This window comes from Zea mays, chromosome 2, assembly GCF_902167145.1.
Source record: "Zea mays cultivar B73 chromosome 2, Zm-B73-REFERENCE-NAM-5.0, whole genome shotgun sequence".
In the NCBI taxonomy this organism is placed as follows: domain Eukaryota; kingdom Viridiplantae; phylum Streptophyta; class Magnoliopsida; order Poales; family Poaceae; genus Zea; species Zea mays.
Window position 1 is genome coordinate 28,090,295 of NC_050097.1, and position 72,089 is coordinate 28,162,383.

Sequence of the window (72,089 nt, forward strand, 5' to 3'; positions counted from 1 at the left end):
TTTTTGAGAGACCACCAGCAAAAGGGGGATATCGAAGTATTTCATGTTAGCACCGAGAACCAGCTAGCCGATATCTTTACCAAGCCTCTAGATGAGAAGACCTTTTGCAGGCTGCGTAGTGAGCTAAATGTCTTAGATTCGCGGAACTTGGATTGAATTGTAGCATACATGTGTTTATGCCTTTGATCATGTTCATTCTGCATTTTGTTGCTTATTGTGGTGCTCAAGTTGTACAAACACTCCCTGGACCTCACAAGTCCGTTGCAAAGTGATGCACATGTTTAGGGGGAGGTGTGTTACAACTTGACCCTTTGAGACTAACCATATGCTTAAGTTTGTTTGATTAGTCTCGAAGGAGAATTGAAAGGGAAAAGGTGGACTTGGACCACGAAAGACTTCCACTGCACTCCGATGAGAGGGTAACTTATTCCAAGTCCATCTCATGAACTCTTATTGCCATTTGCTCTTAATTGAAGATTTTGGTGAGGCAATGGGGTTCAAGGGCCAAGGTTGATCCCGTTTTGGTGCTTGATGCCAAAGGGGGAGAAAATAAAGGCCAAAGCAATAAATGGATCAGCTACCACTTGAGAAATTTTGAAAAAGTAGAATAGAGCTTTTGGTTTGTCAAAACTCTCTTGTATTGTCTCTTTTGTCAAAAGTTGGCTTCTTGTGGGGAGAAGTAGTGATTATGGGAAAAAGGGGGAGTTTTTTGAAGTTTTTTGAAATCCTTGATCAATCTCTTTTGGAATGACTCTCTTTATGCTTCAAACATGTGTGTTTGATTTAGAGATAGAGATTTGAATTTGATTTGCAAAAACAAACCAAGTGGTGGCAAAAGGTTGATCCATATATGCCAAAATTGAATAAAACTCAAATTTATTTTATTTGAAGTGATTTTGCACTTGTTCTAGTTGCTTTATGTTGTGTTGGCATAAATCACCAAAAAGGGGGAGATTGAAAGGGAAATGTGCCTTTGGGCCATTTCTAAGTATTTTGGTGATTGAGTGCAAACACAAGTGCTTAAAAGTGAAAATATGCCCATGGATGAACAAAGTGCAAATCATAAGTAAAGGTATGTTTCTAAGCCTTAGTACATTGGTTTTGTGTACTAATATTCTTGTCTAAGTGTTAGAAACAGGAAAAAGAAGAAGAGAGGAGAGTTGGCTGTGTACAGCCAAAGGGCTGTTTCGGGCTGGGGCACCGGACTGTCCGGTGTGCACCGGACAGTGTCCGGTGCGCCAGCCAGCGCGGAGCAAACCAGCCACTCTCGGGTTTTTCTCCGGCGACTTCGGCTAAAATTCACCGGACTGTCCGGTGTGCACCGGACTGTCCGGTGAGCCAACGGTCGGCCGGGCCAACGGTCGGCCGCGCGATCGGCGCGCGACACGTGGCCGAGCCAACGGTCGGAAAGGGGCACCGGACTGTCCGGTGCGCACCGGACATGTCCGGTGCACCAACTGTGCGCAGATCTGCATCAGACAGCAACGGTCAGAAGCACTGTTTATGGAAACAAATCGGGCACCGGACAGTGTCCGGTGTGCACCGGACTGTCCGGTGCGCCACGAGACAGAAGGCAAAGATGGCCTTCCAGATTTGTTCCCAACGGCTCCTAGCTGCCTTGGGGCTATAAAAGGGACCCCTTGGCGCATGGAGGAGTACACCAAGCATTCCTACAACATCTCTAAGCACCAAGACATCGATTTCGCGCACTCTTTTCATTGTGATAGCACATAGAGCTCTAGTGGAGTGGTGAACTCATTGTGTTGTGTTGCAAGCTCTTTGTGCGACTTGTGTGCGTGTTGTTGCTCTGATCTTTTGAAGTCTTGTGTGCGTTGCTATTCCCCCTTTACTCCGTGATTCTTTGTGAACATCTTAAGTGTAAGGGCGAGAGGCTCCAAGTTGTGGAGATTCCTCGCAAACGGGATATTGAGAAGAAAAGCATAACACTGTGGTATTCAAGTTGATCATTGGATCACTTGAGAGGAGTTGAGTGCAACTCTCGTCCGTTGGGACGCCACAACGTGGAGTAGGCAAGTTTTGTACTTGGCCGAACCACGGGATAAATCACCGTGTCATCTCTGTGTTGAACTTCTTGTGATTATCATATTGTGCAAGATCTTCGCTCTAGCCACTTGGCATTAACTGTGCTAACACTTAATCAAAGTTTTGTGGCTTAAGTTTTTAAGATTTACAGGATCACCTATTCACCCCCCCCTCTAGGTGCTCTCACATGTCCCTATATTAAAAATGACTTGATTAGTAACAAGGATGATAAACTTTGTTTTAAATGCTCAAAGAAGGGACACTTAATTAAGTCTTGTCCCTATTTGAAACAAAAAGGCATAGGGTTAGAAAAGAAAATATTGACTAACCATGTATCAAGCAAGAAACAAGGAAAGAAGAAATCTTCGAGATTTGATGGATCGCCTTTGCTACATATGTCGAAAGAAGGGACACCAATGCAAGGATTGTCCCATTGGTAACAATCCCACCTCTAGCTTGTCAACTATTTCTCATGTAACTAGGCAACCCAAAATTGCAACTTGTGTTAGAAAGGTAATGAGCTTACCAAGTGCTAACACAAAGGACTCTTGGGTTCCTAGATCTTTGTTGACTAACCATGATGGACCCATTAAGAGATGGGTACCAAAATATGCCTGACAAGCTTTGCAGGAGAAAGAGATGATATGAAGTCTTGGGGTGCTTGAGAGAGTCAAGTCAATTCTTGTTAACTCATGCTATCAATCTTCAATGATCTATATCCATGATTGACCCAAGGTTATTTTTCAAATTACTATATCTTAAACTCATATCATCTCGAGGGAAGATATTGATGTTACAGGAAATAAAGAATTATCCTGTGCCGAAAAGTCAAGACCTACAACATGGAGGAAAGCCAAAGGATGGTAACATTTATGCTTTTAAGTGCAAGTATCTTAAAATATCATTTCTTATGTGTCTTGTGTAGTCACATAGAAAAAGAAAGCACTTCAAATGTTTTTAAATTATGTCACCATTCCTTGAAGAAATTCCTCTCATATGGTAGATTGTACATTCATCATTTCTATACCATAGCAATCTACATGCTTTAAATTGTTGTAAGTACCCCATGGCATGTTTTACACTAATTATCTTATTATTGCCATGATTCTAGATATAGAGAGATATTCCAAGTTCCTAAAAGAATAAGGTGTCATGTAAGGAATTCAAATCCTTATGACACTTACAAAAGGAAAATTCTCTCTATAACTAAAATAGTGAGACTAATGCTTTTATCTAAGTAACCCATGTAGTCTCACTAGTAGAAAATAAGTTTCTCTTTGGAAGTGCGCAATATAACATAAAAAGAAAAATCAATCCAATGACTTATGTTGTTGTGCTTCTTGCTTATATTGGATATGATTCTTCCACATTCATCGCTCTCCATGATTGAATTAGATTTGTTCCCATTATCTTAAAGAATAAACTATGCTTGTTTCATAAGTTAAAACTAAGCATATATCATGGAATAATCTAGTTCATATTATAAAGTTTCCATGCTTTAGTAATCCACTTTTAAATATTGTCAAAATGATTACAAAAAGGGAAACTAGTGCTTGTGTTACTAATGACATATCTCTTGAGCTTACTTATGAAAATCTACAAGAGAGTAAGTGCAAGCCGCAAGCCTCATGGGTCACCCTTCACCCAAAGGAAGAAAGGTAAAAGCAAAGGTATGGGGACTCATCCTTTTAATCAAATATAGTTCCCATCAATGGTTATTTACTCTAAAGTCTACCTATGTGAAGAATAGATTCTTTTTTGGACTTAAGTCGGCTAAATGTGCATTCAATATCATTCTCATAAATACCTTGTCCATTAGAATCTAATTCATGCCTTTGCTATATCTATTCTCATATTGATATGCTCTTAAGTCATGATAATAAATTCAATATGAAGAAGTAAAATTCCTATGATTGATCAAGATATTTAAAAGGTGATTATTCCTCTTTTCTAATAATGTGCACTAATATTAAGGATTTTACTTCATGTCTGTGTGACTTATGAATGATAAATTGTTTATGTTCCTTATCTAAAAGAAATCATTCTTCATCATATACTCACTTGTGCTATTAACATCTCTCTTGAGTATTTTCAATAAGTTTGGAAGGATAAAGAGTCAACTATAAAGGGAGGACACTCAAATGAAAAAGGAAGATATCAAGGGCAACAACACCTACTTGGATGATGACATCTTCAAAACAATCAATGGTGTGGTTGTAAGCACTCTAAATATTTTTCATTATGAGAATACTAGGCATAAAATGTTTATTGCAAATTTTATAAGCCTTGATCAAGATGAATGATGCTTCTCCCTATTTGTCTTTAAAAATGAGTGCATCTACCCAATTCATTCAATTTCTTGATGCATATCTTTAGAGGGAGCCTATTTCTATATCTTGATTATATTGAGACTAACACTTTATCTTAGTAATTTCATATAGTCTCATGTATGAGAACAAGTTTCTCATAAAGCATGCTACTACATTTCAATCCAACTTGGTAAAATAATGTCACCTTTATTAAGGATTGTAACTTTCACTATTAAAGTAGCATATTTACTGGATTCTACTGTTTTTAAGCTTATATGATAATCTAATGCCTATGTCGTTCTTTTGATCGCATCTGTTGTTTGTTTGATCATTGAATAACTTCAATTAACACTTATGTTTCTTAGTGCCTTATATGATTTCAATCAATATCTCTCTTGATATGCACTAAGTTAAAAGGAGAATTCATGATATATTTTACAATTTGTGATCTACTTGATATATAATAACCATGACTTAGAAAAGGATCACTAGTTGTAGAACTCTCTCTTGTGCAAAATATTTCCATACTCTGTCTTGAATATAGGTCTTAAGTGACTAAGACTAAGAACAAAGCACAATGAAGAGAGCGTCTCTATGTGAAGGTACAAGAGGGTAAAACTACTCCATCTCATTCATACATGTACCTAAATCTTCCTACATTCCTTGCATATCTTGTTCAAAAGGAAGAGAAAGCATGTCCATGCATTATCCCTGCTTCATACCTAGTTTAACTTATCAAACATTTATTCATGCATCTTTGTTAAAACTGGGTGAAGTAATTTTATTTGTCAAAGAGCTTAAAGCTTAACCTTGTAACGAGGATAAGCTGCCTTTGTTCCAAAGGTGGATGGTCCTTAAGCCTCTTTGAAATCCTTAAAGGTAAATGCTTGAGATGTTTATAACATACTTTCATAAGTGCATAAACTGTCATGAGCATCACACTTATACTATGACACAATGCACTTCACATTCTCTATGATATAGACATGATCTCATTAACCTAATTATGTGCACTTGGCATTTAAGACCAAAAATATGTATTCCTCTCAAAGCACATATTTAGGGGGAGCAATCTATATTATATAGAATTGTTTAAGCTTAATTGACATATCCTTTTAATCATGTCTCTTTCCTTTGGTACATTTGCATATTTCCTATCTCTATTGTGCCAAGGCTAAGACTAATATGTTTCCATGAGCATCTCATGTATTAAGTCTTAGATTGAAAGGAAAATGGAGTATTCGGCAAAGACATCGCTTCCACTCTACATCTTCGGTGTTATCCTTCCTTGCTGGTATTCCGCCAGCCCTCTAATTTGGTATAATCTCCACTCGTATATTATTTACCAAAGGGAGAGAAAGTAGTTACCAAGGGCTTATATATTTCACTCTCAAGTATCCGTTTTTGGCGATTAATGCCAAAGGGGGAGAAAGTATTAGCCCAAAGCAAAAGGACCGCACCACCACCAATTTCAAAATTTAGTTGTTCAATTTGTATTTAAAGAAGGGTTTTCAAATTGGTATCTTATTTTGATAGAATTTTAAATTTGGTATAACCCCTTTCAAAATTAATATCTAAAACCCTCTTGAACACTAAGAGGAGAATTTTACCAAGGGAGAGTTTTGTTTAGTCAAATGAAAAGCATTTGAAACAGGGGGAGAAAATTTCAAATATTGAAAATGCTTCTCAAAAACTCATTCATATACCTTTGACTATTTTGCAAAAGACTTTGAAAGAATTTCCAAAAAGTTTGCAAAAACAAAACAAGTGGTGCAAGCGTGGTCCAAAATGTTAAAATTAGAAGAAAGCCATCCATGCATATCTTATGAAATGTATATTGGTTTAATTCCAAGTAATCTTTGCACTTACCTTATGCAAACTAGCTCAATTATAAACTTATATATTTGCTTTGGTTTGTGTTGGCATCAATCATCAAAAAGGGGGAGATTGAAAGAGAAATAGGCTTACACCTTTTCCTAATTGATTTTGGTGGTTGAATTGCCCAACACAAATAATTGGACTAACTAGTTTGCTCTAGAATATAAATTCTACAGGTGCCAAAGGTTCAACACAAACCAATCAAGAGAACAAGTTAGGCTTCAAAAGAAAGGAGCAAAAAGGAAACCGAAGGCTGCCCTGGTCTGGCGCACCGGACTGTCCGGTGCACCACCGGACAGTCCGCTGCACCACCGGACAGTGTCCGGTGCACCAGGGTGAATCAGCTCAAACTCTTCAGCTTCGGGTTTCCCAGGCGCATCTTCGCTATAATTCACCGGACTGTCCGGTGTGCCACCGGACTGTCCGGTGTGCCACCGGACTGTCCGGTGTGCCACCGGACTGTCCGGTGCACCAGCGGAGCAACGACTATCTGCGCGCAACGGTCGACTCTGCAAAGTGAACAGTGCAATTCAGATGTCAGAGCAGAAGGTCAGAGGGGCATCGGACTGTCCGGTGTGACACCGGACTGTCCGGTGCTACATGAGGACAAAGCCTCCAACGGTCGACCAGCTCCAAGGCCTAACGACAAGATGACGTGGTGGCGCACCAGACACAGTCCGGTGGCGCACCGGACTGTCCGGTGCGCCCATCGCCAGCAGCCTTCTCCAATGGCTACAATTTGGTTGGTGGCTATAAATACCACCCCAACCGGCTACTTCAAGGTATGGGAGCCCAAGCAACATTCCAAGTCATCTAGTTGACATACTCAAGCCCTCCCAACCACCTTTATTCATTGATCCATCCTATACACAAGATTTAGACCACTACAATCCACACAAGCGCCACAAAAGAGAGAGCAAGCAAAAGAAAGCCTCTCGTGTGATTGTAGCTCTAGTGCCTTGTGAGATTCATTGAGAGAAAGTGTGCACTACATCTTGTGATCATTTGTGCGTGGAGTCTTGACTCCCATTGAACTTCCTCCAAAGTTTTGGAAGCTTGTAAAGCTAGCAAGAGACACCTAAGTGTGTGGTGATCCTTGCGGGGTCTTAAGTGATCCTTGAGAAGAAGAAGAGCTCGCCGATCTTGGGGATCAGTTGAGAGAGGGAAAGGGTTGAAAGAGACCCGTCCTTAGTGGACTCCTCAACAGGGACTAGGCCTTCGAGGGCCGAACCTCGGTAAAACAAATCACCCGTGTCTCGTGTGCTTATTGCTTGTGATTTGTTTGTTCTTTCCCTTCCCAAAGTTTTTCTTGCACTATTCTTTGTTAATACTATTTGGTGTTTCTTTAAGTTAAATTCTTATTTAGTGAAGCAACACTTTACAAGAAAGAACTTGTGTTATTGCTCTTCTCATCTAAGCCTTCTTGATTTATTTACATAGACTTATTAGTAGTATTGATTTATCAATTCCGCATTATTTGAAAGCAATACTCCTTACAAGCAAAGGACTTAGTTTTCATACTCCGATAATCGTGAATCTTGTTCTAACCACTAATCAAGGGATCTAGTTGGGGTGTAAAGTTTTAATTTTCAGGTTTCGTCTATCCACCCCCTCTAGGCGACTTTCATACATCTTCTCCCTCGGCTGTCGTGTGGATCCTCCGACCAGGCTTGCCTTTCTGCCGCCTGCCAAGCACGAGCGGCTGTGGAGTGGAGACAATTATGCTGACGTACATAGGGGTTGGTCTTGCTGACGTGCGCAAGAGTTATGGCGATAGACCTGAGCTGTCACCTTCGGTTGGTGCTGCAGACGGTGCTTTGTCCAAGTCAGAGGAAGTTGGAGCCGCCCACACACGCAAAGATGAGACGATACTTATTTTTTAAATAAAAAATATTATTTTTGGTGGCTAAAAAGTCGTCAAAAATAAGATCCATTTTTTTGCGGTAAAAAAATTATAGTACGGGGTTTAGAGTCGAAAATAGGAACGTCAAACTTATTTTTGATAGTCCAACCTACCAAAATAGCTTACTTTCGGTGAATTTTGGCTTATTTTTGCAGTTCAGGTCCGTCGAAAGGATTTCGCTGTGGATAAGATTTATTTTCAATCTTTTTGACTGTCGATAGTTTTCGAAACGAAAGACATGTCTACCAACAACGGGACAGTAGAGCCCTAACATTTCCACACTCGGACTCCAAATTCGTTGGCATTTTTATCCATTCAACAAAATTGCCGATGCAGTGGAGGACGAGTAGCAAGCCAGTACATGCGTGGCCCGAGAGCTCTATGACGATATGCCGTTTTTGAAACCGACCACGACAACTGTCACACCCGACTTTAAGGAACAAAGCCAGGTGCATCTCATACATGCGCCAAGAAGACAACGTATATAATAACAGAGTGTATAGAGATAAATGTCACAATAATCAGAGTATTTATTACATAGCGGAAGACTTATTACAAAATAAAAGAATAAACATAAAACGAACTAAGGATCGTTGGCGCCAATGTCAACTGAGAAACGCCACCTAGATCAGATCATACTCCTCGCCTTGTGGCTCCTCCTGAACCACCTGCTCTTCTCCTGTGGGGGGGTGTGAGACAGCAAGGGTGAGCTCACACATGATCATCGCTCAACAAGTTGTGGGGAATAATGTGACACGAACTCACCAAAGGTGGGAGCTCATGGAGTGTAAGGCTTATCAAAGAGAATGGTTAAAGCTGAGCATTGCTTTTAAGTAGTTGGTCAAAATTTTATTAGCAGTTACTAAGTGTAAGTAAATACCAAACCTTAAATAAAGTAATAGAACAAAATTAATAATAATCCCATGCATATGCAAATGACAAAATTGAATTTAAGTTCCATAAATTAATCATCAGAGAGTCCTGAGCTGCTCATGACCGTGAGCTCGGCTAGTATACCAGTTTTATACTCTGCAGAGGTTGTACCCTTTACCCACAAGTCGTGTTACCCATCTGCCAAGGGATCGCGACTTCCCATACACCTCTACCAAGGAGGCGAGGCAGGTAACACTACGAGGCCTTTACAAAGTTCCACTAGCTTCAGAAAACCCGCTACAGTTTATAGGAAGCTCCAATGCAGGGTTCTTGTCTGACCGCCATCGCAGCAAAATCAACCAAGGACCTCCCTACACTGACTACTCCCCTACTGCCCTTGCCCCTTTCGGGTAAGGTAGTCCTGCACTAGCTTTTCTAATTAATCAGCCAAGGGCGTCCATAAACCCTTGTGGTGGCACGTGTTTCTCAAGTTAAGCTCTATGTTCCAATTAACATTAATGATCTTGACATGAACATAAATAGAATAACAAAATAACTGGAACATAGATATGATAAATAATTATCCCAAATCCATGTAAAGCAATAGCAAACTACCCAAGTGATTCAGGGGTAAACAAGGTAATGAGATAAACAATCTAGGGTAACCTATTGGGTCCCATCAAAATTTACCTATGCATGAATAAATGATATTAAAGAACATTATTGGGTAAAAAGTGGTCAAGGGCACAACTTGCCTTCAATGAGCTCCTGCTCAGCTACTTCTATCTGCTGCTCACCAGGATCCTCAGTCACGGGCTCTTCTACTCGCCACAATACAAACAAGCACAGTGTATATAAAAATTTAACATCACACCAAACATGTAAACAAAGTACACAGTAATAATCTACATATTAAAATAAAATCCTAGGAACAGGAATCATAATTTTTGGAGTTACAGATTTTAAGTTATGAATTTTCAAAGGTTTTATATGCTTGGAACAGGATTAAATGAGAATTAAATTTTCTTACTGTTTTCATGACAAAACAGAGACTCTAAGTGCTAGAGAATAAAATTACAAAATTTTAGGAACTGGAATGAAGTAATTTGGACTAAAAATGAATTTTCTATGAATTTTATAAGTTCTAGCACTTATTTATATATTAGAAACTCATTTAAAAATTAATTTCTCTGATTTTACTATGCCTGGACTGGGCCTCATTTACTGAAAACAGAAGGGTTCTCGGTGTAAGTTTCCTAAGACACAGGGTATAGTTCCTGTGGACAGAGGGTTAATTTTGTAAAAGTAGAGGGGCTCAGATGCGAATTGGGATCGACGAAGGGGTATGGATGAACCAGATCCGTCCGATCGTGGACCGAAGGCTCAGATTAGATTGGGACTTATAATGATTCGGGATGAAACCGGGACCGTCCGATCTAGAACAGACGGCCCAGATCCCACATCGAAACGGTACGCGACATATTCGCTCACAACCGTGGATATGCCAATCAACGGTGCACGATGATTACTCTCCAGATCTAATCCTAGGTGTTCCATTCCGATCCAACGGCCAGGAGGCCTTCTCCTATCACTGCACCGAGTCACGGCGGCACGCCCCAGAGCTACGGCGGAAGTTCACCGACGTGCTCACGATTCTCCGCCCAAGCGTCCCCAACACTGAAATCGATTGATACTACACGACGAGGAGGATGAGGCGAGTCGATTGGATGGGTTTCTTACCAAGGATGCGCAGTATAGGGGGCCGACCACGGTGACGCACGGGCAGGCGGATTGGATGTAGCGCCGGTGAGAAATTGGCGCACACCCGTGGCTTGTATTTCCTCCGGTGAGTCAATGGCGGATTCAGTGGCAGCTGGCGAACCCCTCTGCACACTCGTCCAACCCCGGAAATGGTGTGGTCACCAATCGAATGCGGCGGGCTTCTCACTTCCGCGGACTCAACAATGGCGGCGGTGCTTTTGTGTTCTAGAGAACGGGACGTGGTCAAGGTGTCGGGCGACGGAAATGCGGTCTTTAAGACGCGTAGGAGCGTGGCCGTTGCGCAACTCTGAGGTCCCCGGAGAGCTCCCCGCGCGAGGTAGGCGCGGTCCGCGTAGCGAGCACCTCGCGGCTCCGTTACAAAGGGGAGGGGTAGAGCTGACGTGCGGGCCCCGTGCATAGGTGACACCAGGGAAACAAGGAGGGATGGGCCGCGCGTTGTGCAGGAAAATGGGCCGCGCCCAGGAAATTTGGCCCATGCACCATTTCCCTTTTTTTCTTTTTATTTTATATTTTTCTTTTATAATTATTTTGAATCCAATTTGAATTTGAGTATGAGTTTCAACTTTGAGTAAATGTACAAATTCTAATCTTAATGTAGAAATAATATATTTTATTATATATATTTTTATTCTTTTTTTGCATAGTATTCCCTTTCTTCTTTTCCCAAACTCTAGAATTTCTTTTAGGGTTTAATTTCCCATTGGAGTCTTAACATACTTATTATTATATATATATATATATTCTTACTATACGTTTATATCATCACAAAGTGCACACAAAGTAAGATCCAGCATGATGCACAGGTTAATTATGTGTTCTTTGTTCTATTTATCCACTTTTAACTAGTGTTGATCACATGTAATGGATAGTAGAGGCCACAAACTATTGAGATTATCTCTATTCCCTTTATTACACTTTTGAGTATTACAACAACTGAGGTATGTTTGCACCACAAATGTGGCCAAGAATATTGTAAGGGTTTTGATTACCGACTAGTAAATTGTGTGGTTTGCACGTTGGAGTTTGAATAGTTTTGCGAGGCAGACATAAGGAAGTATACTGGTTCAGGCAACGTGCCCTACATCCAGCGTAAGCTGCTAGTGTTGCTTCGCTAGAGTTTGCAGTAGGGGTTATAAACGGACAAGAGAGGGAGAGGCGCTCCCAAGCCTCTGGTGTGTATGCATGTTTTCTTGGTCCCCCTCTCCAGAGAGACTTCCTTTCCTTTTATATCTCAAGGGTTGACACACGTTATATAATAGTGGGAAGTAAAAAGTCTTCGCTATGGTCCTTGATTTGGCATCTGGATCATGTTCGCTGCTCTGATGGCAGTATGGGTTACATCTCGTGAAATGTCACGGCGAGGGCAGGTAGAACACTCAACACCATGTACTTCGTAAACAATGTTCAAGCTTTGACTGACAACCCTCGCCCGACCCCATGCAGTCTAGGTCGGGCGAGGTGGACGCGTGTCCGACCCTCGTGTATTCGGGGTCGAGCGCCAAGATGACGCTTCCACGCGTCACGCTTTGCCGGTGGTTGGTCGGTGGGCCCCGCATGGGCGAGGAAGTCGTTTGTTTGCTTAGCGTGTTAGGGAGATGGTATTGCCCCTTACCGTTTACTATCCACTTTAGCAAACATTGACATTGTTCACTGTTGTGGCAACACGGGTATGGCGCCGCTCCCCTCAACCAACTCCTCCCAGAGAGGAGCAGTCAAAGAGACGAGTGATGTCGTATCGTGTGGATGGGTTCGACGTGCCCGCACGCTCGGCACTGTGCGGGACATGCGTTATCCTGGTGTGGCTCTTGTTACTTTTAGGTCTGGCTGTCCTTGTCCGTTCCATGGTCATTTGACCCCTTTATTGATGACCACTTTCCTCCAGGTGTCTAAGGTTAGGTGAAAGGTCCCTATTGTTGGCTCACTTTTCCAACACCCCGAGCAAGGGGTCCAGTGAGGCGGAGATCCAATCGCGGCAACCGTGTGGCGTCTGACCCACCGTCTAGGGGTCAGGCAAGACGGAGAGCCTATAGCTATGGTTATGAGACGTCCGACCCGCAATGGGGGGTCGGGCGAAGTAGAGTTTTATCCATAGTAATCGTGTGGAGCCCGACCTATCGTCTTGGGATCGTGCGAGATGGAGAGCCTGTAGTAAAGACATGGATCGCCCAACCTGTCCCCCTAGGGGTTGGGTGGGATTAATCCGGGTCAGCGCTTCGAGAGTTTTTCTGATCCCCACATAAGAACTTTACTTATCCATGTTCTCGGGTACCCCTAAGAGCAGCTTCAATAGATCCCAATAATACTAATCATAATTCTTAATTTAGGAAAAAGTGAAAAACAATCATCCAATAGATCCCAATCACCTCTCCCTATTCTTCTACACGCGAAAAGAACTTCACCCGCTGCACAAATCTTCGCATGCGCTTTGTCCTCCCAATCTCCAGCACGAGCTCAGGTGTGTGACATTAGCTCCTCCAGACCACTACAGGAACAAAAACCATTTTTGGCGGCCAGAAACCGCCAAAAACAAGGCCTATGCCGTCGGCCACCAAAAAATTTAGCCAAAAATAAGCCTTTATCTTCAGCGGCCACAACCAGGACGCCAAAAATAACTCCTTTATTTTTGGCATCTAGGTCTCGACCGTTGAAAATAAGCATTTTTAGAGAAAATATGAAAAAGTATAATTAATAACAATTTCAACAATAATATTTGTCACAACATTATCAGTGCAACACCAATTTTCAGAATTACACACATTCACCACAAAGATCACAATCCACCAGAATTCCTCACAAATACATCACAATTCAATACAATACCTCACAAATCCACCACAATCCACCACCAACACACAAATCCATCACAATATACCACATACATAAGATTCCATCATAGTTCATAACAAATCCATCGCAACATGTCAAATTCACCACAAGAGTCAAATCGTCACATATAGGGGTCGTTTGAGTTGTGACCACTACCTCTAGAAGTGAAGAAGTTGTTTACGAAGTCCTCATGGCCCTACACCTCTTCCTCATCCTCTTTCTATGGATAGAAATAGAGACATATAAGGCACAATTATATATAAGTGAATGACAAATAAGAGAAATTACATAAACATTTTGTTGACGCCTTTTCGGAGCGCCAAATACTCAAGAGGAACCGGCGGCGGTGCTCTCTGGTCAGGTGCGGACGGTCCGCGCGCGGGGCCGGACGGTCCGCGGCCTGGCGCGAGGCGGCGGTGCTCTCTGGTCAGGCGCGGACGGTCCGCGACACGGAGCCGGACGGTCCGCGACCTGGTGCAGGAGCTCGGGTTCCCTGCCTGACGACCGGACGGTCCGCGCCCTAGGGCCGGACGGTCCGCGCGTGCGCAGGGGCGGCGGAAGATCGCCGGCGGCGCCTGGATCTCGCTCCCGGGAGGGACCCCGTCGGGGAGGAGAGATCCTAGGTGGTGTCTAGGCTCGGGCAGGCCGACCTAGACTCCTCTAATCGACGTAGAGTCGAGGAGAGGCGAAGAATTGGAGATCGAGAGACTAAACCTAAACTAGACTAGAACTACTCCTAGGATAAATTGCGAAATAGAAGTGTTTGATTCGATTGTTGATGATTACAAATCGGCCGTAGACCTCTCTATTTATAGAGGAGGGGGGCTGGACCCTTTACCGTCAGAACTCCGAGCAAATCCCGCGATTTTCGCCAACAAACGCAGCAAAAAACTCGGAACCCTAATCTGTTCTGCGCGTGCGCGGACCGTCCGGCCCACAGGCGCGGACCGTCCGGACCGCGGACCGTCCGGCCTCAGGGCCGGACCGTCCGCACCTCATTTTGGTGCTCAACATATGCCCCCCTGCCTTTTGGTGGAGCTGAGCAAACCAAAAGCAAATAACTCGATGATATTACATCGGTTCTCTTAGGCATCTTGCCACATACTAGGATGGTACTGTTTGAGGAAACACCCATTCAAAGCCTTAGGCAAATCCTTGCCTTGTGATGTTTGTAGCAAATAGGCGTTGCCAGACATCACTTGTTTTACTTTATAAGGACCCTCCCAGCTTGGCGACCATTTCCCGAACTTCCGGTCTTTATTCCTTAGAGGCAGAATAGTCTTCCACACCAGGTCCCCTACTTGAAATGATTTTGCTTTGACCTTCTTGTTGTAGGCCCTGGCTACCATGATCTTGTCCTTTTCTATTGCTCCCAAAGCTATCATCCTCTTGTCGGTCACCTCATCAATATTATCCATCATTGAATTATAATAATCAGTAGCATTTAAATCATTTTGTCTGGCGAACCTGATAGCATTCAAACTTATTTCCACAGGCAACACTGCTTCCTGCCCATAGACAAGCTCAAAAGGAGACACTTGAGTAGCCCTATGTTTAGATATCCTATGAGCCCATAAAGCTTCAGACAAAATCTTATGCCAATGTTTAGGATTATCAGATATCTTCTTTTTTATCAAATTAATCAATGTCCTATTACTAGACTCGGCCTGTCCATTGGCCTGAGCATAATATGGAGATGAATTAAGCAGCTTAATTCTGTATAATTCAGCAAATTCACGTACCTCCTTTGACATAAAAGAAGTACCTTGATCTGTAGTTAAGGTCTGGGGAATGCCGAATCTATGAATAATATGCTCAGTTATAAACTCAATTACCTCCTTGTGTGTCATGTTCTTTAGAGCAACGGCTTCAGTCCATTTGGTGAAGTAGTCAGTGGCAACTAACACAAACTGATGCCCCTTTGATGATGAAGGATGAATTTCTCCAATAAAGTCTAATCCCCATCCTCTGAACGGCCAAGGCTTGATGATAGGATGTAATTCGGCTGCAGGGACTAACTGTAGGTCGCCGAATTTTTGACACACTTGGCAACCCTTGTAGTACTTGAAACAATCAGCTATCATACTAGGCCAATAAAAACCAGACCTTCGCAACAACCACTTCATCTTTGGAGCTGATTGATGAGTACCACAAATTCCTTCATGTACTTCGGCCATGGCTAATATAGCATCATCTGGGCCCAAGCACTTAAGCAGGATATCATTGACTGTTCGGCGGTAAAGTTCATCACTCATCAAAACATACTTGAAAGCTGTTCGCCGAATGTTCTTATCTGTCCTGATATTGGGATTTCGTAGATAATTAAGTATAGGTGTCCTCCAATCACTTGCATCGGCCTCATTGTCAGCCGAATTGATCAAAAGAACATTTCTGGTAACCCCGGACGGTCCGGCGTCATCACGCGGACGGTCCGCGACCTGGGAATTTGGCTTTTCACCGGTTATCAGATTTTCAGTTTTGTGGAACTTTCCTCTCTTTATCCGATAACCTGATGCATCTTGTGCCAAATCGTTAGCTCTATGATTCTCAACTCTAGAGATATGCCGAATACTGAATTCGTCAAAAGAATGAATTATGCTCCAACATTTCTCAAGGTAACTATTTAGAGTACCATCAAAACATTGATATTCTTCTAACACTTGTTGGACAACCAGCTGAGAATCACCAAATACCTTCACATGTTTTACTCCCATACCATTTAAAAGTTCTAAGCCAAATAGGAGGGCCTCATATTCAGCTTGATTATTAGTGCAATAAGTTTTCAATCGGCTAGAGAAGTCAAAGGAGACATTACTTGGTGAAACAAGCACAATGCCAATTCCTTGTCCTTCATTGCAAACCGATCCATCAAAATATAAAGTCCAAGGAGTAATAGTGAGGTATGATATGTCTGGTTCATGAATATCATTAACCCGATGCTCTACAATAAAGTCCGCTACGACTTGGCCTTTCATAGATTTCAATGGTTCATAAGCCAAGTCATATTCTATGAGTGCATAAGCCCACTTACCAATTCTACCACTCATAATTGGGTTATGCAACATGTACTTGATTACATCGGCTTGACCAGAAACAGTGCAATGACTAGATAGTAAATAACATCTACATTTGGTGCATGCATAAAACAAGCATAAGCATAACTTTTCAATAAAAGTGTACCTTGTTTCAGCATCCACCAACCTTCGGCTTAGATATGTCACCACATGCTCCTTCCCCTCAGTTTCTTGTGTCAGAACAGCCCCAATAACCTTGTCTTCAGCTGCAATGTATAATCTGAATGGTGCTCCTACTTGTGGTGCTTTTAACACGGGAGCCAAAGACAAATATTTTTTAATGAGATCAAATGCTTCCTGCTGCTCTGCCCCCCAAGTGAATTCAGCATTATTCTTAAGCCGAAGGATAGGGGTGAAGGCATCAATCTTCCCGGCTAAGTTAGAAATAAACCTTCGTAAATAATTCACCTTGCCGAGAAACCTCTGCACTTCGACCTTACACGTCGGAGGCCCCACATTCCGAATAGACTTGATTCGGTCAGGGTCTATTTCTATACCATGTTCATGGATGACAAATCCTAAAAACTTACCAGCCGACACTCCAAAAGCACATTTACGTGGGTTCATTTTTAAACCATACCGACGCATTTTATCAAAGGCTTTGCGCAAATCAGCTATATGAGAACTAAACTCACCCGATTTGACTACAATATCATCAATGTAGACTTCCACAGTGTTTCCTAACAACTCATGGAAGATCAGATTCATAGCCCTTTGATAAGTAGCACCAGCATTTTTAAGACCGAATGTCATGACAACCCACTCAAATAAACCAATGAAGCCTGGACATATAAAGGCCGTTTTAGACGCATCTTCTTCGGCCATGAAAATCTGATTATATCCGGCATTACCATCAAGAAAGCTAATAATTCTATTTCCTGATGCATTATTGATTAATGTGTCGGCTATGGGCATGGGATATTCGTCTTTAGGAGTTGCTCTATTCAAATTGCGAAAATCAATGCATACTCTAAGTTTACCTGACTCCTTCTTCTCCACCGGCACAATATTGGAGACCCACTCTGCATATCTGCAAGGTCTGATAAAATCAGCTTCTAGCAGCCGGTGGATTTCGTCCTTGATGCGTGGGAGAAGATCTGGACGAAATGTTCTAGCTCTTTGCTTGAAAGGTCTGAAACCAGATTTAATAGGCAGCCGATGCTCTACGATCTCTCGGCTTAACCCAGGCATCTCAGTATAATTCCAAGCAAAGCAATCTGAATATTCCTTCAATAGACCGATCATCTCATCTCTAGAATCGGTCTCCAGGGTCTTGTTTACAAAAGTCGGCCTTGGAGTTTTACCATCTCCTATGTCAATCTCCTCCAAAGGATCGGCCGATGTAAACCCCTGTCCTAGTTTATCGAGATCTTTGAATTCTTCTATCATGTTCCCCACAGAGGAATTAGAAGATCCTTTTGTGACGGCGGACTCTCCGGTCTCGGGGACCGGATCATCCGTAATACTGTCCTTTTGCTGTGGTCTATGTTCGGTCTTAAAGTCCGAACCCTTTTGTGAAAGACCAGACCATCCGGCCTTGGAGACCGAACTATCCGTGGCCAGAGACTCATGAACTTTGTGTGTATTCATCATTTAAACTTTATTTAGGATTTAGCCGATTCTCCATCGGCTCTAACATTACAGGAATGAAACCTTTCTTATCTATACTTATGAATTGATAATCAGAAAAATCTACTCCTGTGAGACATGTAGCAGTCTCATAAGTCCAGAGTACAGGGGCATCGGCCACAGCGATGCAGGCCGATACATCAGCATGTACTTGTTCTATATCATCGCCTACCCATTGTATCAGCATTTGATGTAATGTAGAAGGTATACACTGATTGGCGTGAATCCAATCTCTGCCTAGGATTAAACTGTAATTTCCTTCTACATCAGCGACGAAGAATGCAGCAGCAAGGGTCTTAGTTCCGATGGTTAATTCAACGGACGTGACTCCCCTGGCTTTGATCGAACTATCAGTTCCAACACCGCTGAGGGTCATGTTGGTCTTGACAAGTTCGTCATCTTGTTTACCTAATTTTCTGTATAATGAATAAGGCATTAGATTTACAGCCGCCCCTCCATCTACCAACATCTTAGCAATCGGTATCCCATCAATGTGGCCGCGTACGAAGAGCGGCTTTAAATGGTTTACCGATTCTTTTGGTTTAGTAAAGGCGGCTTCTTTAGGACCAAAATCAAACTGGGCAACAACAGGTTCATCGTCGCCGATAATAGTACAATCGGCAGAAAATGTAATAATATTTACATCCATACCTGGGTGTTCTGGAGAAGCCTCGTAGTCGACCAGGTCTTCTCCCAGCAGGTCGTCCTCTTCCATTGATGTTGTCGTGTCGTTGGAGGCTTCCTGGTGAACGGCGGACGGTCCGCGTGCGGTGGCCGGACGGTCCGCGCCTGGTGCAGGTTGTCCAGAGACTTCCTGGTGAACGGCGGACGGTCCGCGCGTAGGGGCCGGACGGTCCACGCTTGGTGCAGATTGACTTTCTATTTCGGTGGCCGTTTGTTTTTTCTCAACGGCCTTCGGTCTCCATTTCTTTTGCGGTGGCAGGTATAATGGATGTGTGTCATTAAATGTCTTTTCCGCCTCTTTCTCCTGGCTCTCCTTTGCTCTTAGGCGCTGTAATTTTCTCTTTTGGGATCGTGTCAATCCCGCTGGGCACCATCGAGGCATGGAGTATTTTGGATCGGCTGTTTTGATGGTAGCCGTATCCTTCTCGGTTGTGTTGGCCGATTCGCCGAAAATCATCGGTCCTTTATTGTCTCCCTGTATGACAACATCTGCGGTGCCTATTTTGATGATGTCCTTTTTTGTTGTTTTTTGAGTTGCTGCAGGCATATGCCCCCCTGCCGGATTGGTCGGCCTAGGAGGCCGAGTAGTCCGGCAATCTTGTTGGGCCTGTGCCTGGTGACCAGATTCAGCAGCGCTCAATCGGTCTTGCACTGGCGGCGCCAACCTATCAAAAACGGACGTTTGGGGTGCCCCCCAGGCGGGGTACTGTGGCATCCCAAATGGATATGGTGGCATGCCCCACATTTGATTTGGGACATATGGTGGAGGTAAGTATGTGTATGGATATGGCATAGATGGATAAGGAGGTGGAGGGGTCCATGTCAGCATGTTAGGTCTCAATTGTACAATAGGACCTTTCATTTCTTCCGATTGGTGAGGTGGTCCAATCGGCCTGACCTGACGTTGCTCATGAATGGGTGAGCGGGGTCGCTTCGGTGGCCGGTCACTGGGGCCGGCCTTCTTTTTCACATATTTAGACAACAATTGATCGAAAGTTGGGCCAGGCTTGATCAGCCGACCAGCTGCTTTAAATGTATTTGTTTTCCACGTACCTATCTCTGGTCGTCGTGGTTTGAAGGTACGTGGTCGCTGCGAGTCCTGAGTACGGCCGGACCGTCCGCCGGAGCTCTCCGGACCGTCCGGTGGGGTCCCGGACCGTCCGCGCCTACGTGTCGGACCGTCCGGGATACGCAGCACGGGTTCCTGCATCTGTCTCCCTGTCTGCGCTTGCCCCCCAGTACTGGAGGCTGTGATGGTCACCTTTAGGGTCTCCCCTCCATCGGGAGTCTTCTCGGCTACCACTTTTCTGCAAGAAACTTTATGATCCTCATCGGCCTTTTTAGAATTGCCGATGATTGCCTCTTTGCCTTTGCTTTTATCGGCCGTGTTTGGCCGAACCAAGACTTTTTTGCCCTCAAAGTCGATCACGTTCATTGGAAAGGGCTCTGTATCCACCTGCATTTCCTGAAATTTCAATCGTCCTTCGTTAATGGCCGATTGAATCTGTCGCCGAAATACATTACAATCATTAGTGGCATGAGAAAATGAGTTATGCCACTTGCAATATGCACGACGTTTTAGCTCGTCGGCGGATGGAACAGTGTGATTTATTTTAATGTTGCCATTCTTAAGTAATTCATCAAATATTCTATCACACTTACCAACATTAAATGTAAACTTAACCTCCTCTTGCCGTTTCTTTTGAACCGGCTGTAAGGAGGCACAAGCCGAAGATTTGGCCTGCTTTGGCCAAATCATTTCAGCAGCATACACCTCTGCTGATTCGTCTTCTGAGCTACTTTGGTCGCATTCTACTACATGTACGTTGTGACGAATTGTTTTAGCAGTTTCTTTGCTTCGGCTTTCACAAGCCACAGCTCTCTGGTGTAATTGTGCTAGTGTAAAGAATTGGATGCCTTCTAATCTTTCTTTTAAATAATATCGCAGACCATTAAAGGCTAATCCTACTAGCTGTTTCTCTGCTAAATGAATTTGGAAGCATCGGTTTCTCGTATCTCGGAACCTCCGGATGTAATCATTAACAGATTCATCTTTTGTCTGTCGCAACGACACTAAATCTACCAAATCCAACTCATAGTCACCGGAGAAAAAATGATCATGAAATTTTTGTTCTAGATCCCCCCATGATGAAATGGAATTAGGAGGTAAAGTGGCATACCATGCAAACGCGGTTCCTGTTAGCGATAATGAAAATAAACGTACGCGAAATGCCTCTGTGTCGGCCAATTCTCCCAATTGTGCTAAGAACTGGCCTATATGTTCGCGTGTGTTTTTCCCTTGATCACCCAAAAATTTTGCGAATTCGGGTATCCTGGTTCCCTGTGGGTATGGGTGGTGATCAAATCGGCTGTCATAAGGTTTCCGATATGATTGCCCCCCAGGGACCATGCTTACTCCGAGCTTATCTCGGAACGCCCCGGCTATCTCTTCCCTTACTATATCAATGGCAGCCGGTGCGAGACCACCGGCTCTCTGGTCAAACATAGGTGGGGTTGGTTGGATATTAGCATGTTGTCTTTCCCCCCATTGGTTTGAGTTACGTGGTGCATTTTCATTTGCCCTATATGGGTCATAGGTTTGATCGTTTCTTTCCGGCCTCCTGGGTGGGGCCGGAAAGCTTTCCTGGGCTCTGGACCTTGAATTAATGGGTTGATGCATTGTATAGTGTGATGGAAAGTGCTGCTGGGACGGGTGAGGATTCCGGTAACAATCCTCCTCAAAAAGGTCATGTGCGGACTGCCTGGACATTGGCCCGGACCGTCCGTGATTATGTGCGGACCGTCCGTTGTTGTATGCGGACGGTCCGACTGGGTAGTTTAGGTTCTGTGCCGTGTGTGGTGGCTCGGGCGCATATCTAGGTAACTCATTAAAAATAGGCCCGACTGTTGCTGGCCCGGACGGTCCGCGCTCACGTGCAGACGGTCCGGGCATGTGCAGATCGGCTGGTTTGCTGCCGATTTGCGGTTGATTAGGGTATGTGTCCATCGGCATCCCATAAAGGGGTTGTGACTGGTCGTGACAACCTGTAGCCGATGTGTTACACGCGTTATCTCCTAACTCAACCTCGTGCGAAGGAAAATTTGCGGCACTAGATTTATCAAATGCACGTACTAGTCTCTTAAGATCGCTTTGCATACCCCCTATGATGTTCTGCATTTGTTCACGCTGATCTTCTACATAATTTCTAAGAGATTGCAGATCGTTGGTATTACTTACATTGGGGATATCTGGCGAGGGATGGAGCGAAGCCGGATCCGTCGCCCGATGTCGGACGACCTTGTTGTTCCTGTCCACTTTGAAGTTGGCCAAGAACTTTGCTTTCGCCTCCTGGATCATCCGCTCCTTGTGCTCCTCAAACTGGAGCTGCTCGTCAGCCGGCAAGGTTTCCCAAGTCGGCTCTATGATGTTGCTTGGAGAAATATCAGAGCTATCCCTTGAACCGGCCATTGAGGGCCGATTTGATAAGCTTAGATATGCTTTCCCCAGCGGAGTCGCCAAAAAGTATGTTGACGCCTTTTCGGAGCGCCAAATACTCAAGAGGAACCGGCGGCGGTGCTCTCTGGTCAGGTGCGGACGGTCCGCGCGCGGGGCCGGACGGTCCGCGGCCTGGCGCGAGGCGGCGGTGCTCTCTGGTCAGGCGCGGACGGTCCGCGACACGGAGCCGGACGGTCCGCGACCTGGTGCAGGAGCTCGGGTTCCCTGCCTGACGACCGGACGGTCCGCGCCCTAGGGCCGGACGGTCCGCGCGTGCGCAGGGGCGGCGGAAGATCGCCGGCGGCGCCTGGATCTCGCTCCCGGGAGGGACCCCGTCGGGGAGGAGAGATCCTAGGTGGTGTCTAGGCTCGGGCAGGCCGACCTAGACTCCTCTAATCGACGTAGAGTCGAGGAGAGGCGAAGAATTGGAGATCGAGAGACTAAACCTAAACTAGACTAGAACTACTCCTAGGATAAATTGCGAAATAGAAGTGTTTGATTCGATTGTTGATGATTACAAATCGGCCGTAGACCTCTCTATTTATAGAGGAGGGGGGCTGGACCCTTTACCGTCAGAACTCCGAGCAAATCCCGCGATTTTCGCCAACAAACGCAGCAAAAAACTCGGAACCCTAATCTGTTCTGCGCGTGCGCGGACCGTCCGGCCCACAGGCGCGGACCGTCCGGACCGCGGACCGTCCGGCCTCAGGGCCGGACCGTCCGCACCTCATTTTGGTGCTCAACACATTTACACAAGTACTTCTTTATAGAGCGATAGGTCTGTCACGCAGCTCTGGCTAGGCGTGTCTCAACAACACGTCATGTCTGCTCTTCTAGAACTCCCTTAGAAAAAGGGAACGACCACGTGCACCAGGGAGTATCCTGCTAGCCACATTAAGGAACCCCCTCGCCATGTGCATGGTTTTCTTACTACTCATCCTATTTAATAGAAAAACATTTAAAATATTAGCTCCATAAAATTAAATATAGTGAATAAAAAGCAAATAATACATAAATAATTTAAAGCAACTAAAAGTAAAGTATGCATTACACATCAAAATTCAGCGGCATCACAATCAAGGAGTCTTCTTTGATCCAAAGCTCATCGTGTGTTTTTTTGTTCCTTGGTTGCCGTTTTCGTTCCGGTGCAACACCTCATCGATAGTGGTATCATCACAGTCTCCAACTAGTGAGTTGAGTGTCACACCCTGCCACACCCTCATCTATGGTAAAAGTGGTTAGCAATTCTTCTTCTTGATAAACCTCATCAGTATGGTCGTCTTTAAATTGATAACCAACAGTGCAAGGAGTATTCAAGTGTTCCTAGGGTTCACCTTGTGAAAACTTCGAGTTTGAGTACGACATATAATACACATGCTCACGCTAGTGTGCAAGGATAAAATTATCATGGACTCGAAGTCGTTCCTTGTGCTTGACTTCAGTTATGCCATATTGACTTTATCTAATTCCATTATTGTTGTCGAACCAATCACATAGAAATAATACTACTTTTAGAGTTTTGTTCCCTGCAAAATTAAACTCAAGATGTTTTGAATGATGCCATAATAATTAGTTTCTCTTCCGTGTGCATTGAGTGCCCTAGTCACAACTCTAGTATTACATGTGCCTGTACGAGGACGATACTTTTCAAACTGGTCAGAACGAAAACAGAACTCATTCACATCGTATCGACCAAAGCTTACACAAGGCATCGTCCAATAAGATAGTTGTCTCAAGTTCTCGTGTATGTTAGGGGTCTTTGTGCACTGCAAATGATATAGAGTTAAAATGATAAATATTAACTCGCTAAAAATGTCAAATAGCATCAAATTAAGGTATATAAAGAGTTTACATGATCACGGAACGACGAAACCAGTCAACAAAATTAGATCTTTCTTGTCTCCCATGCCATCACATCGTATTTAATTGTTTGCTTGTAGGCTGATGGGAATGTGTTCAATTATCCTAGTCGAAATTACTGTACGACAAATAAGTAATTAAAGTCCTTATCTAGCAATGCCAAAGAAATTATGGGGCAAAAGAAAGACTCACATGAAATATAGCTCTATCGCTTCCATATTCGAGAATATGTATAGTAATGCGGCCATTCATTCATCCATGCTAAGGTGGTAGAACATGTATTTACTAGTAGTTGTGCCTCTCCCTTGGAAAATGTTGAGATCACTGAATAGGAGGTTCCTCATCGACATTGTATCGCATCGTAGAAGCATAGACATTGTGTTCTTTTGCGAAATACACATTCATAAAGTATGAAACCTCCTTTAGCAAAAAAGTTTCGGCGATGCATCCTTTTACTCTAGCCTTATTTCGAACCATGGGTCATAGGTTTTGAGTGCACGTTCAATGTGATACATCCACCTATATTGTACAGGTCCACCAACCTTTGCCACATTGAATGTGAATAAGTAGATGCCACATTGGATTGAAGAATCCCGGTGGAAATATTTTTTCTAGCTTACATAGCAATACCAATATTTCTTTCTCCAACTTCTCGATCTGCCTGTAGAAATACCTTAGCTCAGTTATTTCTTGCCACATGGTGTTGGGCATGTAATCACAAAACATGACATAAATAATCCTCTCCATTAGTATATGGAAGTCATTGCTATTTAACCTAGTTAATTTCCCCGTTTTCAAATTCACAGCTCTTGTCAAGCCCGCAACATAACCATCAGGAAATTTAATTTTTTCATCCTTCTCATCACCTCGATTTTGTTCTTAGGGGTAAGACAGAACAACACATGTGGCAGTTTGCCGTTGTCATTGAGCACTTGAGTTGGTCGGTCACATAGCATTGTTAGATCTCTTCAAGCTTTCGAATTGTCATTTGTTTTTTTTTCAAAATTCATGTAGGTGTGTATGAGGGATTCGACAACATTACTTTCTTGGTGCATGAAATCAATGTCGTGCATAAGAATCAATAATGATATATAAGGGAGCTTCCATAGACCACATTTATGTGTCTAGTTGTGGTTCACTCTAAATCCTTGGTACTTGTCCCTTTTTCATTTAGGACAAAATTGTTCAGCTCAGCATTAATTTGTACTATGTTCAGACGTGGCGGATTCGTGACCACGGTGTTCTTTATAAAGTTTTTTTATCGCTCCTAAAGGGGTGTTTCATGGGCAACCACCGTCGATGACAATCGAAGTAAGTGATTTTTCTACTATGAGCAAGACGGAACCATCCGTATCTAAACCGCAATACGGACATGTCAATCTACCACGTGTACTCCAACCGAAAAAATATCATACGCCATGAAATCATGCACCGACCACAAATACACGACTCGAAGGTTGAATTTCTGTATCTTGAAAACATCGTAGGCTTCGACTCCTTTCCAAAGCTCTGGGGAAACACCTTGTACAAACTTTGACTAAACTGATTCTTATAAGTGCTTGTTTAGATACTCTAGTATTCACCCCAATAAACATATTCTAGTATTCACTCCAATACACATGTGTAATATACACCCCAGTCCTGGTGTAAATACTAGAATATCAAAACATAACCTAAGAGGTGTCCAGTGTAAGAAATTCCAGTGACACTGCATTCTTAAGAATATAACATGTTAAGCTTTTCGCAGAGCTGAAACCACGGATCTTCACACTCCTGAGGTGGCCATGGCGGTGCTCAGGTGTGTGTGCCTCAGTTGTGGATGCGCAGAAATCGATTCATGTCTGTGTTTATTTTGATCTAGTAGTAAGGGTTCTTGGGAATATCCAAAAAGTCTATGACGTGCCTCTAAAGCAGATGCCAAGCTCGGTCCTAGTCTCCTAGATACACGGTACACCCATACGATACACAGTGAAAATACAAACGGTAGGGATACAATACATGTACACCTACATCAGTAGTCCTCAGAGGCCACTGGCATCCGAGGAACTGCAGCTGGCGCCGGCGCCTCGGGCTCCTGCTCAACCATGACAAACTCGTACAAGCCGCCAGCCAGCCCGGCGCCGATCAGTGGCCCGACCCAGTAGACCCAGTGGTGGCGCCAGCTCCAGCCGACGAGCGCGGGCCCGAACGCCCGCGCCGGGTTCATCGCGGCGCCGTCGAACGGGCCGCCGGCGAGGATGTTCGCGCCCAGGACGAAGCCGATGGCGAGGGGCGCGATCGCGACCGCGCCGCCCCGGCTCCGGTGATCCACCGCGGTGGCGTACACGGCGTACATGAGCCCGAACGTCATGACGGCCTCTAGCAGGAGCGCGTGCCGCTCGTGGACGCCGCGGACGAGCCCGAAGCCCACGGGACGCTGCAGGACAAAGGCATGCATGCAAGGCAAAGAGTGAGACTGAGACGTGGCGGGCATGATGAGTACGCCGTACGCGTGTTTGCACAGATAGCGCGGCCGCACGCAGTCAATTCTGACTTCTCGTTTCAATGCTGACGTGCTCGATCTTCTGGTGTCTCGGCGTTTGGCACTCGATCGAGGCACTGTTTTCACAAACAGCTTCACGATCACGAGCTCTTTTGTGAACTATTTTTTTTCCCAAACCCTCTTTTTTTAAAAAAAATGTAATGCTATCACCACCACAAAGAAATAAACAGCTTCATAGGTGATGAGTATAGTATCGTAAAGAAATAAATAACTTCACGGGTGAAATAGAGAGATGAGGTTGCAAAAAAAGTAGTTTTTTTTCTAGATCTCTCACCCATTTACATGTCCCAGTCATGCATGAGGTTTAAGCTGGTAAAGGTGATTTCTCAAAATTTGAGTTAGTAGTTAGGCATACAAAGTTTGAGTTGTGCCCCGGCCTAATACCATTGGTATGGTCAGACATATTTTGCCAAACAGACCCCCGAGTACCTTTGTATGCCTAACTGGAACCTTTATTTATAATAATCAAACGTAAAATAGTACTGTAGTATTTGACATGGACACGTGGCGAAATTAAGTCGAATTACCGTGCCGCCGGAGACGAGCGTTAGCAGCAACGACGCGACCACGGCGCCGAGCATCTGCGCGAGCCAGTATACCGCGGCACGGCCGAAAGAGATGCGACGGCCCACGAGCAGGCCGAACGTGACCGCAGGGTTGACGTGCCCACCCGACGCGTTGCTCGCTACCGCCACCGCGGCCACCAGCGCCAGCGTGTGCGCGATGGCCACCGCGAGCAGGCCGCCCGGCGTTGCCGTGTCCTTGTACAGCTTCCCTGCAAAATTAATCAGACGAACGAAAAGATCTTCAAGCACCGCAGTTCAGAACAGCACCGAATGCATGCGCTGCGTGCATGTGAATCCTGAAGGTGTTTTGTTTGGATGTGTGCTAAGGTTTTCGCGCGCGCGTACAGAGGCCGTAGACGGAGCCTTCGGCGGCGAACACGAACATGGCTGTGGCGACGAACTCCGACACCACCGCGCGAGTGGCGTCCGGCAGGAGCGGCCCCGTCCCGGTGGTGTCGGCCCGGCGCGCCGGGTGGCGACCTGGCAGCATGTTCGACGATACTGTGCCTGCCTTTTTCCCCCGAAGCTCCGAATCTGATTTCTGCAGTGTTGAGTGTCACTCTCCTTTTCAGCGCCGGAAATGATAGTTGATAGCTGGGTGGGGAGTTCTTTGCAGGCTCCGGAGGGGACAGCTGGACAGGGGCAAGGGACACGTGGGCGAGAGATCACGTCTGGCCGTTTGCGCGATCCACGGTGCTGGTGCTGACTACAGGTGTACATTCGGGCCGCCCGGCTCAGCCCGGTTCAAGCCCGAAAAGGCCCGGCACGTTTAATTTCGGATCGGCCCGGCCCATTATTAAATTCGGGTCGTGTCGTGCCAGCCCACGGCCCGGCCCGTATTGAGCTAAATGTGTCGGGCTTTAAACGGGCGGCCCAAAAATTGTAAAGGCCCGAAATACACACGGTCGCGCTCAGGGGCGGCTCCGCTTCGATCAGCCGTCGCGCGCAGGCTCTAGTCGCGCTCGCGCAGCCGCACAGGGGCGGCTCCGGTCTTCGGACGGCGGACGCGCGCATCGCGCAGTGACGGCGGTCTCCGGACGGTGGTTGTGTGCAGCCGTGCAGGTGCAGGGGCGCACCGCGCAGGGCGGCTCCACGGCTGGGCTCCGTCGCGTGCAGCCGTGCGTGCAGGAGGCAGGCCGCAGGGGCGCACGCTGCGCACCGCGCAGGGGCGGCTGGGCTCCGCCGCTCCGGTCGCCGGGTCGTGTGCAGGTGCAGGGGCAGCTCCGCCTCCGGTCGTGCGCAGGCCGCCTGGGACTGGGACTCTGGGAGCCAGGAGGGAGAGACGGCGGCCGGACATGGAGAGACAGAGACGGACTCGAGATTTTAGGGTTTCTACTTAAACGGATAAATGGGCCTTCGTCGTCCCGTGCGTGGACAAGGACAAGTGCGGGCGTGCGTGCGGCTGCGCGCTGCCGTCCCGTGGTCCCGTGAAATTATTTTGGGCCTTTTCGTGCCGGTTAACGGGCCATTTCGGGTCTGCTTAAACGGGCCAGGCTCGTGCCCGCCTGTGGGCCTCGGCGTCGGCCCAAGCACGGCCCGATGCATCGTGCCGGGCCGGGCCGGCCCGAAATAATTTTGTGCCGTGCTGGGTTTGGGCCGGGCTTTTTTTTCGTGCTTCGTGCCAGCCCATTAAGCTCGGCCCAAATGTACACCTATAGTGCTGACAAGCTCCCACATCAGCGAGCGGCTCGTTCTCCTGGGACCAGAAAGAGCTACATGCCCACATGAAAACAGGTCCAAATCCTACTAACCTTGCCGAAAGCGAGGTGGAAAATCATTTTTGCAGCTATCTTTATAGTCTCAAGTTTCTCATCAAACTACTACCTTCGTTCTCCAATATTTATCATCCGCTAGTTTATTTTTTAAACTAAAACATGATAAATAAATAAAAAACAAAATAAGTATAAAATGTTTCCTTCAACTTTCAAAACCGTTCACAATAACCTCATACTCCGGTTCAGCATATTATAGACTTAAGGTTTAGACAACAAAAGGTATCTCTAAACTTCTAAATGTTCAAGAAAAAGCATATAAATAGATTGGAATGTAGAAACTTAAATGAAATATATAGTTATTGTGAAATTAGATCTATAAACTTCTAAAATTTATAGTTAGCTCTAAGACAATATCAAAGAATCTACGGAAAATTACAAAAACATTCTAATCAATATCCAAATGCATTTTAAAAGTCTATATTATCAGTGTCCAAAGAAGGTCATATCTTCATTTATACTTGTAATACATCTTTCAAAGATCTCATTAGAAGAAAACATGAGGAGGGTTCTACTGATACTACCTTAAGTGTCTCTCAACCCTAATCGACAGTTAGAACTAGTTCAATGTTTGAGCTTATCATCCATCCTTTAAAACCGAAAGTGACTTTCATATTGAGAGACTTCCATGCTTAATAATTTTCATGCCTTTCTCATTCTCCCTCCCCGCAAAGCCCATTCTCATTCCCTCGTACAGCCGATGTCTAGCTAAAATTAAAAAATACATATGGCCCCAAAGGGATTTGAACCACAACCTCTCAAGTAAATGCTAGCAATAGCTACCGCTACACCATATGTGCGTTTATGTTTACATCTATAACAGAAAACACATCTACTACATCTCTTCTCAAGCCCACCTGCTACCCTTGCACAATGCGTAGTAGTAGATAAGTATCACCAAGATTCTTGAATTATATTTTTGGATGGAGGGAGTAGTATTTAAAGAAGAGCTTTGCATGCAATTTCTTTTGTTTGAATAATGTTTTTAACTTAAATTCCCTTTTTGCATGCCTGACATTTATTCTTCGTAATATTTTTTCCATGGATCTGACTTGTGAGTCATTTTTATAAATCAACGCCACACATGAATCCATGTTTCTTACTTGAAAACCCCGAACAAACACCATTAGCAGGAGGCACTCGCGTTGGGGTCGCTCATCGACGACAAGAAGAAACTTAGCGACTGCCCGTTCGACCTCTAGAAACAATCCTACATGGTCGCATGTGCCGCAATGTACGACAAGCTCCGACGTAGCCGCCGCTTGGACGCGGTGCAGAGCGCCTCCTCCGTGTTGTCCATCGTCAAGCAGGGGACCTCATGGTCGTCGCTAGGGGTGGAAACGAGCCGAGCCGAGCTCGGCTCGGCTCGCCCATCTGGCGAGCTCGAAAAATCGGCTCGACTCGGCTCGCGAGCCGGCTAGCCGAGCCAACGAGCCTATCCATAAATGTAAGTATGTTCTCTAAATTATAATATAAAATCTTAAAAAAATTTAATAACATATTTTAAATTAGTAAAATAGATATATCACTAATATAATATAGAAAATAGATTATTTTTTATAGTAATCTCAAATAACATAAATTATTATCTATTCGGTACTAATATTATATGCTAATTAAGATTTTATGTAACAAAATGTTGTTGGATCGAGCCACGAGCCAGCTCGCGAGCTGCACCGAGCCAAGCCGAGCTGGCTCGCTCTTTTCACGAGCCACAAAAACAGGCTCGGCTCGGGCTCGTTCTGAGCGTCGAGCCGGTCCGAGCCGTGTCGAGCTACTGCGAGCCCGAGCCAGCTCGTCGAGCTCGAGCTTTTTTCCAGCCCTAGTCGTCGCCAACGTCGGCGACTCTCGGGTTGTTCTGGGCATCGCATTCGACGACGACGCCATCACGTCGTCCAGCTCATCGTCCGCCTGAAGCCTAACCTGCCACGTAAGTCGCTACTGACCGGCCATGAATTCTTGTGCGCTGGGACGATGGTCATTGCTGACGTTGTGTGAGTGTCTTCGAACACGATGTATGTAAGGAGTAGCGCACCCGGTGGTCAGAAGCGGGCCCAGACATTTGATATTGGGTATTCAAAAATTTAAAAGATTAAAGAAATTAGTGCTCTAACGCTATTTTGTGTAATACATTATTGGTAAATTACTATAGATCACAAAAAATTTGGGTATTCAATGAATACCCCCTGGGCCCGCCTCTGCCGGTGGTACAACGACTAGGGGTACTACCTTGCTGATAAGCCCGGGGTGCACTTCGTTTTACAGCTCATCCAAGAATCATCAATACTCGGTATGTCGCGCGCGTTCGACGACAACTATATCGAGGATTGTTGCGTCATCTTGGCGCCAGAGGTGATGCAAAGGAGGACCGACAACAATGACCAGTTCGTCATCCTCGCCACCGTTGGGGTAGCTTTTGTGCCGACTTTTCTTTAATTCTTTTCGCAAACACACACTTGCATTTTTGTTTAAGCAAAAGCGTATGGTGATACGTGTCTAATGACTAACGATGTACGAGGGAATTTCTTCCGGCATGTGTGGAACGTGCTCTCCAGTGATGAGATCATGCAAATCGTTGCATATATCGAAGTCTGCATGATACTGATGGTTACAATGTAGTGGTGAAACAAATAAATTAAAATAACAAAATTTATGTATGACCAGAATCACAAATTGATTATAAAACATTTTCTCATAACAGTATAACACACATTTTGTATATAAGTTATCATAGTATACTGATATTATATATTCCCGTTACAACGCACGGGCATTCAGCTAGTAGAAAATCATTAATTGGCTAAACAATCACCGACATCGCGATCCAACATTTATAATCCTTTTAACTTTTCTGGACTAAGTTTGACCAGCTTGTCTTATTAAAATTTTCACAAATAACTAAAAAATTCAAAACCAAAATTAAAATATATTATATGCTAAATAATATCATAGTAAAAATTCATAATAATTATGATTTTTTTAAATAGGACAAGTTGATCAAACTTAGAGTAAAAAAGTCAATCAAATTATAAATTAAAACAGAAGGAGTATATTAGTCACACTAATCTTGTATGCGGACGAGGAAGGGTGAGGTGATTTTTTTGGTTCAGAGGATCTTTCGGCGCAGGGTCAGAATGGAAGCGTGACCTAGTGAAAAGAACCCCGCGTTCTATAAACTCACTGCTGCCGTGCGCTTTTCTATAATAATAGTATTCTCGTTTACTCAAATCATGGGCAGGTCTGACATACGTTATCCTAATCGAGAGGCAATTTACAAAACCTCCAGGCTCCAGCCGAAAGTATCCTGTGTTCACAGGCCCAAGTCCTACTTCAGCAGCTGAAAAAACTAAACGAAAAGATTCGAGAAACTCACATCAATCTAAAATTGCAACACTATCAACGAAGATGTTTAGCATTATTCCACCACCATAACTCAAGACGATGATGGGGGACCTTGTTCTAGGTCTAGATCGTCCACCATCTTCTGTATAGATTCGATATCACCTGTTGCTGATAGGGTGTGAATCCGCAGGCTGTCTGCATCCTCACTGCGCACAAGAAAACAGAAAATAATGACAATTACCAACAAGGGGCAAAAATCTTCACAATAAAAAGAACTGTTTGAGGTGCAAAGAAAACAAGGGGGATATAGTAAAATATAGACATACTCTGTAACTCCAAAGATTTCTTTGACTACAAGTGAGCTGTCCCGTGAACAGAACTCCGGAAGCTGGACAGAGATTCACAAACAATTTCTGTTAAGATCTGATTCATCATGGTAACTTTTATGCAGGCTAATCAGTAACAAACTACAAAATAAGATGACCTAAGAGCGTCTCCAAGAGTTCTCAAAACACTCCCAATCCAGAATTTTTGGCAACATTGAAAAACACATCCCAAAAACTCCCAACCTCAGCTCCCAATCTTTTAGCACTTGGGAAAACTGAGACCCCTGCACATGGGACTGGGCATTTTTTCACCGACACCGAAACACCGAACCAAAGTTTCGGTGTTTTGGTGTCAGGTTCGGTTTTTATGCTGTAACAACCAGAACACCGAAAACCGAATCATGCATTGATCGTGGCTCGACCTGTCATCTACTCATGACGCACCTCACCTGCCAACGTCGCTCGAAGCCCAGCCCATACACGTCACATTGGTTCAGCCCAGTAGCCCAACCACGGTCCACCACACCTTTGTTGCACTTCACACACACACGAGAACAGGGAACCAGGACCCCCTCTGCCTCTGCTGCTTGTTCGTCCACGTATCCTCGCTACTCACCTCTGCCTCTGCAGCTTGTTCCCTGGCTTCTTCCCCTCCACTGCCACCGCCGTGCACACTGGCACCATGCTGCCGCCCGCCGTCAACTAAACTGCTGCTGGCCCGTCTATCGCATGCACCTTCTTCTCATCTACCGCTCGATGTTGTTGATCTCATATAAGAGACAAGCTATACATATAAGCTGATAATGAGAAGGTGTGGGCATGGCCAGCGGCGGCCGTGGCGTGCTGGGGATCGGTCGTGTATGCAGGCAAAGGCTCTCCCGCGAAAAAAAAAAACAAGCACCACCAAAAAAGTTTCCCGCGTGTCTTTTTTTTGATAGGAGTTAGTTTTTAGAAACTGTCGGAGAGACTCTTGTTGCTCCTAATTATTTTTGGCGATTTGAAAAACTCAAGGATTTTGGGAACTCTTGGAGATGCTTGAACCCAATCAGAATAAGATGGTTCACCAAACCAAGCACTCATTAATGAGTTCCGCAGAAAGAAGTAGATCATCAAACAATTTCCTTTTTTGGCTACAGCCCAAGCAGTTCATTTCAAAGTAGAGGATCAAGATCTGGGCTCAAGGTCAAAAGATCTGGAATTGCAAAATCAGTAATAAAATGAAGGATCAACCGCTTACTTCTGATAAGTATAGGATTTTTCCAAACAGTGCTTGTACAGCAAGCTTCCGCTTAAAACCTTGCTCTGTAAAACCAGATAAGTCCATAACTACTGGCCCTGCAATATTTTAAATACAAAAATATCTGAAGTCTGTCATTTACATATCCAATAAATTCAAAATAATAGGAAAGAAATAAAGCTACAATTTAGAGAGTGGGTTTGAAGAGGGCCAGTTGGCAAAGGATAGGAAATAGTTACAAATTTGTACAAATAATATGCATCAGAGGTGGCTTATCGTCACCCCCAGCAATCATGCACTTTCGATTGATTCTTTGGATAAGCATTGCAGGACTTGAAATCAGAACATTGCATCCAATGATGACAGAACATACAATGTTATCAATTTTCCATCAATGCATAACAAAGAATGTTAGTTGATAATAATGTGGAGAAGAGCTATGCACATATTCTAAAAACAAAATGAGGGTCCAACCTAAAAATTTGTTGATTAAATGGAACAAAAGATGAAAAATGGCTGGCATTACTAAGTTTCACAAAGAAGGTTCAACATAAAGGCCAACAAACTTCAGCTGATGGGGAGCAAGAAAAAGAAATAGTTGATTTGCATAAGTAAGCAGCCAGAACATGAGATTCTGGAAATATCTTGTTCTTGTGCTTCCTCTAGTATTTGAATAAGCAGCAGCAGTTAATAGTTATACCTTTTTCCCGGACAATTCGTCTTGAAATCTCATTTAAAATTTCAGCAACTTCTGCATCTTCCAGCATTGATGCCTTCCTAAGATGTATGAGATCCACAACCACATCAGGACTGAACTGTTTTTCATTCAGTGTGTAACGGATGTACTTCCTTACTACATCATCCATGTCAAATCCTGTCTGAGCACACATAAAGTATTTATGAGTCTGTTATTTGCAATGGAAAGAATTTCCAGTAGCAAAGCAAACATTAAATTAGTTGTCACTAGCAATACATATAGACATGTCAGTGTAATGAAATTCCAGTTTGCAAATAACATTATTGTTCTGGCCTACGCAGCACAAAATTTTAATGGGTTTCGGCACTAGTTAACAATAGCATCAACTCACTAACTCTACTGACAGCTAGTGACATTTTGCTTTGAGCACAACCAACACTAGAGTAAATAAGCAAGTATATCCAACCTACCATTTCAATATCATTTATCTAAGGGCCTGTTTGGAACCACCCAATTTTTAAGAAACCGGTTTATGGAAACTGAGGTGGTTCCAAACATACTAGTTTATGCCTCAGTTTATAGAAATTGGATTCACAGTTTCTTCAAAACCAAGAAGCTAGCCTCTCCTAGCTAAAAAATAAAAACGGGTTTCTTAAAAACTGGGTTTCTTCCAAACAGGACCTAAATCAGTTTCTCAAATCAAAAATAAAAGTATAAAACCAATGGAAAAATAGGCAACATACCTTTTGCATTAGGTCCTGAAGAGCAGGATAATTTATTGCCTCCCTGCCCTTCTGAAACAGATCATCTAGTGACTTCAACAAGAATATATTCTTACTCACCTACAGAGGAATACTTCTTTAATATTAAGTGCCAACAAAACCTAGACACCAAATAGTTCTAGATTGCAATCTGTTTGCGAAAAAATAGCATGCAAATGGGAAAATATCAAATTTAGGATAACATCAAGCTTGCAATCAACAAAGAAAGAAAGGCAGAAAGCTCAAATTTGCTTTAGCACCTCTACATATTTAAAAAGGTATCTAGTTGATGACTATAGAGGAGTAAATTTATAAAATGTTTTAGAACTGAAATTGCAGGCTCTTTTAGTTTAATTTAAGAAAGGCTGTAAAAAGTTTATTTAGGGGGTGTTTGGTTACACCCCGCTAAAGTTTAGCCCCTATCCCATCGAATGTTTAAACCTCCGTTCCGGGTATTAAATGTAGTCGGATTATAAAACTAATTTGTCAGCCGAAGATTAAAAGACGAGACGAATCTAGTCCAATTGGTTGGGTCTATATTTCATACTCCTATTTAAAAGTCAAACGCTTGATGTGACCCGGGCTAAACTTTAGCAGGAGCAACCAAACACCCCCTTAGTATAATTCCAAGATGCTATACAGTAATGCAACAGATAGATAAATTTGCGAACACAAATTAGCTGCTGAAAGAAGGAATGGAATCTATCATTTATCATTTCCCATCACTCTGACAAAGCAAACCCTCTAAACAGCAAATCCAATGAAGCTAGACCCTGCAAACCAATGTTCCTACCCTTCGCTTCTTCTTAGTGTGCGGCGAGGTGAACTTGCGCACGGTGCGGACGACCGCGAGCACAAAGGAGACCCCGACGTAGGCGAGGGGAACCGCGAGAAGCCATGGAACAGGGCTAGAGCCAACACGGGGCCCTGGGATGGCCTGTGTGACGGTGCCAGTGAACTCCACGAGGTCCAGCGCCTTGTCCTGGATCCAGGGCATCTCCTCCTCGACCTCCTCCTCCTCTTCTTCCACGTCCCGCTTCGGGACCGCGCTGGGATTCGCGGGCTGACGCGAGGCGGCGGCAGCAGGGGGCTGGCTGCCGGCGCGCTTAGCGCGGACGACGAGAAGCGGCGCCGGTCGCCGGGGCGCTGTACGGGCGGGGATGGTTAGGCTGAACGGGCAGCGACGAAAACAAACGCTACCGCGGTCCATCGGGGCGGCGAGCGGATGAAAGAAAGAGGTGGTCGCCATCGAGGTGGCGCTGGGATTAGGGCTTATCGTGGTAGGGGCTTCAGGTGGAGGAAGTTCACCGGCAGCGGAAAGGTTTGGAGGAAGAGGACGACTGAACGAGCAGGGAATACGGGCCGAGCGGCCCAGTAAGGAACAGCTGATGTTTGGAGCATCTCCAACAACATGATTTAAAATAGTACCTTAAAAATTAAAATACTATATAATTCAAATTGTTTAGTGTACTAGTGATAAATTACGCTCTAACAGTTAAGTCCTAAATAATATATTTTCGAAAATGAATTATGTTATTAAAAAATAAAATGTTGAGAATGCTGTAGAAAATAAAGATAGGTACTAGTCTAGGGTGTAGTATATTTGTGTTACTTTATGGAGTGCTCTATATTTTTTTCACAAAAAAATTATAAAATAGAGCACGGTTGGAGTTGTTTTTATGTGTTGAACCCTATATTTTAAGATAGAGCACTGGTTTAAGGCACAATTAGAGATGCTCTTACATGTATGTCATTATAAACAATCATATTTTTTCTATAATATGAGTCGATAAAGCTGATCCTTAATTTCTCATCTCATCTCTATTTCAAATTTCATTCTACAAACAATACAATTTTACGTCCCTATTTTACACTGTCCGCTTTAAAGTTCTCTCCTATGGTCGCAAGAAACTTCTTTTCTTTGTAGACCACCACTGTCGTCTATTTTTCTAATGACAGCAGTTAACATCCAATGAAAATGATGTTTTTCCCTCAGTAGAAAATGCATTTAAAAGGTTATTTTCTCTCTCTAATGTCACTGTAACGGCATGTATTTTGCATTAAAAAATAATTTTTTACTCTGATACCATGGTGACAGCTTATATGTGCATATATGAATTTCCAATAACTATAATAAATTTATAATACATCTAAAAAAGTCCCACAATTGTTACAACCAAAACTACGGTTTAATGACATGTTTGGTTATATAACTAAGGTGCCAAAAGTTACATATTTTTCGTTACACTTGTCTAAGATAAGATTAGGCACTTAAATTATTCGCGCACATCTTATCATGCGTAAGATAAGAGAATTTCGTCACACCTTTTAAGTTATTGATAAGTGAGACCTACACAGCAAGAGAAAAATCTTGCTACAATCGTGGCTACAAACCAAACATAGGCCTAAACTGGTGAAATCTTCCTAATCTTAGACGTGATAAACTATAGTGAGAGTGCCAGCGAACCAAACAGATTCTAAATCAAATAAATCGAGACATAAAGGGTCCAAAATTATCATCTAGAACATATAGAAGTACATTTCAATGTCTAGAACTATTTAACTTAAATACTTATTTTGGTTGTTGCAATTATAAAAAAATAATACATTGCAAATTTATTATATTTATTAGAATTGTTTATGCGCACATAGAGAAATTAAGTTTCATGCTACAGTAGTGCAGAGCTAAAATTTTGCACTAATATGGAAGAAACTGTGATATTTTACAATGGCACATAGGTAAAAGAGTCTAGCTAGCCATGTCGAACAATATGATATGCTATGTCGCTATACCCTTCCATTTTAAAAAAAAAAGACATAGGAGCATCTTCAAGTGTCTTTTTAAAATTTGCTTTCTAAATTATCATCTGAAGAGTTGGTTGTACCCTCCAATAGTTTACCTTGTGCACACTTTAAAGTGCTATACTCATTTTTTATTGTTAACTAATGAAAAATTTAGAATAAAGCATGTCAATATTTAGAGATCTAAATAAGATCTCGGAGGGTGTTTTTTCACTACCATCTCTATTTCTCTAAATTAAATAGAATGTAAATAGTTTCTTAGAGGTGCTCTAACGATTTGCGATGTCTCCTTACACGCTTATTTGTTTGCATTAGACTATGCATGCATCCTAAATTAGCACAAACATATATAATGCATTGATGTTCAATTGTTCTACGCAGAAGACATGTCTAACACTCTAACTAGTGCATAGCTAGTAAAATTCATATGAAAAAAAGGATAAAAATCATGTGCATTAGAGGATAAAATTCCTACGACTTTGTCTTGTAAGTACATATGGACCTGAAATGTGTTATGTTCATATATATTTTTACAAAGTAACTCTATATCTCAGTTTTTGATACAATGTGCATCTATAGATGTGCTCCATTTAAAAAAAGCTTATAGGTATGTGCTTCACTGAGGTCTTTATTATTGCACGGAATGAAAGGTTTGCATCCAGCATTATCCATAATACGATTTTGTTTTAGTTACTTATATTTTGTTACATGTAGTCATCTTCATACCTTTATGTGCTACCATATATCTCTCATGTTATAGGAGAGGTGGGAAGATGGGGGAGTGTCATGGTTTCGGAAACCAGAGGGACAATAAAATTTTTGTTCGGGATGGGAGGCTAGCGCAGACTCACACTGAATGGTGAATCGCATGTGACTCGAATAAATGGTTAAGATAGAGTGATTATACTGGTCCAGGCTTTCGCCTAGTCCAGTGTAGTACTGATCCTTGTCTTGCTCTCGAGATCGTGTTACAACAGGTGTGTGCTCAAAATGAGAGAGGGTCCTGCCCTTTTATAGTTCAAGGGAATGACCTTACAGATGGGACTTGTTTCATATTGGCAAGGGCGTGATCTTTTGTCTTCGGTAGTCCTGCTGAGTAGTTTTCCTGGCGTCGCCTTTAGGCTCATGCGTAGTCGTACACCTGGCATGGCGAACCACCTTATCCGCCTGGTATACAGGACCCTCTAGCGAGTCTGACTCTGAGGTCCCCATAGCGACGCTTGATGGGTACTACACGGCAGAGTCAGGGTATGTTTGGGGCCGTGCATGGCGTGACCTTGCCTCTTTGTCAGAAACCTTGTGTCACCCTTCCGGCATGCGTAAGCATACAACCGGTATGGTGTATTGCTCCGTCCTGTCCGGTATGTAGATTACTGTAGAGACTCCGGTGCTTAGGTCCTCCATGACTAGGGTCGGTTGGACCCACAAGGCGAAGACGGGGAGCGGTAAAGACCGTATGTGGTGATGTGATGTTACTTCAACATATACTTCCCGCACCCCTTCGGTATGGCGTGCCATTGATTGGTTCGGACGGAGTTTAGTGACAACGCGACCTATCATGGATGACGTGGATCAATAGTACCCACCTCATTTTCATACCGGGCGAGTACAAGCGTATGTGAGTGATCATCTGGTGAGTGATAGGCGAGCCTGGGAGCCGGGGGGCCATGGACGTGTGCCGAATTACAACCTGGTCAGGACTTCGCCTCGCAGAGTTGCTCGTCAGCCTCCGCCTCGTAGAGTTGCTCGACAGGGACCTAGTCATCAGGTGGGCCATCAAGAGTCATGGGCCTTCTTTGGGTACCTGGTAATTTGGTACCCGTTAGGGAGATTATGTTTTTATATGTCACAATAGCTTGCATAAATCTACATTACCTAATACGACTAAATCTAGTGTATTAACTAATGTTGTATTGCTTTAAGTATCGTACAAACCTACATAAATCTCTAAGAGAAACCAGACACAAATAAATTATGTTGTACAAGTCTTGTTGGGTACCGTAATTAGGGGTACCCCCAACACTCCTAAACACGGCTGGTAACCACCGTCAGCACAAACCGCAAAGACTGATGGGCGTGGTTCAGGTCAAGGCTTCGTCTACCCAAGGGGCACAATCTCGCCTCGCCCGAGCCCAGCCTCGGGCGGGAACTATAGTCTCGGACGAAGTTACGTCTCGCCCGAGGGCCTCCTCAGGCAGTGGGCGCACCCTCGGCACGCCCGAGGCCCAACTCGAGCAGGCTTCGTCGAGAAGCAACCTTGGTCAAATTGCCTCTCCAACCGACCGTATCGCAGGCGCATTCAATGCGAGGATCGCCAGACACCATATCCTGACACGTGTGCCTCAGTCGGCAAGGTCGAAGTGACCACAGTCACTTCGCCCTTTCACTGACCGACCTGACAGGAAAACAACACCGCTCGCCCCGCTCCGACTATTGTGCCACCCGCCAGGGTAAGGCTGACAACAGCCAAGTTCAGCCTCGGGCGCAACAGGAAGCTCCGCCTCGCCCGACCCTAGGGCTCGACCTCAACCTCGGCCTCGGAAGGTGGTCTTCGCCTCGCCCGACTCCAGGGCTCGGCCTCAACCTCGGCCTCGGGAGGAATCGCGTCCTCGCCCGATCCCGGCCTCAGCCTCAAGAGAAGTCTCCGCCTCGCCCGACCTTGGGCTCGCACCGATCGCGCCACGGGGGATACATCATTACCCTACCCCTAGCTAGCTCAGGCTACGGGGGAACAAGACCGGCGTCCCATCTGGCTCGCCCCAGTAACAAGTAATGATGGCTCCTCGCGTGCGTCCATGACGATGGTGGTTCTCAGCCCCCTACGGAAGCAAGGAGACGTCAGCAAGATCCCAGCAGCACTGACAGCTGTGCTTCTACAGGGCTCAAGCACTTCTTCGACAGCCACGTTATCGCCTATGCAGGGCTCAAGCACTTCTCCGACAGCCACGTTGGCTTGTACACAGGGCTCAGGCACCTCTCTGCCTGACACGTTAGCGCATAGCTACACCCCCCATTGTACACCTAGACCCTCTCCTTGCATCTATAAAAGGGAGGTCCAGGCCCCTCCTGCGAGAGGGAGGGAGGAGGATCGCGCGGGAGGACGGGCTGACGAACAGGCTCACTCTTTCTCTCTCTCGCGCGAACGCTTGTAACCCCTACTGCAAGCACACCCCCCGCCGGCGCGGGATAACACGAGCCGCGTTTTTTTCCCTTGTGTTCCATCTCGCGCCAACCCATCTGGGCTGGGACGCGCAACGACAAATTTACTCGTCGGTCCAGGGACCCCCCGAGGTCGAAACGCTGACAGTTGGCGCGCCAGGTAGGGGCCTGTTGCGTGTTAACGAACAACTTCACGTTGAGTTCCAGATGGGTAGTCTTCAGCAACCTCTTCAACCCGGGACGGTGCTCCGCTTTGGGAGTCTCGAGTTCATGTCCCTCGACGGCAGCTACGACATGGTACTCCTCCCGCAACGCGACAGCAACCACGACGGTCGTCAGCTCGCCCGGCAGCGGCGAACTCGACGACGTCTTCCCCCCGTGGCAGAAGAGCAGCATCCGGGTTTGTCCCGTCGCCCTCCTCGCCGCAGAAGGAGGAGACAGGGCAATCGTGGCCATGCAGGAGGCGGCGCCTCGTCGGCTGTCGAGCGAGTCGATGGCGCCGACACCCCAACGGGGGACATGTCGGGCATTGTCCTCGCACCTGAGACGACGACGAGTGTCGTTTCCCCGCAACATGCCAACCCCAAGCGGACAGATGACGCCAGCACACCCGCGAAGGGCTTGCTGGGCGTTAGCCTCGTACCTGAGATAACGGTGCAGTCCGTTCCCGACGCGACTTCGCCACCGTCCATCGATCAAGAGGTACCGTCCGTTTTCCACCCTGCGCCTTTTAGATTCAGCTTCGATCCACCAAGCGACCCCGCTTCGGTGAGCGCTTTCGTAAAGGCATACCCTAACCTTCCAAGGTACCATATGTGGTCATCTTGGGACCGACTGACGGCCATCTCGACCTACGGACCCCCGGGTTCCGAGGAAGAGGACGGTCCCGACTCTGGTTGGGATTTCTCCGGGCTCCGCGATCCTAGTGCCATGCGAGACCTCATGACCGCATGTGACTACTGCCTCTCCGATTGCTCCGATGATGGCCACAGCCTTGACGACGAGGGTTGTGGCCCAAGTCGCAAATGTTTCCACGTCGATCTAGGGGGTCACGATGAAGGCAACCACCTCGGTATGCCGGAGGATGACGATCCCCCTAGGCCTGTGCCCCGCGTTGACATCCTGCGGGAGCTAGCTGTGGTCCCAGTCCCTGCGAGGGGTCAGGACACGCAGCTCGAGCAAATCCGCGAGATGCAGGCCAAGCTCGACGAGGAAGCATGGCAACTTGTGCAGCTCCGGCAAAACATCGAGCAGGAGTGGGCAGGCCGAGCACTCACAGGAGAAGCGTGTCATCAGGCCCGGGACGTCCAACGTCGTACCGTTGACGATGCCAGGGCAAGGCTGCCCCCGGCCTCCAGCGGGGTTGGCCAGAATCTGGCTGCAGCGACAATGCTACTCCGAGCAATGCCGGAGCCATCCACCACCGAGGGGCGGCGTATCCATGGAGAACTCAAGAATCTCCTGGAGGATGCTGCGGTCCGACGGGCCGAAAGCTCTGCCTCCCGAAGGCAAGGGTGCCCCCTGGAGCATCGCGCAACGATTTCCCGACTCATGCGGGAGGCCTCGGTCCACACCGGGCGCACGCAGGACGGGACGCCTGCTGCCCCGGGTCGCCTCGGCAACGAGCTACACCATCGCAACCGTCAAGCCCGCCTCGACGAGAGGGTGCACCGAGGCTACCACCCCAGGCACGGAGGTCGCTACGACAACGAGGAGGATCGGAGCCCCTCGCCCGAACCACCAGGTCCGCAAGCCTTTAGCCGGGCCATACGACGGGCGCCGTTCCCGACCTGGTTCCGGGCCCCGACTACCATCGCCAAGTACTCGGGGGAAACAATGCCGGAGTTATGGCTTGCGGACTACCGGCTGGCCTGCCAGCTGGGAGGGACGGACGACGACAACCTCATCATCCACAACCTCCCCATGTTCCTCTCCGACGCCGCTCGGGCCTGGCTGGAGCATCTACCTCCTGCGCAGATCTCCAACTGGGACGACCTGGTCAAGGCTGTCGCCGGAAACTTCCAGAGCACGTACGTGCGCCCTGGGAACTCTTGGGATCTCCGAAGCTACCGCCAGCAGCCAGGGGAATCCCTGCGAGAGTACATCCGGCGGTTTTCGAAGCAGCGCACCGAGCTGCCCAACATCACCGACTCGGATGTCATCGGGGCGTTCCTCGCCGGCACCACCTGCCGCTGTGACACCCCAGGTGTCAGTTTCGTGTTAAGTCGGGAGAATTATCCTAATCTTGAATGCTCAGTGAAAATTTCTATTTCTCGATCGTGTCTATCTCTGTCTATCAGGCTTTCTCATGGAAGTTCACCGAATTCGGAGTTAATCGATCGCGAGAAACAACCAATTTCGGAGCGTGTTAAAACTTTTATCCTCGGCACGGATGCGAACTCAAAAATCATTCTCGAATTATAAATCTCATATGAAGCTCATTTAAATCAACTCTCGACGACTTTTATTTGATCTGAGCCTGAGTCCAATTCCTCGTACTTCGATCGATGTCCGACTATTTTTATCCGAGTCCGTACTCTCAGACGGAATACTCAGTATGTCGTCCTCTAATCAATTTTATCTGACTCGGCCAAATATTTCATGTCCGAATCGAACTTAAAACCCCGTATCGACAGCAATTTTAAAATATCACGATTCGCCTTCTCCGACTACGAATCCGAAACTAATCGGCCTCAATTCATTTTGTTCCTAATTGGGTGCGAGTAATTATTTTTACGAGCGACGCTAAACAAATCAAATTCTTAGTACGGATAATCCGTCATTCTGTCCGACCGAGCACCAGCTCGCTCTGTTTTTACACAGACGACTTCCGCGAGAACATTTTTATTCCGAGAAACATTTTAGCGCAGCCCGAGTACGTATTTGGGCCAAATCCAGCCCAGCCCACTAGGCCCACTAAAGAACCCTAACCCTAGGGCTGTTTCTATAAATGGGGGTGCTCACTTGGACATTTTCCACTCCCACCCCTATCATTTTTCCAGTCGCCACCAACAGCTTCCTTCTCCCCCACGCTGTCTTCTTCCTTCCTCTGCCGACGCTCCCTGTACATGGCGCCTCCACCTCTCTGCTTGGGCGCTGGCCGAGCCCCTTGGAGCAGGCGTCCCCAGCTCATATCCATGGCACCCTTCTTCCCCACAGCGGCTAGCAGGGAGACCGACCAGCCATGGCGCCTCCCCCTCATCCCTAGAAATCGAGCAGGAGCTCTCCATGATGTGGATCGGCGTCCCTGCTGTCTCCCCCATGGAGCATGGCGCAGGGAGCAGCTACCCTTGGCTCAACAGCAGATCGACGCCCTCACTTCTCCCCTGCAAGCTCGGGTTCCTCCCTGGCGCCCCCCTCGCCAATGCTCTCCCCTGCCGCGACCATCTCTGCCCAGCGCGCAGAAGCTTCCAGGGAGCAGCCGACTCCACCTTCCCCTGCGCCCTCTCTCCATGGCGAGCAACCCCCTGCAGCCGAGCTTCCCATGGCGCCCTTCCTCCTTCTCTCTGCTGCACATGGCGCCAAGCAGCAACTCCACTTCCCCAGCCGCAGCGCCCTCCCTACTCCCATGGCGCTCCCCTGTTGAAGCTCCATGCCGACACCCCCTGTTCCTCCTCTCTCTACCGGCGCCCTCCCCAAAACAGCAAGCTCCAGCGCCTCCTACATCTCCTATGGAAAGCAGCAAGCCCCCACGGCGTCCTGGTGTTCTCGCTGCTCAGCTTGGCCTCGCAAGCTTGCTGTCGGGACAACCTAGCCGCTGCTCCACCACGCGTACTACCTGCTCGACGATATGCGCAACCGGCTGCGTGTGGTCATGCTGGTGTTTTGCGTAGCGCTTGCGCGACGACACCGATCTGCGCAGCGCCTACGAGTTGTCGTCGAAACCCGCGGTGAGCTCCCTGCTGCCCCGTGCTTTTTGTGTTCGATTAAAAGGCCGCACCAATAAATCACATAATAAATTGTGTAATGATTGTGTATGTCGTCTAATCGCAGCCCTTGTCAACGTCACGCCTTGCGCATCGCTCGTCGGCAAAGAGCCCAAAACTAATGGCATGCATGCGCGGCACGAGTCGGCCAGGTTGTTCGCGTTGTATGATTGCGATTTATTTTACTTACGTATTCGGTCGATGATGTGCCTGCGTGTTTATATGCGTGTGAAAATAAATTGTATGAATGAACACGTATATAGAAGAAAATGAAGTAGAAAAGAACTCTGATGTTTTTATATCTTGGTAGGAAAAATATGTGATGTGTGGTTTGATGCAAAAAACTAAGTTACAAAATGCGGGTTAAGTTTTGGGAAATGTATCGATATGCGTTTATGTGAAACATATAATTGTTTTATGCATCGTGATGGGATTCATGATTATCTAGGGAGTATATTTATTGATGTGACGAGTAGTTTAGAAAATGCTAGTTGCATAGAGGATAAATTATTAAAACATGAGTGTCGGAGTTTATATATTAGTGGTCGCGCCACGTTGATTGAAGTGTCTCGAGTGCACGCCACCATATGGTTGTATGCGAGACAAGGTTATGCGCATGGTGAGTTTAGTAAAAATCCATCGGTGTCACTTGTGCTAAGTTGAGGTTTATTTGCGCGTAGAAAGTAATAACGTGCTTAATACCTATAAGTCTTAGTCGATACTAGAAATTGTTTTGGCTTATATAGAGAGGTGGTGACATGCTGAAGTAGTCATCGCTTCCTCTATGTTTATAAGTCGAGTCGAGTCGATGCGCATTATGTGTTTGTTAAATTATGCTTCGCATATAGTGTATGATTGTGCTCACGATTTCGAGTAGACGCTTCAAGTAAATCAAGTAGATTTGTCATACAAGTGTGTAATGGAGTTAGTTGTTTTAGGATAATTATTGAAATACTCGGTTCGTAGGATAAACATGTATGCGTTCATGATTTGGGAAGTAAATGCGTGGTGACTACGATTTGGAGATTTGTGATTTACGATTCATATGAGTTGGTCGGTGTGCGAATATACTTGTGAATCTGCGTGTTTATAAAAATGTTGTAGTATATGTTGCGTCTCGGATTGCGGCAATAATAGTCAAGTTGACGTGTATGTTATTTAGCGGCGATGTCGTTGCTCTAGTTAACCGAATTGTAGATGACGTGGTTAAGCCCGTAATCACGGTGAATTGCTTGTTGTAGTCTAAATATGTATGTTTATGGTCGCGGGTAAAAAGTAGTAGTGTTCATGTGATGTCGAATTTAAAACGCAAATTGTTGAGTGATTGTCGAGGAGAATGCGTTGTTAATTGGTTGTAGTAATTTTAGTGCACTAATGATTTGAATAAAATTTGCAAGTCGAATTGTTGGTTCTAATCTGATTGTCTTAACTCGAACAAATAGTAAAGCGTTAGAGTAATTCAAGTCTCTCGAACGCGGCGATTCTTGAATTATATAGAAGCTGAAATTTAGTAATTGCTGTTTTGGACTGCACGCAGTGATTTGCTAGTGCTGTATGTTTGATGAACAAAATTGTATTTTATGTAGATATGTGCTATAGAAAAGTGGTAGATAACTTTATTATCTTGCTGGTGTTAAAATTTGACAGGCATAAGTCTGATCGTTTAGAAGTTATGATTTTTACAAATTCAGTGACTGAATCTGTCCAAATTCTGTACAGATTTCGGAAACTGCATTGTTTGCCTAATGTAATGTTAGAATCAGTCCTTGTCGATTATAAGAAAGTTGTAGATGCTTTTCCGATCTTGCTTGTGTTAAAATTTCATAACCACAGGCCTGATAGTTTAAGAGTTATGAATTTTATAAACTGCTTGCTGTGTTCTGTCCTCCGTCAGAACAGATTTCAAAAACTGTAATGTTTGAGTTGATTAAACCTGGAATCACTTCTTGGTGATTATGAAAGTTATGTAGCACTTTTCCCAAGCTTTCCAAAAAGTCTTGGATCACTATTTTTGGTGGTCTGAAGATTAAGTTACATGTGTTTGAAGTGCGAAGACTGAATCTGTCCAGTTTTGGACAGCACAGCCTTCATAGTATATTTTACCCTTGATACATGCTAAACCAGCCAGGGATGTTTATAAATAATTTGTAGAACATTTTATTACCTTTCCAGAAAGTCTAGAATCAATTTGTTTGGATGTCTGAATCTTCAGTTATGAATTTTTAAAGTCACAAGTCTGAATCTGTCCAAATCTGGACAGATCTGTTGTGTTAGCACTTTTAACCTTGCTAAGTGTAGAATCTTGTTTAGGTGACAATACCAAAGTTGTAGAGCACCTTCTAAGCTTTCCAGAAAATCTTAGTTTGCTAGTTTTGGATTAATATTTAAAAAGTTATGATTAAAACAAGTAGCTGCTGTGCTGCTGTCCTAAAAATCTGCATGTGCTCAAATGAATATTTAGTTCACCATTTTGGCTAAAAATGCTTAGTTAGCACTTAACGAATATAGACTTGTGATGGCTAAACTTAGGTTAACATGTGCTTCATGATTAATGTGCTTGCTTGCTGTAGTTGATTGTGATAGAGGAGTCCATCGACATTGATGCGTCGGTCCTCTATCAAACTTGTGTTTGTGATGCTTTTGTGTGATCAATAGAACTAATGCAAAGTCGTAGCAATTAAATAAATGCGTGTACCTGTGATATCGTATTTGTGTTGCGTAAATAAATAAAATATGGTCGTCTTGTTAATGGTGTTAATGATGAACGCCGATAACGTACGAATAGCTAGCGCTTGCGTATAGTCGTTGCGGTGTCTTACTACTTGGTGTTTAGTTCGCTACCGTGTATTGTATATCTTGTGATAACTTTTCATTATATTCATACATATGCATCTTGCATCTCATATAGGACCGAGAGATGCTGACCGTGCAAGTGATGTGGTGCCATCCACAAGATGCAGTCGATGGACGACCCAAGGAAGGATGGACATAACCAGTGGATGCTCGCCAAGCGAGTGCCACCCAACAAACACTATTTAAGTGTTAAATTAAAGGCAAGCCCCGGTTTTATGCATAACCGTTTATATATGCTATTTTACTACACTTAATGGTTGTAGGCTTGTACTGTGCACTTAAGTGTAGGAGTTGCCTGAAACCCTAGTTGCATGAACTCAGGATTCCTTTTTGAGATGGATACTAGTATGCTAGGTCGAGTAGCTGCTTTACTAATTAGGATCTCGGTAGAAGTCGAGTGATTTTTCTAGCACTCGCGCGAGGTCAGGAATTGGTTGTATCCACTTTGATAACAGAATGGTGATGGTCTGTGGACACGGGTCCATGGGGACGCGTGGTCTACGAGATGAAAATTGGAATAAGGATTAACGTGCGGATACCTGTGTCAAGCGTTTGAACGTACTAAACACATACCGAGAAATATGGTAAATCGGTAAGCCTAGTACCTGAGTGAACCTGCCCGCAGACTTTACCCCTCACGCGACCTGAGACGAGGTCTCCCATTCCGGTTATGGTGGGTACAAGTGCGGTCACTGCACGACGGCCAGTCGGGGTCAGTGGGGCATTGTACGCCAAGGCGGTGAGCCCTGATCTGTTGCCAGGGAATCGATGGGGACGGTTGATGTGTGTGGGGACGGAGTGCCCCTACATATCGTGTGTTTAGGTTTACCTTGCAAGGATAAAAACTCGATTCGAATCGTCTGCTTCTCGCAGCTAATGAGACTGCTTGATCCATTGTACTGCATTGAGTAATAAGTGGAAATGAGTTGACTGGCAAAAGATGTTGATTTGTAAAAATGTTTGATACCATGTATGACTAGTTTGGTACACATCTAGTAAAAAGGAGCATACTAAAACTTGAAAAAGCTAAAACATGATTTTAGACTCAGCTAGTGCTTTTGGCAAACCAAACCCCTCAGCCAAACAGCTGCATGTCTAGAGGTAGAGGAGTAGACTCCTCACACCGGGTAAGTCTAGCTGAGTATTAGTATACTCAGCCTTGCTTGTGGCACAATTTTTGCAGGTACTCCTTAGGATGATTGGTTGATGGTGTGACTTGGCCTTCATCCCTGCCACCGGGATAGACGGTCGAGTGGGTTATTGCTTCCGCAGGAGAGGACCAGGAGGAGTAGCGTGGCCAGGCTTCGCCATGTTACTCGGTTTTCTCCGTTAGTTATTTCCGCTGCATTAAAATTTATGGTTATTATTTCTGAAACTCCGACAATGTAATCACTAATGATACTTATTAAATTGTGGTATTATGTTTTATTGTATTTCTCTGTGCCTCACCTTCGAGTGAGCTAGTGGTATTCGATCCTGGTTAAGTGGCTTTATCGGACTAGATCCGAAGGACTGACGGGTTATTCCTATTTAAGTGTGGTCTAGCCTCTAAGGCGGGACTTAGGCACTTAAGTTGGAATAATTCGGGCGGTTCCGCCACAGCCGCGACCTGGTGAGCAAACTGGGCCGCAAGACTCCCACCAAGGCGAGCGAGTTGATGGACATCGCCACCAAGTTCGCCTCTGGTCAAGAGGCGGTCGAGGCCATCTTTTGGAAGGACAAGCAGCCTCAGGGACGCCAACAGGAAGACGTCCCCGAGGCGTCCGCCCAACGCGACACGAAGAAGAAGGCCAAGAAGAAGGCGTAAGCAAAGCGCGACGCCGCTGATGCGGATCTCGTCGCTGCTGTCGAACACAGGAACCCTCGGAAGCCTCCCGGAGGGGCCAACCTGTTCGACAAGATGTTCAAGGAGTCGTGCCCATATCACCAGGGTCCCGTCAAGCACACCCTCGAAGAATGCGTCATGCTTCGGCGCTACTTCCATAAGACCGGGCTCCCGGCGGGAGATGGCAAAGGCCGAGACGACAACAATAAAGAGGGCGACAAGGAAAAGGAGTTCCCCGAGGTCCACGGCTGCTTCATGATCTACGGTGGGCAAGTGGCGAACGCCTCGGCTCGGCACCGCAAGCAGGAGCGCCGGGAGGTCTGCTCGGTAAAGGTGGCGGCGCCAGTCTACCTAGACTGGTCCGACAAGCCCATCACCTTCGACCAGGGCGACCACCCCGACTGCATGCCAAGCCCAGGAAAGTACCCGCTCGTTGTCGATCTCGTCATCGGCAACGCCAGGCTCACCAAGGTCCTCATGGACGGAGGCAGCAGCCTCAACATCATCTACGCTGTTGGGGACTTGCTCTCAAATGCTTCGGCTTAAGAGCAAGGCAACATAAAGAATGTTAAACGTTAAAGTTCTTTGTCCTTCGGAGCATTATTTCCCTTAGGACATAATGTCTTTCGGACAAAGATAACAAAGAGCATACCTTCGTAAATTCGACATATAAAAATGAAGAAGGAATTATACGAAACATGAACAGTACAAACCATCAAATATGTTATTATTATTGTATTATTTTTATTTATTTTATTACTATGAATAAGTAAAGATAACAATTCATTACAAGTGTACATTCGGCTTGAAGGAAGATAAAGAAACAAGCACGGGAGTACTGTTCATCTATTTATAGGCACGGGTCGCAGCCCATGCAAAATTACATCCAGGCCCTTTGCATTTGATAATAACTCTATAGTAATTTATCGGGGTCTAGATAGCCTTTTCCTCTTTAAGTCGGTTTTCTTTTTCCTGCCAACATGCCGAAGCTCCCTTGCGCACAGCTTCGGCTCTGTTCCATCCTTCGTTCTCCTTGTGTTTCTTTATACAGCGATTTTGACTCAAGTCCAAAAGGTCCATGTCCGAAGGTACCTGCTCATGTATTACACTCCAGAAACATTGTCAAATCACGTTTTTGAGGACCTTCGGAAGCCGAAGGCCCCCAACAGTAGCCCCTCGCAATATTAATTTGTTAGGATAATAAATTCAGATTGCAATATGGACGAAGGCCCTAAGCCGAAGGTCTGAAAAAACACCTTCCTCTTGCTAGAATAGCAACAGTCAATGGCAAGCGGGACCCTCCCACTTTGCCATGCCCTGGGTGTATAAATATGTTACGACCGCGGGCTCATTTGGCATGCCTTCTTGCCATATGCTTTGCCTGCTCAAACAGCTCTTTGTCTACAAACGCTTGACCAGCTTTCTAGATTTTTTAGCTTCGGCCGTAAGAGCACATTTTCAGCATTTTCGAAGAGATGTCTCAGGAAAAGAAAGCTGTTGCCGAAATGAAACTGAGCCTTTCTGAGGAGAAGAACCTGGGCTTCATTGAATCGATAGCGAAAACAAATACAGAGAAGATTACTAGAGAAATTTTAGAAGGCTTATCTGAAGATACCGGTGAAAGTGATAGTTATGATGTAGAAAGTGGAGGTGAAGACTCCGAAGATCGACCATGGCGACCAAGCCATACAGTCTTCGGAAAATTGAGTATTAAACAAAGTCATCTTGATAACATGAGGGGGAGATATTTTCGAGACATGTCTACTGTGAGGGCAGATGACGGAGAGAGGATTGTGCCAACTCCCAAAGATAATGAAGTCGTGATCTTCCGAAGCTTTTTTAAAGCTGGGCTTCGGTTCCCATTAAACAGATTTGTGGTTGAAGTTCTGAAGATATATCAGGTCTACTTTCATCAACTTACTCCCGAAGCAATAATAAGAATGGGAATCTTCGTATGGGCCGTGAAGAGCCAGGGTTTGGAGCCAAATGCAAAAAGTTTTTGCAATATACACGAGCTAGTATATGAGACGAAACCCTGGGGTAAAGAGCAATATCACAACAATTTTGGCTGTTATAGCTTCGGTGCTCGCTCTGGGTCAAGCTGTCCCGTGCCGACTTTTCGGAAGAGATGGCCCGGAGACTGGATGAAGGAATGGTTCTATGTGAAAAACGATTTGAAGGCACGAGAAGATATTAAAGATATCATCATGCGCCCTATCTGGCAGCGCTTCGGCCTCCGAAAACCGAAGGTGAATGTTGACGAGGCAGTCGAAGAATGCCAGAGGGCCTTCGGCGTAGTTTGCTCTTTCATCGGGACAAGGGATTTAGTCCAGGAGCATATAGCCTTCAGAGTATGGCCACTTGTAGAAAAGTGGGAAATGCCAAAAGAAACTATCACCAAGCCTGACGAAGGTGGGCTGATTAGGATGAAGTTCACCTTCAGATAGGAGGGTAAATTTGTTGAGCCAGATGATGATTGGCTGAAATGTATTGAAGCCACAAGCGATGAACTGCTTGGGCCATACTCAAAGGCAGAAGATACTGCGTTATCTGCGGCCTTCGGAGGCCGAAAGAAGAAAAGGTTCAACCGAGTTTTTGATGCTATTGGGTTTGTGTACCCTGACTACCGCTACCCTCTACGGGGGCGAAAGAGGAAAGATGCAACTTCCGGGAAAGATGATGCTTTAGCTGCTCCAAGCGAGCCTGTGCCGAAGAGGAAAAGGGTAAAAGTCCTTACTCACCGACCGCGCTTTATTGAACCGACCATAGTGCCCGAGTTTGTCGGCGAGGCTTCTTCGGCTACTGAAGTCAAAAAACCTATACCTGCGCAGAAAACTGAAGAGCTGACTGCAACACCGAAGGCTGAAAGAATTGAAGAACCGAAAGCTGAAGGGACAAAAATATCAGAAATTTTAAGCCCTTCGGCAGAAGTTGGAGTGCCACAAACTCAGAAAGGTCCAGCGGTGACCCCCAAAAGAAAAAGGATGGTTAATGTTCTGGATGTACTAGAGACAATAAAGTCTTCAAGCTCTACTCCGAGAAAAATTGCCGAAGCTCAAAAAGCACAGATTGAAACAACAGCCTCTGGAGCTGAAGCTGCAAAGCACCAGGCTGAGATCGAAACCGGACCTTCAGAGTCTGCCAAGGAGAAATCCTTGGAAACCGAAGGAGAAACTACAAAGGAAACTATAAAGCAAATTCTGTCCGAAAAAACTCTCTCTTCAACTCCCGAAGCATTTTCCAAATTGCCTGATTATATTGTACGACATGCTTCGGGCAAAATGCTATATGAAGGGGAAAAGCGAGAAGCTCATCATTATGCCCAGAAATTAAAATATCCAAAAGGGGCGTTGATATTCAATGGCAGCGAAGAAGAAGACTTCTTGTATTGTCTCCCAGACAGCAAGGAGATCTCTGTCTGCCGGGAGATGGCAAGAAGCTTCGGATTCCCAACTCTAGAAGACAGGCTCTCAGTTTTGTCAAAAGATGAATTGGCCGACAGCTTAGCGTACAACAGCTTAAAGGTGAGAAAATAAACTTTTTTGTGTGCTTAAAAATTTGTGTGCTTATTTTTTAATACCACATTCCTTTTGCAGGGCCTTATTCTTAGTAATGCCCTCAGAGCGCAAAAAAGCGCTGAAGACGAGGGATGTACCATGGCGTTGAATAACCTTCGTTCCGAAGTGATTGAGCTAAGGAACGAAGGTCTTGAGAAAGATAAAATATTAAACTCATTGCTTAATAAAATAAAAGAAGACGAAGCTACTTCCAAGGCCCAAGCTGAAGCCTAGAAGTGTGAAATTGAAAATCTTCAGAAACAGCTGGCTGAAGCGAAATTAAAGTGTGCAACTGCCGAAGCTGACCGAGACGCCAACGATTACTGGAAAAATCATTGGGAGAAAACAACTGCAGAACTTCGGTCTTCAAAAGAAAGATGTTATGAAAAATCCATGAAATGTGTGGAGACAATTAAGACTAGTTTCGCCAGCATCGACGCATATTCGAATGAAGGCAACTTCATACTGGGAGATCCTGAAGGTCCAATCGACTGGATCAGCGGCGAGGCCAAAGCTTTTGAAGAAATTTTGAGTGGCCGTGGGGACATATGCGCGTTCTTGGGTGCTAGGGGGATTGCCGCTATCTTGGAGAGAAGAGGCTGCGAACATGTGAAATCCTTGGCGCAAACCGAGGTTGCCTTATCTATTGAAGGTATAAAAGACCCCTCGGCCGAAGCAAGCTTGGTTGATGGAAAAAATTTCACCGACATTTGGGAAAATGGCGGTCGGGAGATGGCTCAAGAAATTATAAGGAAAAGTGAAAAAGGTATTCACGATGCTAGAGAAATAGCAGAGGCCGCTGAGAAAAGTGCGGATCTCGAGAGGCGAACAAGTATTGATTAATAACTTTTGACTTTATGTTGTAATTTTATGACTTCGAACTTATTTACGCTTTGCATCACATCCGCACTATCTCCTCCCCCAGAGCCCGTCGAGCCATTGGCGGACCCCAAAACAAAGGAGGATGATGAGATTATAAAAATGGCCGAAGCTATTATGGATAAAGTTGTTGATCAACTATTAAACGAAGCTGCAGAAGTAGTCTTGAAAGAAGATTAGCTGTTATTGTAAAGATATTTGGAATGCAATATTTGCTGGACAATGTGAGTAATATTTTATAATTTTGAATGTAATATATAAGCTGTCTATAATTCAATTCTTTACGATGCATGAAACTTTACATACATACCGTTTTTGAGCCTTCGACGAAAAAACACCTTTCCTTCTTTTCATGCTTCGTAAGGAATATCCACATTCATGAAAATATTATGCTTCGTAAGCAATAGATTTCCTCCGATACTGAAGTTGGCAAAACTGCACTTCTTCAAACTTTATTTTGTGCCTTGGCATAATTTCTTCGAAAACAATTTCCGAAGGCTATCATTGTATTCCCCTTCTTGTTCCATTGATGCAATATGATGTATGATGTCATGTTTATGCGAATGATGTGATGATGCTATGATATGCAATGATGGCATTTGTTCCGAAGGTACACACACATCCTCACAGTAGAATACAATCTCTTTGCTGTTTATTTTTCGGTATATCAGCGTTGACTTTTCGCTGTAAGTCTCCCTTAGGAGCTTCTTCGCCTTTTATTTCGGCGGTATTAGCGTTTATTTTTCGCTGTAAGCCTCCCTTAGGAGTTTCTTCGCCTTTTATTTCGGCGGTATCAGCGTTTATTTTTCGCTGTAAGCCTCCCTTAGGAGCTTCTTCGCCTTTTATTTCGGCGGTATCAGCATTTATTTTTCGCTGTAAGCTCTGCATTCCCTTTGGAACGACTTTTGAGCAGAAAACTTACGCTGCGTTCCCTTAAGAACGACTTGTGTTGCTTCGACAAAAACTTGCAGTGTATTCCTTCGTCAAGACCTTTAGAACTTCGTCGATGTTTGAAGAAGGTATATTCACTATGATAATGACGAAGCAATTACAAGAAATTGAAAACAACAAAAGAACTAAGTTTTCAATGATTGCTCTTTATTGAAAAGGTAAATGATAACAAATGTAAAAGCTGTTTCAGAGGTAGGATATATCTTAGTAGATGTGCTTCGATTCTGGCACAGTACTGTTGACTGTGCGAGCTTCGGACTGCTCCATAAAGTCTCGCTGCTGGTGATTGTGCTAGCTCCCTTCTGGCTGCTGGCCTTGGTGATAAGCGGGTTGCATTGGTAGTGGAGGTGGGGGCTGTTGCCAAGATGCCTGAGGTTGGCTTGCCGAAGCAACAGAAACTGCAGGATGGTTACCCACATACTCTGGAATGTATGGTGAGTGGTACGAAGCAGTATGCATAACCTGCTTCGGCTGGCTCTGTTGGGCTGTAGCTTCTGCTATCTCTTTCTGTTTTTGAATGGTAACATGGCACATCCTGGTAGTATGGCCCTTATCCTCACCGCAGAATAGGCAGTAAATTTTTCTGGGCTGGTCCCCAAACCTTCCTCCGAAGCCCCTGGCGCCTCTGCCCCTTGGAACTGGGGACCGAGGATAGTTCTGTTGCTGCCCCGAAGCCTGGGAGGAATATTGCGGCCTTTGTTGCTGACTTCCCCTATCGTCATTCTGAGTAGAATGGATAGATCTGACGTGCCTAGGGTGGATTCTCCCTCCGAAGCCCCTGGTCATTTCGGAGAACCTGTAAGCTTCCTCCCTTCTTTGCCGAAAGTCATTATCTGCTCGGATATATTCATCCATCTTCTAAAGCAGTTTCTCCAAGGTCTGAGGGGGTTTCCTGGCGAAGTATTGGGCTGTAGGTCTTGGCCGAAGCCCCTTAATCATGGCCTCAATAACAATTTCATTAGGCACCGTTGGCGCCTGTTCCCTCAATCGTAAGAACCTTCGGACATACGCCCGAAGGTATTCTTCATGATCCTGAGTGCACTGGAACAAAGCTTGAGCAGTGACCGGCTTCGTCTGAAACCCTTGAAAGCTGGTGATGAGCATGTCCTTCAGCTTTTGCCACGATGTGATTGTTCCTGGCCGAAGAGAAGAGTACCAGGTCTGTGCAACATTTTTAACTGCCATGACGAAGGATTTCGCCATGACTGCAGTATTGCCACCATATGAAGATATGGTTGCTTCGTAGCTCATCAGAAATTGCTTCGGATCTGAGTGTCCGTCATACATTGGGAGCTGGGGTGGTTTATAAGACGGGGGCCAAGGTGTAGCCTGCAGTTCTACTGACAGAGGAGAAGCATCATCAAAAGCAAAATTTCCATGATGGAAATCCTCATACCAGTCATCCTCGTTGACGAAGCCTTCTTGGTGAAGCTCTCTGTACTGGGGCCTCCGGTTCTGCTCATCTTGCGTAAGATGACGAACTTCTTCAGAGGCTTCGTCTACCTACCTTTGTAGGTCAGCTAGCCGGGCCATCTTTTCTTTCATCCGTTGCACTTGTTGATGCAGCATCTCCATGTTCCTGATTTCTTGGTCCAAATCGTCCTCCTGAGGCGTTGGACTGGTGGCCTTCCTCTTCTGGCTTCGAGCTTCCCGAAGAGAAAGGGTCTCCTGGTTCGGGTCCAGCGGCTGCAGAGCAGCAGCCCCTGTTGCTGAAGCTTTCTTTGGCGGCATGACGAAGGTCGATGCTTGCCGAAGGTGGTCAAAAAGGGTTCACCGGAGGTGGGCGCCAATGTTGGGGACTTGCTCTCAAATGCTTCGGCTTAAGAGCAAGGCAACATAAAGAATGTTAAACGTTAAAGTTCTTCGTCCTTCGAAGCATTATTTCCCTTAGTGAAAGGGAAATGTGCCCTTGGGCCATTTCTAAGTATTTTGGTGATTGAGTGTCAACACAACTGGACTTGTGTTAATCTATGCAAAGTGATGGACAAAGTGCAAATCAAGTAAAAAGGTATGTTTCTAAGACTTATTACATTGTTTTGGAGACTAATGTATTGTGTCTAAGTGCTGGAAACAGGAGAAATCAAGTTGGAAAAGAGATGGCTTTGATCAGCCAAAGACAGCTCGGTCTGGGTGCACCGGACTGTCCGGTGGTGCACCGGACAGTGTCTGGTGCGCCAGGCCGGCGTCTGTCAACTGGCTGCTCCCGGGAAGCAATTAACGGTGTACGACTATAAATCACCGGACTGTCCGGTGAGCCAACAGTCAGCCGGGCCAACGGTCGGCCGCATAATGCGCGCGCGACGCGTGGCAAGAGCCAACGGTCAGAAGGGGCACCGGACTGTCCGGTGTGCACCGGACAGTGTCCGGTGCGCCAACGGCTCTGAAACTCCAACGGTCGGCTTCGCCAAAGAAGGAAAGAAATCCGCACCGGACAGTGTCTGGTGCGCCAGGCGACAGAAAGCAAGAATTGCCTTCCTGGAATGCTCTCAACGACTCCTAGTTGCTTTGGGGCTATAAAAGGGACCCCTAGGCGCATGGAGGAGGGAACCAAGCATTCTATAAGCATTCCTAAGCACCAAGACTTCAATTCCGCGCATTCGATTCTTTGTGATAGCAACTAGAGCTCCATTTGAGTAGAGGACTCTTTGAGTTGTGTTGAGAGCTCGTGTTGTGACTTGTGTGCGTATTGTCGCTCTGATTTTGTGTCTTGTGTGCGTTGCTCATCCCTCCCTTACTCCGTGCTTCTTTGTGAACATCAAAGTGTAAGGGTGAGATGCTCCAAGTTGTGGAGATTCCTCGCAAGCGGGATATAGTAAAAAAAGCAAAACACCGTGGTATTCAAGTGGGTCTTTGGACCGCTTGAGAGGGGTTGATTGCAACCCTCGTCCGTTGGGACGCCACAACGTGGAATAGGCAAGTGTTGGACTTAGCCGAACCACGGGATAAACCACTGTGTCTATCTGTGTTGATATTCTTGTGGTTATCGTGTCTTGCAAGAACTCTTCTCTAGCCACTTGGCTTTATTGTGCTAACTCCTAATCAAGTTTTGTGGCATTAAAGTTCAAGTTTTACAGGATCACCTATTCACCCCCCTCCTCTAGGTGCTCTCAATTGGTATCAGAGCCAGGTTCTCTTCAAGAAAGGGACTAATCGCCCGAAGAGATGGATTCTAAGGGCAAGGGGATGGTGGTCAATGATAAGGAGAAGGAGTCCTTCGTCAATGATCCAAAGGATGACAAGCCTACCGACTCAGGCTCGGGCCACAAAAGAAAAGACGGGAGGAAGAAGAAAACAAGGCGCATCAAGGAGATAGTCTACTATGACAGCGACGAATCTTCCTCTTCCCGAAAGGACGACGACAACGACTACGAGAAAAAGAAGACGGTTAATTCAAACTTTTCCTTTGATTATTCTCGTATTCCGCAAAGTTCTAATGCTCATTTGCTTTCCATTCCCCTTGGTAAACCCCCCCACTTTGATGGAGAGGACTACGGATTTTGGAGTCACAAAATGCGTAGCCACTTGTTCTCTCTCCATCCAAGTAAATGGGAGATAGTGGAAAACGGAATGCACTTTGATAGTACGGATAGTCCCACGTTCATTAATGAGCAAATTCATAAAAATGCACAAGCTACTACTGTTCTTCTAGCTTCATTGTGCAGGGATGAATACCATAAGGTGAGCGGCTTGGATAACGCCAAGCAGATTTGGGACACCCTCAAAATCTCACACGAGGGGAACGACGTCACCATGCTCACCAAGATGGAATTGGTGGAGGGCGAACTTGGGAGATTCGCAATGATCAGGGGCGAGGAGCCAACCCAAACGTACAACCAGCTCCAGGGATGAAAACAGTCGGAAATGGTATTTATTCGGTAATCAGTTTTTTAGTCGTTTTTCTTTGATTGCAAATAAATAGAATATAGAATCTACAATACAAATTTGTATTCTTGTTTTTAACATCTAGCTTGTAAAGATTCATAAAAGATAAATATTAAAATCATCCTATATTTTCTTAAATAATAGATATAAACTTCGGTATGGATTCGGAAACAAATTCGGTAATTTTTTCAACTATTTGTGTTGTAGAGACCAAATAATACATAAAACAATTTATGTAATATTTTATTTATATTTGTACTAATGTGCTTAATAACATAAAAAAAGATCAACATCAAATTTTATACATATCTATTTTAAAATATTAAATTTGTCGTAACAGTTCGGATTACCACTTTCATCCCTGACCGGCTCAAGACCCTCGTCAACAAAATAAGGAGCTATGGAAGCACTCGATGGACGGACCACGACGTCGTCCGCCTAATGCTAAGGTCTTTTACTGTCCTTGATCCACATCTTGTGAACAATATTTGTGAGAATCCTAGGTACACCAAGATGACGCCCGAGGAGATACTTGGAAAGTTTGTAAGCGGGCGGATGATGATCAAGGAGGCTAGATACGTTGACGATGCGTTGAATGGCCCAATCCAAGAGCCTCAAACCATTGCTCTCAAAGCAACGAGGAGCAAGGAGGCGCTACCTAGCAAGGTGGCACAAGTTGAGGCGGCCAGGCTTAATGATGAAGAGATGGCACTCATCATTAAGCGTTTCAAGACGGCGCTAAGGGGTCGCAAGGAGCATCCAAATAAGACCAAGGCGAAAGGGAAGCGCTCATGCTTCAAATGTGGTAAGATTGGTCATTTTATCGCTAACTGTCCCGATAATGATAGTGACCAGGAACAAGGGAACAAGAGGGAAAAGAAGAAGGCTTACAAGAAGGCCAAGGGCGAGGCACACCTTGGAAAGGAGTGGGACTCGGATTGTTCGTCGTCCGACTCCGACAACGAAGGACTCGCCGCCACCGCCTTCAACAAGTCGGCCCTCTTCCCTAATGAGCATCACACCTGCCTCATGGCAAGGGAAAAGAAGGTAAGCACTCGTGATACTAGTACTTACGCTTCCTCAAGTGATGAAAAATCTAGCGATGATGAAATAGATTATTCATGTTTATTCAAGGGCCTAGATAGAACTAAAGTTGATAAAATTAATGAATTAATTGATGCCTTGAATGATAAAAATAGGCTATTAGAAAAGCAAGAGGATCTTTTGTATGAAGAACATGATAAGTTTGTAGAGGCACAAAAATCCCCTGCTTTAGAAATTAAAAGGAATGAAATGCTTTCTTGTGAATTGTCTACATGTCATGACTCTATTTCTAGTTTAAAGAGCATAAATGATGATTTGAGTACTAAGTTAGAAATAGCTAATAAATCAACATCTTGTGTAGAACATGTTGCAATTTGCAATAGGTGTAAAGATTTTAATGTTGATGCTTGTAGTGATCATCTAATTTCAATTTCTAACTTGAATGATGAAGTGGCTAGTCTTAATGCCCAACTTAAGACTAGCAAGAGTGAATTTGACAAACTAAAATTTGCAAGGGATGCCTACACGATTGGTAGACACCCCTCAATTAAGGATGGTCTTGGCTTCAAGAGGAAAGTCAAGAACTTAACAAGCCATAAGGCTTCCATCTCCGCCAAGGAGAAAGGGAAGGCCCCTATGGCTAGTAGTGCTCAAAAGAACCATGCTTTCATGTATCATGATAGGAGACCTTCTAGGAATGTTTATAGAAGTTATGATGCTTTTGATTCTAATGCCATGTTTGCTTCTAGTTCTTCTACTATGCATGATAGAAATTTGCCGAGGAAAAATGTTGTTCATCATATGCCTAGAAGAAATATTGTTCATGTTCCTAGAAAAGTAGTGAATGAACCTTCTACAATTTATTATGCTTGCAATGCTTCCTTTGCTATTTGTAGAAAGGATAAGAAGGTAATTGCTAGGAAATTAGGGGCCAAATGTAAGGGAGACAAGACTTGCATTTGGGTCCCTAAGACTATTGTAACTAACCTTGTAGGACCCAACATGAGTTGGGTACCTAAGACCCAAGCCTAAATTTGCCTTGCAGGTTTATGCATCCGGGGGCTCAAGCTGGATTATCGACAGCGGATGCACAAACCACATGACGGGGGAAAAGAGGATGTTCTCTTCCTACGTCAAGAACAAGGATCCCCAAGATTCAATCATATTCGGTGATGGGAACCAAGGCAAGGTGAAAGGGTTAGGAAAAATTGCTAAGTCATCCGATCACTCTATTTCTAATGTGTTCTTAGTTGAGTCGCTTGGATATAACTTGTTGTCTGTGAGTCAACTTTGTAATGTGGGATATAATTGTTTATTCACAAATGTAGATGTGTCTGTCTTTAGAAGAAGTGATGGTTCATTAGCTTTTAAGGGTGTACTAGACGACAAACTTTATTTAGTTGATTTTGCAAAAGAGGAGGCCGGTCTAGATGCATGCTTAATTGCTAAGACTAGCATGGGTTGGCTGTGGCATCGCTGTTTAGCACATGTGGGGATGAAGAACCTTCACAAGCTTCTAAAGGGAGAACACGTGATAGGTCTAACTAATGTAACTTTCGAAAAAGATAGACCTTGTGCAGCTTGTCAAGCAGGTAAACAGGTGGGAAGCTCTCATCATGCCAAAAATGTGATGACAACATCAAGACCCCTGGAGTTACTTCATGTGGACCTTTTCGGACCCGTCGCCTATCTAAGCATAGGAAGAAGTAAGTATGGTCTTGTTATAGTTGATGATTTTTCCCGCTTCACTTGGGTATTCTTTTTGCAGGATAAATCTGAAACCCAAGGGACCCTCAAGCACTTCCTAAGGAGAGCCCAAAACGAGTTTGAGCTCAAAGTAAAGAAGATAAGAAGCAACAATGGGTCTGAGTTTAAGAACCTTCAAGTGGAGGAGTATCTTGAGGAGGAAGGAATCAAGCACGAGTTCTCCGCTCCCTACACACCACAGCAAAATGGTGTGGTAGAGAGGAAGAACAGGACACTACTAGACATGGCGAGGACGATGCTTGGTGAATTCAAGACGCCCGAACGGTTTTGGACGGAAGCCGTGAGCACGGCGTGCCACGCCATAAACCGGGTCTACCTTCATCGCCTCCTCAAGAAGACTTCATATGAGCTTCTAACCGGTAACAAACCCAATGTGTCTTACTTTCGTGTATTTGGGAGCAAATGTTACATTCTAGTGAAGAAAGGTAGGAATTCTAAGTTTGCTCCCAAAGCTGTAGAAGGGTTTTTGTTAGGTTATGACTCAAATACAAAGGCGTATAGGGTCTTCAACAAATCATCGGGTTTGGTTGAAGCCTCTAGCGACGTTGTATTTGATGAGACTAATGGCTCTCCAAGAGAGCAAGTTGTTGATCTTGATGATGTAGATGAAGAAGACGTTCCAACGACCGCAATGCGCGCCATGGCGATTGGAGATGTGAGGCCACTGGAACAAAAGAAGCAAGATCAACCTTCTTCCTCAACAACGGTGCATCCCCCAACTCAAGAAGATGAACAGGTTCATCAAGAGGAGGCGTGTGATCAAGGGGGAGCACAAGATGATCATTTAATGGAGGAAGAAGCACAACCAGCACCTCCAACCCAAGTATTGGGTGACATAAGCAAGGGAGTAACTACTCGTTCTAGATTAGTTAATTTTTGTGAGCATTACTCCTTTGTCTCTTCTATTGAGCCTTTCAGGGTAGAAGAAGCCTTGCTAGATCCGGACTGGGTGTTGGCCATGCAAGAGGAGCTCAACAACTTCAAGAGAAATGAAGTTTGGACACTGGTGCCTCGTCCCAAACAAAACCTTGTGGGAACCAAGTGGGTGTTCCGCAACAAACAAGACGAGCACGGGGTGGTGACAAGGAACAAGGCACGACTTGTGGCAAAAGGTTATGCCCAAGTCACAGGTTTGGACTTTGAGGAGACCTTTGCTCCTGTGGCTAGGCTAGAGTCAATTCGCATATTGTTAGCCTATGCTACTCACCATTCTTTCAGGTTGTTCCAAATGGATGTGAAGAGCGCTTTCCTCAACGGACCAATCAAGGAGGAGGTGTACGTGGAGCAACCCCCTAGCTTTGAGGATGAACGGTACCCCGACCACATGTGTAAGCTCTCTAAGGCGCTCTATGGACTTAAGCAAGCCCCAAGAGCATGGTATGAATGCCTTAGAGACTTTTTAATTGCTAATGCTTTCAAGGTTGGGAAAGCCGATCCAACTCTTTTTACTAAGACATGTGGTGGTGATCTTTTTGTGTGCCAAATTTATGTCGATGACATAATATTTGGTTCTACTAACCAAAAGTCTTGTGAAGAGTTTAGCAGGGTAATGACTCAAAAGTTCGAGATGTCGATGATGGGCGAGTTAAGCTATTTTCTTGGGTTCCAAGTGAAGCAACTCAAGGATGGGACCTTCATCTCCCAAACGAAGTACACACAAGATTTGATCAAGCGGTTTGGGATGAAGGACGCCAAGCCCGCAAAGACTCCAATGGGAACCGACGGACACACCGACCTCAACAAAGGAGGTAAGTCCGTTGATCAAAAGGCATACCGGTCTATGATAGGGTCTTTACTTTATTTATGTGCTAGTAGACCAGATATTATGCTTAGCGTATGCATGTGTGCTAGATTTCAATCCGACCCAAGGGAGTGTCACTTAGTGGCCGTGAAGCGAATTCTTAGATATTTAGTCGCTACGCCTTGCTTCGGGATCTGGTATCCAAAGGGGTCTACCTTTGACTTGATTGGATATTTAGACTCCGATTATGCTGGATGTAAGGTCGATAGGAAGAGTACATCAGGGACGTGCCAATTCTTAGGAAGGTCCCTAATGTCGTGGAGTTCTAAGAAACAAACTTTCGTTGCCCTATCCACCGCTGAGGCCGAGTATGTTGCCGCAGGACAGTGTTGCGCGCAACTACTTTGGATGAGGCAAACCCTCCGAGACTTTGGCTACAATCTGAGCAAAGTCCCACTCCTATGTGATAATGAGAGTGCTATCCGCATGGCGGATAATCCTGTTGAACACAGCCGCACAAAGCACATAGACATCCGACATCACTTTTTGAGAGACCACCAGCAAAAGGGAGATATCGAAGTGTTTTATGTTAGCACCGAGAACCAGCTAGCCGATATCTTTACCAAGCCTCTAGATGAGTCGACCTTTTGCAGGCTGCGTAGTGAGCTAAATGTCTTAGATTCGCGGAACTTGGATTGATTTATATCATACATGTGTTTTATGCTTTGATCATGTTCCTTTATGAATATTGTTATGTATTCGTGGTGTTCAAGTTGTACAAGCACTCCCTGGACCTCATAAGTCCATTTGCAAGTGATGCACATATTCAGGGGGAGATGTGCTACAACTTGACCCTTTGAGACTAACTGTGTGCTTGAGTTTGCGTAATTTAGTCTCAAAGGACGGTTGAAAGGGAAAAGATGGACTTGGACCATGCAAGACTTCCACTGCACTCCGATGAAAGAGTAACTGATTCCAAGTTCATCATTGTACTCTTATTGCCTTTTTACTCTTAGTTGAAGATTTTGGTGAGGCAATGGGGTTAAAGGGCCAAGATTGATCCCGTTTTGGTGCTTGATGCCAAAGGGGGAGAAAATAAGGCCAAAGCAACAAATGGATCAGCTACCACTTGAGAATTTTGAAAATAGTATAATAGAGTTTTTGGTTTGTCAAATAATCTCTTATTGTCTCTTTTGTCAAAAGTTGGCCTCTTGTGGGGAGAATGGTTGATTATGGGAAAAGGGGGAGTTTCTGAAATCTTTGATCAATTTATCTTGAAATATCTCTCTTTATGTTTCAACAAGTGTGTTTGACTTAGAAATAGGAAATTGAGTTTGATTTGCAAAAACAAACCAAGTGGTGGCAAAGAATGATCCATATATGCCAAATTTGAATCAAAACAATTTTGAGTTTTCATTTGTATTGATATTGCACTTCCTTTAGTTGCTTTTTATTATGTTGGTATAAATCACCAAAAAGGGGGAGATTGAAAGGGAAATGTGCCCTTGGGCCATTTCTAAGTATTTTGGTGATTGAGTGCCAACACAAGTGGACTTGTGTTAATCTATGCAAAGTGATGGACAAAGTGCAAATCAAGTAAAAAGGTATGTTTCTAAGACTTAGGTGATGTTTGGTTCGTTTCAAGGACCGTTAAGGTAAATGGAAACAAAAAACGCTGCTATAGGTTACAGCTCATCGGATAACAGGTTTTGCTTGGTTACCTTTGTTAACGATTTCCACTTCTATTACTGTGTTTGTTTGGGATTAGTTAGTTGGAAGCCAACCTCGTACTCGCCAACAACAACTCACCTGCGGGAGCAATAGCAGAACAACGCACGAGAGAGTTCCCGAGCGGCAGCGGTATCCAATAACACCCCGAATCAGGCGGAATCGCAAGTGAATAGGCCGCTATCGGATTACAGGGTAGTGGATTGCAGGATGGGCTGAACCAAACAACTGTATTGATATCCATTCCCCTCTGTAATCTGATTACGTTACAATTTGCTGAACCAAACGCCACCTTAGTACATTGTTTTGGAGGCTAATGTATTGTGTCTAAGTGCTAGAAACAGGAGAAATCAAGTTGGAAAAGAGATGGCTTTGATCAGCCAAAGACAGCTCGGTCTGGGTGCACCGGACTGTCCGGTGGTGCACCGGACAGTGTCCGGTGCGCCAGGCCGGCGTCCGTCAACTGGCTGCTCTCGGGAAGCAATTAACGGCGTATGGCTATAAATCACCGGACTGTCCGGTGGTGCACCGGACTGTCCGGTGAGCCAACAGTCAGCCGGGCCAACGGTCGGCCGCATAATCCGCGCGCGACGTGTGGCAAGAGCCAACGGTCAGAAGGGGCACCGAACTGTCCGGTGTGCACCGGACAGTGTCCGGTGCGCCAACGACTCTGAAACTCCAATGGTCGGCTTCGCCAAAGAAGGAAAGAAATCCGCACCGGAAAGTGTCCGGTGGTGCACCGGACTGTCCGGTGCGCTAGGCGACAGAAGGCAAGAATTGCCTTCCTGGAATGCTCTCAACGGCTCCTAGCTGCTTTGGGGCTATAAAAGGGACCCCTAGGCGCATGGAGGAGGGAACCAAGCGTTCTCTAAGCATTCCTAAGCACCAAGACTTCAATTCCGCGCATTCGATTCTTTGTGATAGCAACTAGAGCTCCATTTGAGTAGATGACTCTTTGAGTTGTGTTGAGAGCTCGTGTTGTGACTTGTGTGCGTATTGTCGCTCTGATTTTGTGTCTTGTGTGTGTTGCTCATCCCTCCCTTACTCCATGCTTCTTTGTGAACATCAAAGTGTAAGGGCGAGAGACTCCAAGTTGTGGAGATTCCTCGCAAGCGGGATATAGTAAAAAAAAGCAAAACACTTTGGTATTCAAGTGGGTCTTTGGACCGCTTGAGAGGGGTTGATTGCAACCCTCGTCCGTTGGGACGCCACAACGTGGAATAGGCAAGTGTTGGACTTGGCCGAACCACGGGATAAACCAATGTGTCTATCTGTGTTGATATTCTTGTGGTTATCGTGTCTTGCAAGAACTCTTCTCTAGCCACTTGGCTTTATTGTGCTAACTCATAATCAAGTTTTGTGGCATTAAAGTTCAAGTTTTACAGGATCACCTATTCACCCCCCTCTAGGTGCTCTCACTTAGGACATAATGTCTTTCGGACGAAGATAACAAAGAGCATACCTTCGTAAATTCGACATATAAAAATGAAGAAGGAATTATACGAAACATGAACAGTACGAACCATCAAATATGTTATTATTATTGTATTATTTTTATTTATTTTATTACCATGAATAAGTAAAGATAACAATTCATTACAAGTGTACCTTCGGCTTGAAGGAAGATAAAGAATACAGGCGTGACGCAAAAGCAAATGCCAAGTCAGCGTGAACAGCACGGGAGTACTGTTCATCTATTTATAGGCACGAGTCGCAGCCCATGCAAAATTACATCCAGGCCCTTTGCATTTGATAATAACTCTATAGTAATTTATCGGGGTCTAGATAGCCTTTTTCTCTTTAAGTCGGTTTCCTTTTTCCTGCCAACATGCCGAAGCTCCCTTGCGCACAGCTTCGGCTCTGTTACATCCTTCGTACTCCTTGTGTTTCTTTATACAGCGATTTTGACTCAAGTCTGAAAGGTCCATGTCCGAAGGTACCTGCTCATGTATTACACTCCAGAAACATTGTCAAATCACGTTTTTGAGGACCTTCGGAAGCCGAAGGCCCCCAACATACGCCGAGACCCTCAGGCTCTTGGAAATCGACCTGTCCACGATCCGGGCCGGTGCGACGCCCTTTCACGGGATCGTCCCCGGAAAGCGCGTCCTGCCCCTCGGGCAGCTCGATTTGCCCGTTTGTTTCGGTACTCCCTCCAACTTCCGCAGAGAAATCCTCACGTTCGAGGTGGTCGGGTTCCAAGGGACCTACCACGCGGTGCTGGGGAGACCGTGCTACGCCAAGTTCATGGCCGTCCCCAACTACACGTACCTCAAGCTCAAGATGCCAGGCCCCAACAGGGTCATCACCGTCGGATCCACGTACCGACACGCGTACGAATGCGACGTGGAGTGCGTGGAGTACGCTGAGGCCCTCGCCGAGTCTGAGGCCCTCATCGCCGACCTGGAGTGCCTCTCCAAGGAGGTGCCTGATGCGGAGCGCCACGTCGGCAACTTCGAACCAGCTGAGGCGGTTAAGTCCGTCGCCCTCGACCCCAGCAACGACGCCTGCAAGCAAGTCCGGATCGGCTCCGAGCTCGACCCCAAATAGGAAGCAGTGCTCGTCGACTTTCTCCGCGCGAACGCCGAAGTTTTTGCGTGGAGTCCCTCGGACATGCCCGGCATACCGAGGGATGTCACCGAGCACTCACTGGACATCCGAGCCGGTGCCCGACCCGTGAAGCAGCCTCTGCGCCGTTTCGACGAAGAAAAGCGCAGAGCCATAGGCGAGGAGATCCACAAGCTTATGGCTGCAGGGTTCATCAAAGAGGTATTCCATCCCGAATGGCTAGCTAACCCTGTGCTTGTGAAAAAGAAAGGTGGGAAATGGAGGATGTGCGTAGACTACACTGGTCTAAACAAAGCATGTCCGAAGGTCCCCTACCCTCTGCCTCGCATCGATCAAATTGTGGACTCCACTGCTGGGTGCGAAACCCTGTCATTCCTCGACGCCTACTCAGGGTATCACCAAATTAAGATGAAAGAGTCCAACCAGCTCGCGACTTCTTTCATCACACCTTTTGGCATGTACTGTTATACTACTATGCCATTTGGCTTGAGGAATGCAGGTGCAACATACCAAAGGTGCATGAACCACGTGTTTGGAGAGCACATCGGCCGAACGGTCGAGGCTTACGTCGATGACATCGTTGTCAAGACGAGGAAAGCCTCCAACCTCCTCTCCGACCTTGAAACGACATTCAAGTGTCTGAGAGCGAAGGGCATGAAGCTCAATCCCGAGAAGTGTGTCTTCGGAGTCCCCCGAGGCATGCTCCTGGGGTTCATCGTCTCCGAGCGGGGCATCGAGGCCAACCCGGAGAAAATCGCGGCCATCACCAACATGGGGCCTATCAAAGATTTGAAGAGAGTACAAAGGGTCATGGGATGCCTTGCGGCTCTGAGCCGCTTCATCTCGTGCCTCGGCAAAAAAGGCCTACCCTTGTACCGCCTCTTAAGGAAGTCCGAGCGCTTCACTTGGACCCCCGAGGCCGAGGAAGCCCTCGGAAACCTAAAGGCGCTCCTTACAAATGCGCCCATCTTGGTGCCCCCCGCTGCGGGAGAAGCCTTCTTGATCTACGTAGCCGCAACCACTCAGGTGGTCAGCGACGCGATCGTAGTCAAGAGACGAGAAGAAGGGCATGCACTGCTCGTCCAGAGGCCGGTCTACTTCATCAGTGAAGTGCTATCCGAGACCAAGATCCGCTACCCACAAATTTAGAAGCTATTGTACGCAGTAATTCTAACGCGGCGAAAGTTGCGACACTACTTCGAGTCTCATCCGATGACTGTGGTGTCATCCTTCCCCCTGGGGGAGATCATCCAGTGCCGAGAGGCCTCGGGTAGGATAGCAAAGTGGGCAGTGGAACTTATGGGCGAGACAATCTCGTTCGCTCCTCGGAAGGCCATCAAGTCCCAAGTCTTGGCGGACTTCGTGGCTGAATGGGTCGACACCCAATTGCCAACAGCTCCGATCCAACCGGAACTCTAGACCATGTACTTCGATGGGTCGCTGATGAAAACAGGAGCAGGTGCTGGCCTGCTCTTCATATCACCCCACGGGGAACATCTCCGCTACGTGCTGCGCCTCCATTTCCCGGCGTCAAACAACGTGGCCGAGTACGAGGCTGAAAGTCGCCTAGAGGGGGGGGGTGAATAGGGCGAAACTGAAATTTACAAAGTTAATCACAACTACAAGCCGGGTTAGCGTTAGAAATATAATCGAGTCCGCGAGAGAGGGTGCAAAACAAATCACAAGCGAATAAAGAGTGTGACACGCGGATTTGTTTTACCGAGGTTCGGTTCTCGCAAACCTACTCCCCGTTGAGGAGGCCACAAAGGCCAGGTCTTTTTCAACCCCTTCCCTCTCTCAAACGGTCCCTCGGACCAAGTGAGCTTTCTCTTCTCAAATCAACCGGGAACAAAACTTCCCCGCAAGGACCACCACACAATTGGTGTCTCTTGCCTCGGTTACAAGTGAGTATTGATCTCAAGAAAGAATGTGAAAGAAGAACGCAATCCAAGCGCAAGAGCTCAAAAGAACACAACAAATCACTCTCACTTAACACTAAAGCTTTTGTGGAATTGGGAGAGGATTTGATCACTTGGGTGTGTCTTGTATTGAATGCCTAGCTCTTGTAAGTAGTTGGAAGGTGGAAAACTTGGATGACTTGAATGTGGGGTGGTTGGGGGTATTTATAACCCCAACCACCAAACTAGCCGTTTGGTGGAGGCTGCTGTCGCATGGCGCACCGGACAGTCCGGTGCGCCACCGGACACTGTCCAGTGCGCCAGCCACGTCACCGGGCCGTTGGGTTCCGACCATTGGAGTTCTAACGAGTGGGCCCGCCTGGCTGTCTGGTGGCACACCGGACATGTACTGCAGAGTGTCCGGTGCGCCACTTCGCGCGTGCCTGACTTCTGCGCGCTCTGGCGCGCATTAATTGCTTCTGCAGGTGACCGTTGGCGCGAAGTAGTCGTTGCTCCGCTGGCTCACCGGACAGTCCGGTGTACACCGGACATGTCCGGTGAATTATAGCGGAGCTGAAATCCGAAGCTGGCGAGTTCAGAGTCGCTCTCCTCTGGAGCACCGGACATGTCCGGTAAATTATAGCGAAGCGTCTCTGAAAATTCCCGAAGGTGCGAAGTTTGGCTTTGAGTCCCCTGGTGCACCGGACAGTCCGGTGCGCCAGACCAGGGCAGCCTTCGGTTATCCCTTGCTCTCTTTTGTTGAACCCTTTTCTTGGTCTTTTTATTGGCTAAGTGTGAACCTTTGGCACCTGTATAACTTATAGACTAGAGCAAACAAGTTAGTCCAATTATTTGTGTTGGGCAATTCAACCACCAAAATAAATTAGGAATATATGTGTAAGCCTAATTCCCTTTCAGAGGCTTTGGTTAACGGGCTGCGCATCGCCGTCGAGCTAGGGGTTCGGCGCCTCAACGCTCGTGGCGACTCACAACTTGTCATCGACCAAGTCATGAAGAACTCCCACTGCCGCGACCCGAAGATGGAGGCCTACTGCGACGAAGTTCGGCGCCTGGAAGACAAGTTCTACGGGCTGGAGCTCAGCCACATCGCTCGACGGTACAACGAGACTGCGGACGAGCTGGCGAAAATAGCCTCGGGGCAGACAACGGTTCCCCCTGACGTCTTCTCCAGAGACATACATCAACCCTTCGTCAAGATCGACGACACGCCCGAGCCCGAGGAGGCCTCGGCCCAGCCCGAGGCACCCTCGGTCGCCGAGGGTGAGGCCTTGTGCATCGAGGGAGAGCGGGATGGGGTTGCGCCAAACCGAAACTGGCAGACCCCGTACCTAGAATATCTCCTCCGAGGAGAGCTACCCCTCGACAAGGCCGAAGCTCGGCGACTGGCGCGGCGCACCAAGTCGTTCGTCTTACTGGGTGATGAAAAAGGAGGTCTACGACCGCAGCCCCTCAAGCATTCTCCAACGATGCATATCCGTCGCCGAAGTACAGGAGCTATTGCAAGAAATACACTCGGGGGCTTGCGGTCACCACGCAGCACCTCGAGCCCTCGTGGGAAACGCCTTCCGACAAGGTTTCTACTGGCCGACTGCGGTGGCCGACGCCACTAGGATTGTACGCTCTTGCCAAGGGTGTCAATTCTACGCAAGACAGACGCACCTGCCCGCTCAGGCCCTGCAGACAATACCCATCACTTGGTCGTTTGCTGTGTGGGGTCTGGACCTCGTCGGTCCCTTGCAGAAGGCACCCGGGGGCTTCTCGCACCTACTGGTCGCCATCGACAAATTCTCCAAGTGGATCGAGGTCCGACCCCTAACCAGCATCAGGTCCGAGCAGGCGGTGGCGTTCTTCACCAACATCATCCATCGCTTTGGGGTCCCGAACTCCA

The 72,089-nt window shown here is 45.7% G+C and overlaps 2 protein-coding genes across 2 annotated transcripts; both read right to left on the minus strand.

Moving 5' to 3' along the window:
* Positions 1-26,177: 26,177 nt before the first annotated feature.
* Positions 26,178-28,150, minus strand: LOC103646186 (probable aquaporin TIP3-2). The gene is made up of 3 exons (XM_008670910.4): positions 27,811-28,150; positions 27,427-27,674; positions 26,178-26,773 (listed from the first exon to the last, which is right to left on the minus strand). The coding sequence occupies exons 1-3, from the start codon at positions 27,953-27,955 to the stop codon at positions 26,369-26,371; spliced, it is 798 nt and encodes a 265-aa protein (XP_008669132.1). The 5' UTR covers positions 27,956-28,150; the 3' UTR covers positions 26,178-26,368.
* Positions 28,151-32,435: 4,285 nt separating this feature from the next.
* On the minus strand, positions 32,436-36,938 carry LOC100382145 (uncharacterized). The gene is made up of 6 exons (NM_001174905.1): positions 36,394-36,938; positions 35,583-35,681; positions 34,843-35,020; positions 34,143-34,240; positions 32,906-32,967; positions 32,436-32,785 (listed from the first exon to the last, which is right to left on the minus strand). The coding sequence occupies exons 1-6, from the start codon at positions 36,847-36,849 to the stop codon at positions 32,671-32,673; spliced, it is 1,008 nt and encodes a 335-aa protein (NP_001168376.1). The 5' UTR covers positions 36,850-36,938; the 3' UTR covers positions 32,436-32,670.
* Positions 36,939-72,089: the final 35,151 nt, after the last annotated feature.

Bases quoted from the DNA above. Each gene is read 5' to 3' on its own strand.
- LOC103646186 (XM_008670910.4), bottom strand. From the start codon at position 27,955: ATGCTGCCAGGTCGCCACCCGGCGCGCCGGGCCGACACCACCGGGACG. The intron at 27,675-27,810 runs GTACGCGCGCGC...TTAATTTTGCAG, and splicing joins AGGCTCCGTCTACGGCCTCT to GGAAGCTGTACAAGGACACG. The intron at 26,774-27,426 runs GTAATTCGACTT...TTTGTCCTGCAG, and splicing joins CGCTCGTCTCCGGCGGCACG to CGTCCCGTGGGCTTCGGGCT.
- LOC100382145 (NM_001174905.1), bottom strand. From the start codon at position 36,849: ATGGCGACCACCTCTTTCTTTCATCCGCTCGCCGCCCCGATGGACCGC. The intron at 32,968-34,142 runs GTAAGCGGTTGA...ATCTCTGTCCAG, and splicing joins AAATCCTATACTTATCAGAA to CTTCCGGAGTTCTGTTCACG. The intron at 32,786-32,905 runs GTATGTCTATAT...TCTTGTGCGCAG, and splicing joins GAAATCTTTGGAGTTACAGA to TGAGGATGCAGACAGCCTGC.